We start from the raw sequence: 63,136 nt of genomic DNA on the forward strand, positions 1-63,136 counted from the left end.
AAGATTTGGTCTACAACGTCTTTTAAACAAATAATTGTGGAAGAAATTTATGTATTTGCACTTTTGTATCTTATAGATTTCTAAGTTTCAAATTTTATATCAAATAAATTTATAATCTATGATACTTTATAAAGTTTAGGAACTTATCAAGCACAAAATAAAAGATATAGAAATATTTTTGTACGATCTTAAAATCTATGATGAAATTAACTTGCTCTCTAGACCTCAAGACAATAAATATAAATCACAATTTGTTTCTAAACTTTGATTTTTTATGTTTATTTGATAGTTGAGCGTATATAATATGTCTTCAAAATTTTAATTTTATATCTTATAAATCTCAAAATTTTTAATTTAGTTCTTATATGTCCATGATAAATTCAAAATTTTTAAAAATTAATCAATATATTAGATTTACATTTAAATTTTATGCTTAATATTACTTTTAATTTTGTGTCTAGTAAATTTTTAAAAATATCAAACTATGACACTAAAATCTATAATGTAACCATTGCTTTCTTTATGACATTTTACTCCTACACCCCATTTATTAGCCATTTAACTTTTCACTACCTTTATACATGTTATTGATGATTTTAGACCAAAGGGTATAATTGACATTTAGAAACGACAAAGTCAAAGATAAACATGATACGGGCCGAAACTGGCAACTAAAGACTGAAATGGACCTAGGAGAAGGGGACCATGCTTGGGCTTGGCCTAAGCCTACAACCTCGGCCTCAGTCCCGACCTTAACCCGGACTCGAGGTCGACCTCAGCCAAACACTTAATGGCACATATTTTACACATGTCTTAGCCTAAAGTAACATTTTTAGCCCAAGATATGGCCTAAAAGAGACACTCGACCTCGTCCCAGGCTAGCCGACCCTAGCCAAATACGAAATCGAACAGGCCTCTTCACTCGGTAGGTTATTTACTTATTTTAAGGCGACTTGGAAACCCTAGGGAACACCTTAGGTCAACTTTCTCTATAAATACACCATGATAACTTCATATGAGATAACTTAGTCCTATTCTCAAACTTTTCTAGCTTCCACATTCTTTTACTCTCTGACTTAAGTATTAGAGTGTGTGGTAAGTACCACACCGGTGTGCAGGTTTTCTCTTTTCTATCCTTCAAACAAATTCATTACTAGTGTCATGTGAAGATCAAGTGCGTTCACCATGTCCAAATTTTGGCATCAATAATATATACATTTATTGGTCCAATTAAATTGGCGTATCCTAGATTAACAAACAACTAATTTAGGTAAGTTATATACTATAGATTAAATAGTCCTTAAACTTTAGTTGAAAATGATTTAGTCCATATGTTTTCAAACGTGTAACAATTTAGTCCTTGAGCTTTAATAAGTAACATTTTGGTTCCTGATTTAATTCCTATGGTGGAAAATATATTAAGATTTAATGAACTTTCTTACACATGCAGATCAATAAATCGATCAAAATTCAAATTTATCTATAAATTATAAGGACTAATTAGATATATAATAAAAAATTGGTACTTATTTTGATGAAATTTTTTACAACAAGGATTAAATCGTTATAAATTGTAAAGTACAAAGATTAAACCGATACTTATTAAAGTTTTGGGACTAAATTGTATAAATTTAAAACTACATAAACTAAATCGTTACAACTAAAGTTCATGACTAAATTATTACTTTTGTAAAAGTTTAGAGACCAAAAGTATATTCAGATGACTAAATTTTAAAATTGTATTAATTACCTACCAAAAAATTTGAATTAAATAGGTGGTTTGACCGAAAATAATGAATAATAAAAGGTTTTATGGCGAATCAAATCAATCTCTTTCCTATAGAAAGTTAATTTTGAACCTCCAGAAAAAGAATAATTGCATAAATTACCACTAAACTGTGGTTGTTGAATTAGATTTGCAACAAAGTATGGAAGTAAAATTAAAATAAGAAGTGTAAAAAAAAGAGTAGAGTGGTTTGAATTAGGTCGGTATTAGCAACCATACAATTATGTACAGCCAGAAAATGTGCAGATAATATTTACAGTGTCGTGACCAAATTTTGAGCAAAATGATCGAACTTGTTGTGAGGTCGGCTGTAGCCAGTGGCGTGGTCCATGCTAAGTCAGCCGCATGCTCTTGTTTTATAGACAAAGCAATGTGAAATTTTCATTTCCTAAACGACAGCATCACATTTCAGTAAAACCAAAAAGACCCCAATTTTGTTTTCTAATGAACATTTTTCTAACTTAAACTTCATCCACAAAAATGGGATAAATACAGCAGACTTGGGCACTTGTTACACACACACACACACACATACAGAGAGAGAAAACTCAAAAACATGGAGAAGAAAAATGAAGAAACAGCTCCAAAAAATGATGATGGGGAGACTCAAATTCATTACAAAGGCTGGAAAGCCATGCCTTTTGTCATAGGTAATGTTTCATTTCTGTTCTGTTTTCTGTTCTGTTACATGTCTTTTGTTTGTTGTTTATGTTGTTTTTCATTCAGGGAATGAGACTTTTGAGAAGCTGGGAGCTATTGGAACATTAGCAAACCTTTTGATTTATTTGACTTCAGTCTTCAATATGAAGAGTATAACAGCTGCAACTCTTCTTAGTGTCTTCAATGGCAGCACTAATTTAGTCACTTTGGTTGGAGCTTTCCTTTGTGATACTTACTTTGGTCGCTATAAAACCTTGGGATTTGCTATTGTAGCCTCTTTCTTGGTACTTTTTTTTTCACATATGATATTAAAATTTTGAACTTTTTCCCATTTACCATACATTTGTAGGATTAATGTTTGTTTTCCATTGAAGGGGTTGCTTGTAATTCATCTCACAGCAGCATTTAAGAACTTGCATCCACCTCACTGTATACAAGATTTGTGTAAAGGGCCATCGCCAGGGCAGATGACTTTTCTGTTGGTTGGATTTGGCTTTATGATAATTGGAGCTGGCGGCATTAGACCATGTAATTTGGCCTTTGGAGCTGATCAGTTTAATCCAAATACAGAAGCTGGGAAGAAAGGGATCAATAGTTTCTTCAATTGGTATGTTTTCACTTACACTTTTGCAATGATGGTGTCATTGACAGTCATTGTGTATGTGCAAACCAATGTCAGCTGGGCTCTGGGATTGGGAATTCCAGCAATTCTTATGCTGATTGCTTGTATACTCTTCTTTGTGGGTTCTAAAATCTATGTGAAAGTGCAAGCCACTGGCAGTCCAATGACCAGCGTTGCACAAGTTCTAGTGGTTGCTATTAAGAAAAGAAAACTCAAGCAACCAGAACAACCATGGCTTTCTCTCTTCGACTACACACCTCCTGGATCCATTAACTCCAAACTTTCCTATTCAGATCAGTTCAGGTATAAAACCCTCCAACCCTTTTTTTATCTCACCCCATAATTCGATAATCATATGATATTATCCAAGATTTTTATACGGATGATCCAATCCCAACGGCTTTAACGTGGAATGACCCAATCCTAGAAAACTAATGAAAACAAACCTTTTACTTATGTCATAGAGTACTTCACCGCTTGGAAAGTATTATTGCATTAAGGACGTCACAGCCATCGCAAAATAGTCGGGGCTCTAATGCGATTTTCATTTTTAATCACTGGTTGGCTAACTATTGATTAAAAGAAAAATCTCGATTGAAATGAATATCGCATTAAAGCTCCAATTATTTCTCAAGAAGAGGAACGTCCTTACGCGATTGTGCTCTATGACGTAATCAAAAGGTTAGTTTTCATTCGTTTTTTAGGATTGAATCATTCCACCATTAACGCCTCCAAAAATGGAACATTCGTACAAAACCTCATATTATCCATTTCGGATATAAGCTCAGGTAACTTTACTATTAGTTTCACTAAAAATGACTTAGAGTCTATTTGAAATGGCTACACACAGAAAGTCATTCCTTATTCCTTATTATATCCCTTCACATGAACTAATTGAGCAACACAAATTCATGTTGGTGAACAGATTTCTAGACAAAGCAGCAATCATAACAGCAGAAGACCAAATAAAGGAGGATGGATCAGCAGCAGATCCATGGAGACTTTGCAGTATGCAACAAGTGGAAGAAGTGAAGTGTTTGGTGAGAGTGCTACCAGTATGGTTAACAGGAGTTCTATTCTTTGTTGCTCAGTCCCAACAACAAACTTATGCAGTATTTCAAGCCGTTCAATCAAACAGGCGTCTAGGAAACTTCACAATCCCAGCAGCATCCTACACAGTCTTTGCAATGCTAAGCCTTAGCATTTGGCTCCCCATTTACGATCGAATCGTAGTCCCTTTCCTTCAAAAAGTTACCAAAAAAGAAGGTGGAATCACCATTCTCCAAAGGCAAGGGATTGGAATATTTTTGTCCACAATGACAATGCTTTTGTCTGGAATAGTTGAAGATAGAAGAAGAGCAATTGCCCTTACAAAGCCAACAATGGGAATTGAGCCACGAAAAGGGGCAATTTCATCGATGTCGGCCTCATGGCTGATTCCTCAGCTGACATTATATGGATTGGCTGATGGGTTTGGGGCAGTGAGCCAATTGGAATTTTATTACAAGCAATTCCCAGAGAATATGAGGAGCATTGGAGGGTCAATGTTCTTTTGTGCCATTGCAGGTGGGAGCTATTTGAATGGACTGTTGATAATACTGGTTCATAGAATGAGCAACGGATCTAAGTATGGAGATTGGTTGCCTGAGGATCTCAATAAGGGGAGATTGGATTACTTTTATTACTTCCTTACTGGTATTGAGTTAGTTAATCTGTGCTACTTTCTAGTTTGTGCAAAGTGGTATAAGTACAAAGGGGCAACTCAAAATGCCTCTGAAATTCACTTGATATCAAAAGAACCAGAGAAAAATAGTGTTTGATATATATATACACACGTATATACATACATACATACATACATACATACATATATATATATATATATATATATATATATCAGCAGGGCTTAAATAATGAGCTAATCAACCTTGTTTTCAGATGGAGTAGATTTTGAACTTGGGGTTGTTAAAGCAAAAAAAAATTATGTATAGAACTTATAATGCATAAATTATTGACAGTGGCATGACAGGGTAGGGTAGATGTTACAAAACCAGGTTCTGTGATTGTGGAGGGCATTCCTTGTTTGAATTTGATCCACACAAAGCAAGAAGAAATGGAAATGAAGAGAGGAAAATTCTGAGTTTTGTATTCGGTTTAAGGTTTCCTTCTGAAGCTTCAAGGCCACAAACTTTGATGGGAGAATGAATAGGAATATTACTATAAAATATAAATGAACATGTGAATGGATAGAGTGAGACTTTTCAAAACTTTACGAGTATTCCATAGAACAATGGCCTATACGTTTATCATTTATCCGTAATGTAGTTTTATAAAAGTATGATATTGTCCACTTTGAACATAAACTGTCGTGGTTTTGCTTTTCGTTTCATACCAAATGTCTTATATCAATGGCGACGTTGTCCCTTCATTTGTATATATATGATTTTCCTCTTAACTAGTCAATGAGAGACTTTCATCGCATTCTCAACTGTTATGATTCAATTATTCAATATCAACTCACTCAATAGTTTATATGTACCTCAACTAACACTCTATTGGCTCTAGTACATGCTCACAATGTTTCTTAAAAATTCAAGGCACAATAAAGCATAATAGTCTTCTGAGGCTTAAGCACAAGACACAAAGAAAAATGCAGGCATTCTTTTTTTATGAGGTACACTATAAATAAAAGTATGAATAAAGAAGAGAAAGCATAGTTAAAGTGGAAATATGGAGGAAAAAACCTTGGATACAAGAAATTTTACAGTTAGGCTTAGAAAATTTGATTTTTTTAGTTAATAAAGAAGGAAAAGTCCTAACTATTACTATTTTTTTTTTTTAAATAATGAAAAAACCTCAAGGTCCAAGGCTTTGAGCCTTGGGATTTCACAAAAGGCGTGCCTTATTTTGTGAGTCTTATCTTTTCAAGTTGAGGCGTCAGACCTGCACCTTCAGCTTAGCCGCACATTTAGGAGGGCTTTCTAAAACTCCGATACTCATATCTAGCATTTTAATAATACATATATTTGAAGTCGGATTGTTTATGTATTAAAAAGTGTATATAATGTACGAGAAAGAATATACATTTATTATTGGTAAGATGGTTGCACATCCTAATCAGTACCGACCAATGGAGGTTCTAACGTCGCATGCAATTAGAACCAAATTAGTATTAATGGCTGAAAATAGAAGAGTTTTAATACGTTAAGAATTCAACACGTTCTAATTTTATGGCCTATTGGGTTGTCTTGTCTTCTTCGATATTTGATAGCCCTTTTGTTGTAAAGTAGTTAAGGTGGGTTCTATGCTGGATATTCTATAGCTATGTATTTATTTATGGACCCAATATAATTCATCCTAAAATGGTCAAAACTTAGCTATGCTAAAGCAATAATTTTAAGTCAGATTTTTGTGTGTTTCTCTATCTTTCCTTATAGATATAGAAATGATGTCATTATCAACATGATCAAATTGAGCGAGCATACATGTTTTACATCTTAACAAATTTACACCCCCATTAAATGGGTTGATGAAACACATCTATGGCTTCTAAAAAATTAGGTGATTTATCTTTAAGAAACCTATAGTTAGAGGCTTAGTTTTAATAGCCTGAATATAACAAAGAGATGCATGACTTAACAAAGCCTCTAGGACAACGACTATAGGTAGAACTACACAAATCTATAAGTAAATTGATTAAAAAATTAATCAATCTAAGAATGGAGGTTGTTATGCCAAGTCTCAAGAGGATAAACACATATTGTGGGTTATCCAAGACAATACTCAAAGCTCACGAGCAAGCCCGAGCCCAAGGGATACTGAGAGGAGAAGTATAGGGAATGTGTATCCCAAAAGAGAAAAGTTAGAGTCCTGGAGTTTGAACCGACCAATCAAGCTGGTAAATATATATCAATCGGGAATAGTCGAGTTATGCTCGATTTGCCACCCTACAACCTCAAGCGCCAGAAACAATCCCGCTCGAACTACACGTAACTACATGCGGCTGTCAGAGGAAAGACATTATAAATAGCCTCGTTCGAACGACCTCAAAAGGGAGAATAAGTAATCTCCAAAAAAATGCTATGCTCTTACTTCTTATGCACTTAGCTAAACTATACACTACTTGTAGTAATTTATGGTAAGCTTAGCACCACATCGATATGGGGATCTCCTATGTAGGTCAATTCGGAAAGCGAGACCAGATCGAGAGAAACGGGTCAAAAGACCAAACCCACAAGGGGCCTACGACGACAATAAACACGAACAAAATCTAAACACCAACTAGAACATCAAAGGTCAATTAGGATGAGGTAGATTAAAGAAACACATTTTGTTCAACCAAAATTTGAGAAAGAGAATAAGGAACAAAGACACTAGAAGAAGAGAATGAAAAAGGAAACTATGAGAGTAATGTACAAAGTAGTGAAAAGGAAGGAGATATCGAGAGAATGAGTCCAACCTTTAGAATTAGTGATGATAAAATTATCTTCTTCAATCGACTCGTCTTTGAGCTATCTGTATGCAAGAGAGTCTATTGTGTCTTCTAGTTCTAAGGTGCACTCAATCCTTGTGTATCTAGTGTTTGTTTTGAATTTTTACAGAAATCAAAAAACTAAATTAGGAGTAATGTCGACCATGTGTGAAGTACAAACTATTACACTACTTATTACTTGAGAAATATTGCTCCAAGTTTGTTGATGAATCCATCCATGGTAGGAGGTTTAAGATGACAAATGATGATGACTATAAATTTGCTCTTCAAAGTGATAGTTTAGATTATAGGACGAAATCTTCGAAAGGAGGAGAGAATGATGTGAACAACCGAAATACTTCAAATCATGATTCACAGTTATTTCAAAGTTCTTTAGACATTGGAAAGCGGGGAGGTGCAACCGTTTGGGAGAGAGAGAGAGCAGAGGAGAAAAAAATTATATTTTCTTTTAAAATTTTAAATGTAACGTTAACAACAAAAAAGGTAATGCAATAAACTAATCTGTGTAGCTACAAAAAAAAAGTTGGTCGTAGAGACCTACTAAAGCATTTTTCAAAATGCAGAATACAAGGGCTACATCATAACCTTTTTAAAGTTGCTTTGCTAAGGTTGGGTAGAGACAAGTGATTTAGATATTCATTAAAATAGACATTATGACCCATTTAGAATACTAAACAAAATAAAGAAACTTTGTTTATGGTTTTGCAACAGTTTTCTTCACTTTCAAAACTACCACAGTTTCCTTGATTTACAGTAAGAGTGATCAAAAAGTGTTTCTTCTCATACTGTGTAAGCTTGCTGAATTGTGTCAATGTCAAGTCCTTTCAGCCTCACCACTGATTCAACATGGCCTTTCAGGGTGTGTAGTTCCCTCAACCTGAAACAAATATGGCCCAAGAACAACACTGAGAAGTGAGAAAGCAAGCATAATGATGCAGAAACCAACCTCTTTTATTCTAAATATGAAACACTTCATTCTAAGAGGGTTACAAACTAACCATCTAGATGTTGTCTCTTGCAAAGGAGAAAAAGAATTTATATCTGAAACAATTAGTTCTTCAGGTTCAGTGTATATACCTTGCAATTTCAGCTCTCCTTTTGGCTTCTTCAGCCATCTGATTGAGCTCGGTGAAGTGAGTTCGGTCGTGGAACATTTTGGCATCAGGTGCTTGTAATCCATGTAATGTTCTTTGCGCATGAGCCCATTGTAGCTCCCGTTGTTCCTTCCCGAAGTCCTTTTGCCTCGTAAAGGCAATCTACATGCCAAGAAATGACTCAATCATGACACAACTAATAGGAAAATCACATTAAGTAACTCAGCAGGGGGAGAGAGATACCCTCTGTTCGATAACAAGATCCCAAGCCCTCCCACTCAAAGCATATCGTATAAAGAACTTAATGAGATCAAGTGGTATGTAAAAGATAATGTTGTAAAGCCAGATAACACCAGCCCAACCCCATCCAATTCCTTCAATGGCAGCAAAGCTCCAATTTGCATAAACCGCAATTAAAGTAGCAATCTGTTCATGAGAGAAAGAAGAACCAGTTCAGTTCTAATCATAACTTTGCATACAAAAATCTATACTGAAGTTTAATGGAAGTCCACTCACCAGCTGTGCAACCAGAAAAGCCACAACCAGTAATAACCCAGGACGCTCCACATAAGACCAACTTCGAGAGCGTGTAACAAATATGAGAGCCTGACTTATAGTGCTTACTTGCAGATACACTGCTGATGCCAGTTTCCTAATGTCATCGTGCGCAGTTTTCTCAAGAGTTGCCACCCCAAAGACTCGCTGAAAACAAGCAAGTAAATCGGCTAATCAATCTAATAGAAGATCACTAGTTGTAAGAATAACTGACAAGATAACACAATTGCTGGCTGTCAACACTGATCATAGAGTTCTAAATGCAATCTTCCAATGGACAGATGCAGCTATCTTACTGGAAAAAAGTTTGTCTTATAGGCTGCCCAAAAGAAGATAACAGTCATCATTGCCAAGTAACCACCAAGTATAATGCCAGTTGTAAAAATTTCGGCCAGCTTCCAGCTATCAGGCAAAGGAGATGGTTTCACTCTATCCTTCGATATCGTCATTATTGTACCTATTATCACAAAGTTTCTTCAATTAATAAAAAAAACTTCTCAGTAGTTAAAGTAAGAACTTGAAAAACATTTCCAATTTGCTCTCGCAACAAATTAATCATCTTTTAAGAAATTCATATTCCAACCAGAAGTTGTAACAATCAGTACTTGTAGCTTTGAATGAAATTGCAAATTTCACACATCTTAACAAGGAGATATAGTTGGTTGGCAGCTTGCAGTGTCTATGGCCGAAATCTAAGAGTACACTCACTCAGTGATAAGTCTCATCATGTATATGATGCTAATGGCAATAAATTTTAGGGAGGGAGGGGGAGGGAATATAAATACGAACCATCATTGAGAATGGCAATGATAAGCACCATAAATGGAGGGAAGTCAAATTTCCATATGAGAGCCAGCAACATGAAACCAAGCTGTTGACAAGCAACATACAAGATAACACTTTTAGATCATGATATCAAAAAATACTTGAATGAATGGATTAACAAAAAGAATATAGAGATGCCAGGAATTTGAATCTGAACAGAACCACCATTTACTTACCACTATACGAATAGTGATTGAAACTGCATATATCTGTCACATAAAGAATTTTAGTTAGTATATATCGTCACAAACCTCTCTTCCATAACAATGATATAAATCAGATGATGAAGAATTGAAACTGCACATATCTGCTACATGCAGAAATTCAGTAAATATATCAACACATACCTCTTCCATAATTAATATTAAAAAAAAAGGGGGTTGGGTGGGGGGTGTCGAAGAAGAAGAAGATCACTGATTCACTACTATACAACACATACTTGAAAAAACTGTGAAAGTGAAGTTGAGGCATTATCGACAATAATTTTTCAAACGAGAAATGGAGCAAACTAAACAATGGGATATGAAATAATCTGCTTACAGTGTAATTTTTCATCCTCTGAAAGATTGCTCGGCTCGTCAAAACAGCACTAATGATAACACTCAGACCAGGCTCTGTAAGGACTATGTCTGAAGCACTGCGAGCAGCATCAGTAGCATCAGCAACAGCTATCCCTATGTCTGCTTTTTTAAGGGCGGGAGCATCATTTACTCCATCGCCAGTCATTCCACAGATATGTTTCCTTGCCTGCAGGCGCTTTACAATCTCATATTTGTGCTCTGGATTGAAAACAATATCAATGAATCAATAGAGGATAAGAACATGTAGTAGTGCATGAATGTCATGACTTCAAGAACTCTATATCTTAGAAAAGAGGAAAACTCATTGGGAGACAAGATTTACCAGGAAAAACACCAGCAAAGCCATCAGCTTTTTCTATCAGTTCATCAACAGGTAAAGCAGCAATAGACTCGTCCTTGTCCTGACCTAATAGAGCAGATGACGGATACATGTTGGTTCCCATCCCCAAGCGACGTCCTGTTTCCTTTCCAATAGCCAGTTGGTCACCTAAAAGGCAAAAAGGATCAGAAAACCTAAACTAGCCACACTATTCCCAGTTCTACGACGCCAAACACAACCAAAAAAAAAAAAAAAAAAAAAAAAAACTAGTCAAAACATATTTTTAAAATTTCTTTCACATGAAGAAATCAACATATATGTCACCTAATATTTACATCACGTTCCCTTTTCGTGCATTCATTTATGGCTTTACTCTTAAATCCAATCAAACGAAGGTAACAGCTTGACGTTTCATCCAAAGTAAATTGAAGGCATATGAAAAATAGGGGATATTGGCATCCACGGTAAATCCAAGCCTTAAGATAAAAACTACATGTATTCATTTTTAACCCCGGTTCAGATGTAATGATGTTAACTTTCTCTACAGATTGGCTACCAAAAATAGGTACCAGTAATCATCTTCACATTCACTCCAAGATTTAAGGCCCTCCTTATTGTCTCGGCACTGTCATGCCTTGGGGGGTCAAAAAGTGGCAGAAGGCCAACAAACTGCCATGGACCTCCAGCACTCTCCTTCCTACCATCTGGAACTTCCTGTGTGTATAAATGACAACAAAACCAGTAAAAATACATTATAAAATAATATTAATTACAAGGAACAGTCCAAAATTGAGACGCTACATACCTGGTATGCCACAGCAAGAGAGCGTAAACCTCTTTCTGCAAACTTGTCTATCACTGCATGAACTTTCCTCTCAATCTCTGACTTATTGTGTGCAAGGTTCAGAATCTAGGATCATAATCAACAGACAAATAGTACAGTGAGCTGAAACTAATCAGTTTTTTAATTTCAGTTGGAAAACAGAAACATCAATACAACCTAAAATGGCAAATATATACCTGCTCTGGTGCACCTTTGCTGACTCTATGCATTTTACCCTCATGGTCTATGTAAGTCAATGCAGTCCGCTTATCAGTAGGGTTAAATGGAAGGAAGTGTACTTCTTGAATACCGGCACGAGCCTTTCAACAAAAAGAAATAGATGAATATATTATACTCGGAGTAGTTACATATAATATGAATCCTTGCAACAAAGCATGTACAAATCAGTGAAACCTCTTTTGGGTCAGCAAGCATCCCAACAATAGCAGTATCAATAGCATCTTGATTCTCTGTTCTTGATGCCCGGGCGGCCATAAGAACCACAGTATCCACATCCACTCCTTTAGCAAAAACCTAAAATTTTCAAGTCAGATATCCCATTCAGAATGACTTACCATAGGTTGAACGATATGTATGTAAATAAGTTGAACATGGCTACATTTCCTTGCAAACCTCAACAAGATTTTTGTCGACAGTTAGCTTGTTTAATGTCAGTGTTCCAGTCTTGTCACTGCAAAGCACATCCATACCTGCCATCTCTTCAATTGCAGTCATCCTCTTAGTGATAGCACCCTACAAGTAATTATTACAATATCTCAATCATTCATTTTTCATAGTTGAATTACACTTAACAGGAACTCTTGGAATCCTAGCAAACCTGCTGAGACAACCTATGAGAGCCAATCGCCATTGTCACAGAGAGTACTGTGGGCATGGCAATTGGAATTCCTCCAATCAGAAGCACGAGAAGATTGTCAATTCCAGGACGATATTCACGATCTTGAATTGGGTACATGACTATAATTTCTGTAATCATCCCCACAGCAATTGAACATATGCAGAAATTCCCTATTGCAGTTAAGACCTACAAGACAGGGAACAGGCGGAAATTAGGATTGTTTGGTTGTATTTCTAAAAATTCTCAAAATGAATATTAAAATATAATACAAATCGTGTTATACTTTAGAACAAAATACTGTTTTGTTTCCTGCTGCTTTTGTTATGAAAGTGAGTCTTAAAAACTATCCAACCAAATAAGCTCAATATAAAAAATGAAAAACAAATTATTTTCAATTTTTATCTCTAAAGATGACTTATAAACATACTCTTATCCAACACTAAAAAAAATCCACACATAACATAATTTACCAAAAGCTTTCTTTACCTTTTGGAAGTGTCCCACTTGATTAGTGGTGTCAACAAGGTGAGCAGCCTTGCCAAAGAAAGTATGAACACCAGTGGCAATGACCACCGCTTCAATCTCTCCTTGTTTACAAGTAGAACCAGAGTATATGCCATCGCCGGGACCTTTCGTAACGGGAAGGGACTCGCCTGTAAGAGCAGACTGCAAAATTCAAAGCAGGATTCAGAAAACTTAGTTTTTGGGGAAAATAATACCATAATGAAAAAAGTATATACATTTAGTCAGCAAACATGATCTCACCTGATCGATTTTCAATGGATCCCCGTCCAGAAGACGAGCATCGGCTGGAATAATATCCCCAAGTTTGATGCTTATAATATCACCAGGAACTAAAACCGATGCATCTTGCACGCTCCACCTTCCATCTCGAAGAATCTTTTATCAATATACATAAAAAGAACAAAATCAAATAAGCCAAATAACAACTTGTCTAAAGAGGCAGAGAAGAAGAGAAGCCTAATGGATCGAAATAATGAAGTAATTAGAAAATTGCAGTTACCTTGGCTTGGGGAGCTAAACTAGCCATTAGAGCAGCTGCAGCGTTACCGGCATTATTTTCCTCAATAAAACTAATCGTTGAGTTGATAAGCAACAGGGCGATAATACCAACAAAGTCTTGCCAGTCAGGAGGCTTTCCCTGCGCAAAAATGTATTATGTAATCTTAGTACAAGGACGTCAGGTAAAGATGAGATATACCGAGATAAATGACAATACCAACCAAAAAGCTGAGAGCTGAGCACTTACTCCACCATTTGCCAGTGCAATGGCCATAATGGCAGCAGCTTCCATTACCCATGAAAGGGGGTTCCACATAAACCCCAAAAATTTCAAGATTTTACTTTCCTGGAAAATTATTAGGAAGAAAAGCAAGACAAGATATTAGTATTTTAATTACTACATAACAAGGTTGTCAACATTAGAGGTGAGACATTGATTACCTTCTTCTCCTCAAGCTTGTTGTGACCAAAAATTACAAGCCGTTCCTCGGCAGCTGCTGTGGTAAGACCCTCTTTGCTACATCTCAGATTATCAAAAACCTCTTCAATGGGAATGTTTTCCTGCATTCACATGATTCTGAGAGTGAGTGCTAGGAAATTACTCCCACATGAAAACAAGCAAAGGCAAATAAATTGTTTAGATCTGTTACCAAGTCGACAGTTTCCTTCAATACAGCTTCCAAAACCTCAGGCTTCTCTCCTTTTTCTTCCATTTTGCTTTGAAGGTATAACGTTTACTCAAAATCGCTAATTTACTCTGCCCACAAACATAAAATGGTCACCAAATACTTCAATCCAACCCACCGAATACAAGGCAAGAAAGTGTTTCCCAAAATTACCAAAGGGCAGGAAACCAAGCTAGAAAAGGGTGACAGAATTTGAAGTCGATCAACGGTGAAAATTCTGGAGGAGAAAATGAGAAGCCCACCAGCTTCACAAAATCACAATTTTGCAGAAACAGAGAGTAACTGCATGTAGAGTTTAGAGCAGCAGTAGAGTGAGTTAATTAAAAAAGATATTAAATCCCCCATTAAATAATCTTTATGGAAAGTGCAAAACTTCAAACCTTGCCAGCACTCTAAGGAAGAAAAAAAAAATGCCATTCAATCTATCAATTAAATGTGGTCATTTTGATGTATTCATCTTCTATTTTCCCTTTTATATTGAAGTAGAATTTAAATTTAGAGAATTATTAGAACAGGGAAAATAGAAATGAGTTTAATAGAATATGTACTCAGAAAAAAGAGTAAGAATATGGATATAAATGAGTCAAAATCAATGACATTTCAATTTGATCGAGTCAATTTTCGTTAAAATCACATCATCAATTGTTCAATTAATTAAGACATACATTACTTCATATATTTAAATTAAGAATGATTCAATTACAAATTTATTTCAATTTAAAAAAAATAAAATTTAATCTCTATAATTTTTTATAATTTAATTCGTTTGATAAAAAGATGATAAAATTTTACTAATTTACATTATAATAATGACTAAATTCTTATTATAAATATATGCCTAAATGCTGACCTACTATAAATTATAGGGATGGAATGTACAAATTAACCATTAAAATAATAAGAATCTCGGGAGGATGGAAATAATTTACATTCACATGAAAATTCACTACTGTTTTTAAAAAAATTAAATATAAAACAAACGTTTTACATTTTAATTTACTTTTTTAATAGTAAATTTTCATTCCTCTTCGAAACTCGAAAAGAGATATTATTGATAATCAATTAAACCCAAAACTATTTTAACCTATCTGATTTTACATTTTTTTTAAAATCATTTTAGTCGGCGACAGGGTTTCGCGCACTTCTAAAATGGTCAAGCCCTGCCCAAATAAATAAATAAATAAAAAGTAACCCCAAACTCATTTCTTGATTAAAAATTTAAAAGAAGGGAAAAAAAAATGATCTGCAGTAGCTCTAAACAGGAATTATAGTAACAATACGGAAGGTAGATGGAAAAAGCAGAATGATAATAATAAAACACGAAAAGAAGATGATCTTTACGGAATTGAAATCCAGATTAATAGCATTTCAGGATTGAAGTCCGAAACAAGAATTAAACTAAGAAGTATGAAAGAAAGCAAATACCCAGGCACTGCTATGTGAGACGCAAATCCCAATGCCAGATAATGATTTGCAGTAGCCCTGGTGAGAAAGATTGAGATGTCTTCAATTCCGCCGTCAGTAACTCCGGTGGAACACTCTAGTACAGCTTTTCGAAGTTCAATCAGAGGAACTCGAGCTAATCTGTAGCCAGAAAAAGATGAACACTGGATTCGGGCACTAGGCGGTGGATGAAGGCCACCATTTAGGCATCTTCCGGACAAACACCGAGTAAAGTAAACCAAAGAGGGAAGAAACTGAAAAAGCAGAGAGAGAGAGTGTATGAAGAATATGGAGAACGTGAAGGGAGAGAGAAGAGATGAGGTACGGTTGAGTGATAAACAGAGAGAGTTAAGGAGGGAGAGCAATTTGTGAGAGTGAGGGAGAAAGAGAATGAAGGAAATAATGAAAAGAAATGGCCAGTCGTGGGCTGAGAGTGAGGGAAAATGACACCATTAATGGAGTCCACACACAAAATCAACCAAATAGATACACATGTAATATGTATATATATATACATATGGGCAAAAACTTTGGTTAATCGAGCTGCATCCATCTTTCGTATGACAATATATTATATAAGATTTTTCTTTCTTTAAAATATATAATTTTTTTAAAAAATTATTTGTGTGTTAACGAAAAAAATAACAAGTGATTAAGTGCATCCTAAAATACATCTAATCATTGCTTATATATATATATTGAAGGTCACAACTAATAAAATGAATCTAGTTCAACGATAGTTATTAAAACATTTTTTTAAGTTTGATTAAATCTTTTAAAAATTAATCTTTATTTTTTGTCAAAATGAATATAACTTTAGAAGTTAAAGCATCTACTACTCATAGTTCCAACAACACATATATAAAATGGTCTCTCGAACAAATTTGAAGGTAAGTAGTTACATGTTTACTATGTTTTATAATTGTTTTTCGGTCTCACATTCGAATTTGGATTATGTGTTTTTTAAATGACTATTTTGATTTTTCTAAACTTCATTATGATATTTATACTTATAAAAAGAATAAAATTTGTTGAGCATAGTATTCTTGTTTAAGACTTAAAAAAATACATAGAAAATAAATAGATGAAAGGATTGAAAAAGTCACTGTGAGAATTAACATATACAAGTTTTAAATGTACATAGACCGAAATGAATAAAAAACACTAGAAGTATAATACTAAAATGAAGTCACACTTTAAAAAAAAAAAAATGTCTAAGCTTTATTTCATTTTATTCGATATTATTACTTTTACAAATTCTAACAATAGGTTCATTAAATTTAACGAAAAAAATACAATAAAATTTAGAAACCTATTACAAACCATAGTAAATATAACAAAATATCATTTGCTATATTTATAAATATTTTTATTTATTTTTTAATATTTGAAAATACCTCACAAGATTTTTTTATCCGATATTTGGTGGAGCATTAGGTTATTTTTTTTTATAGATTATATGTAACTTTCTCTCTCGTTAGTTCTCCCCAATATATATATATATATATATAGGAGACGATATTTATATACATTTATTAAGTAAAAAGGAAGATTGGAAATTTATGGAAAATGGTAATAGATGAGGATAGAGGTAGAGCTAAAAATAATGAACCGCACATGCTTGCTTTTACACCTTATCCTCATCCAATAACTTATCCCTTTCAATTCTACAACTGCCTAACAATTACAACTTTGGTTATATTTTGCAAATCATCCCATCAACTTTGTCACAATATCTTCACTTATTCTATATTTCTCTACCCAACAATGAGTTAACAACTTAGGCATGACAATTTATACGCATACTTCATTATTAATTATTCGTATAGTTATATCTATCTATACAATAGAAATTTATATTTATTGTTGTTTTTTAATTCAACAAGATGAGAGTATAAAAGTATGATAAAAATAGATCCCTACAAGCACGTGGGACGAAAGAGTAATTAAACGACTTTTAACCTTATGCAGTTAATCTTTCATATTAGATAAATCTTTTATGGAAAAAAAATACAAAAACTGTCAGATGGTAGTTTCTTATTGGACAACCCCTGAGATGCATAGAGATAAGAGTAGCCTAAATAAATGTTTTCACTCTCAAAGGTAGAAAAGGACATTTGAATATTTTGACAAGTTTAAGAAAAGTGTATAATATCTATTTGTGTTAGTTGTTCGTGTTAATATTAGTAATTGGGTAATAGGTTAGATTAAGATAGTTAGGAAATGGTGGAGAAATCATGCGTATTTGATGTTTGGTAATCCATATCATGCATATTTGTGGTTGTACCTAACCTTCAATTTCAACCACTATTTACAAATGGGATCACCATCTTTGATGTATGTCATTGGGCTCATAATAACTCTACAATATAAATAAAATCTTTGACACCATCAACTTGGTGTCCACAAATTCATTTATTGGTTTGGAAAAAAAAAATCAATATCATTGAGCTTCTAAATTTGGTGCACCCACTTGAAAATTAAAAATAAAGTAAAGGGAGTTGTTTGGATTAAATGCTACAAGCAGAGTTGTTTAAAAAGAATTTGGCAAAAATATGACACTCTTGAAAACTATTTGTAAAATATCATTTTATTTATTTTTTTTTTTTTTGTCTTGTTGGGTTGTGTAAATTTCATCAACCAATCAAGATTTAAACCAAATTATTAAAAAAATATATGTATATTAATATGAATTTGCAAGAAACTAAATATTGAAAAGATAAAGAGGAGTAATTTAAAAAAAAAAACAAATATAGAAATTAATGTAAAAAGAAACGTTTATAACGTAGATACAGATTTTTTAAAAAAAATAAAATAAAATTTCAATTTTGTTGATTTCACTGAAGATGTCATCTCCAGTTACAAGTTTCATATATGTTGTATTTTCGGAAGGGACGCAACTCGAAACAGGGAAAGAAAAGGGAAAAAGACCGTATTTTTGCCAATAATTTTAAGAGTGCTCATGTTTTTACTAATTTTAGTTGGGTTTAAGTTCAATTTGTTTCATATTAGTTAAGTTGAAGAATGGGATGGACTCGAAGCCTATAAAAGAAGCCTATACTTTGAGTTTCAAGTCGTTCCAGTTAGAAACATTTTAAGCTCGAGTGTACTAACTCTAGTTAAATTCTTGTTATGTATTCTCTAGTATGAGAGTGAAAAAAGAGTATGAGTGGTATAAAAGGCTTGAGAGAGCACTCTTGTTATTGGGATCTGGGAGAGAATTGTTCTATGTGATTATAACAATTTTTTGTAAAGTGAATTTCTTTTTAGTGGGTCGTAGTTTTTCTCCAAGTTGAGAGTTTTCCATATAAATTTGTGTGTTTCCAGTTTTATTGTTTTTCTTTAATTTATCTGTTATTATCTTATGTTTATTCTGCCGTAGAAATGAGAGTTTTTTTTACTAACAAGTGGTATCAGAGCCATGTTCCTAACTTAGCTATGTCGGTAGAATCCTCAAACGTTGAACAAAGATGTATAATAGAGCCTTGGAAGTAGTCATGGTGTGATCCGTGGGTGAACTCTATTGGATAGGTGGTGTGGTCGAGCAAAGAGGAGCTAGTCTAGATAATAGATGGATGGATGACTATTTGAGAGGAGGCTTAGTGGTCCTTTGTTTAAGAAGAGGATTGTTGGAAATGCAATCAAAGTCCCACATTAGTTAGATAAAAGGATGATTGTGGGTATATAAGAGAGACAACTATTTTCATTAGTTATATAAGGGGAAATCATAAAATGAGTCATGTCTTTAGTTTCAAGTCGTCTCATTAGAAACATTTTAAGCTTGAGTGTGATAAAAATTTTGAGAAAGTGTTCTCTAGTTAAGTAATTTTATTGTTTTTCTTAAATTTCTCTTTTATTATTTTCCATCAGTCAAGAGCACTGGTGCAACATTTAATCTGATGTTGTTTCTTTTGGTTAAAGTAAAGAGAGGAAAAGGTCTTTTGCTTGGTAAATAGATAAAGAAATTTCTTTGTATTGTCTTTTACTTACATTTTGGATTATTGAACTTTTCCCTAAAAGAACACAAAACATAATAAAAATGATTAATCATTATAAAATGTAAAAATATCCCTATTTGCTTGGCAAATATGTTACATTTTTTATTCACAATAAAATGTAAAAATAATTAATCATTATAATATATTTTGTTTAGAACATAACAACGGTGTATTTTGGGTGAGAACTATTTTATGACTATAATAACCACAACTTGATATAGTAAATACTATATTGTAATCCTCAATACATTTGTTACAGTATTTACTATTTGCTATATTTTTTACTATTTTACCGCTACTATAAATTGGATTATATGACGTTTTTCCAATGTTAAGTAAAGAGTATACTTGACACTTATAAAAGCGTCGAGTATTCGACTATCAAGTATAATGTGATAACTTAATTCTGAAAAAACGTCAAGACAAAAATTTCTTGATATAATTTTCGTGTCAAGAAAGATAATACACTTGACACTGATGACATGTCAAGTGGATTAATGTTTGACATTTGTTACATATCATATGTGATTACTCTTGACATTTTTTATATGTCAAATATATTTTTATCTTGACACGAAATAATGGCCAAGTTATTTAATTCTTGACACATTTTTAATGTAATCTATGTTTTTTTTTTCAAATTAAACATTCGAAATTAATTTATATTTTTCATTTCTTGCATTACATGGGTTCCAATAAGGCAATTTCATCAACTAAAATAAACAATTGTACATATTTCATGTCTACATATCAACTCAATATATCCAACGTAACTTAACAGTTCCATTCTTCTACTACTTTTCATGTATATGAACGATTCCAAAATTTACAAGACCAATCCATAATAGTACATACTCTATCAATTCGCCCCAATATATGATAATTCTAAAATTACAAAAATCAATCCATATGTGCTATATATTTCAAATTTCACAACACTCAAATATATCCTCCACCATACATTTTTTTTAAGTACATAACCTATAATAGCTATGAACAAAACATTTATACAAAAAAGTTTTAGGGATTCTCATGTAACCACATACACAAAATTTATAGGATGTCCGTCAGATGTAGCGGCCTAAATATTCAGCCCATTCCACGCGTACTTCATCCAATTGAAGTTGCGAGTACGAGCTCCCTGTATCAATCTATAAAACATATAAAGTCAATACACTATTTATAATGTTACAATATAAAAAGTAATTTGATATTCTTCTCTTTAGTCACGATTTCTCGCATATATCTCATAACATAATACCCACATTCGAGAGTTCCCACTTGTAAAGGACACTACAATACAAAATCAATAATTAATACACATCATACAGATACATTAAATATACATCATTCTATTAATTTTTTTAATGCTCTTATAAGCCTTTACTGTTTTTCAGGATGTGGTTTTTCGAGTCTTTTGCAAATTCTTTTGAGACTGAAAAATCATCATTGCCCTATATTTGCCAAAGAGTATAGTATAATATTCAAAATGAAATAAACTTTACACCAAAAAGAAAACCCAAGCAAAATTAGCTTACATATTTGTCATGTATTTGATATCTTCTCGTGAATTTGTTCTCAATGAGTCAAGATAGTACACCACATCATTATACACATTAATAACAATTAATGACCAATGATCACTAAATAAAATACACAAATAATTAGTAAGGAACATGAAGGTAGCTCATTACATTAACATTTTCTTGTACTAAAAGCACAGAATATTTTTTACTCCATCATAGACCAAACATGCAAAATTTTCAATCTAATTTTCTCATATTCCATTATTTGGTATACAAGTTCAATGTTCCCAACACAATTCCACATTAGAAAAAAGGAGGGAAAAAAAGGAAGTGATTTTGCTTTCAAGTCACCCAAGAAGTAAGGTAGAACATGAGTATAAGGAGCAATAATTAATTATACTTACCTGGGATTATAAGGAGCAATAACTAATTGATCTTGTTCGGAAGTCATTAATCTACTAAAAAGGTTCCAAGCTCTAACTTCTCTAGTATTTTGGTCCGTGAATATAAGAGATAGATCTACAAAAATGTACTTTGATCCTTTATTTGAATCAACAATGAAGAGTGTAGGTACCTACAATAATAGATCAAACATATCAACTTACTACTAATTAATAAAGTGATAATATATCATGAACAAATAACATTTACTTATGCAATATAAGCCACAATTGATAAAGTCTTCACTTTTTGCATGCTACAAAATTCGATCATATCTTCTCGCAGAACATAACTCTTTCGACTAAAACCAAAGAGCTCAACAGGTAGTTGGAAGGAAATGCTAGTCTCATCTACCATTATCTTTTCAACGTACCTAAGAATAGACTTCAAGGATATTGATAAATTGGATGGTGCACTAGTAACTTCATTCTATTTTGGCATCATCCTTGAAGCTTTTTTCTAATATAATTAAGATAAAACATGAGTAAAATATTCATTCCTAGTTAAGATAGAAGAACATGAGACTTATACAATGCACCTTCAAGATTGACGGTACACTAATAGCGATCACTTCCTTCTCCTTTCCCGCATTCTCTGAAACTTTCTCCTAAAACCACAAAGTTATAATTTTATAAGTAATTAATAGTAAATTTACCTCATAAATAAGATGTAGAGCAATGGGACTAGTGCAATTCTTATTTGCCTTCTTCCCTTCCCCATGTGTGGTTGATGCACTAACAACTTCCTTCTCCTATGATATAAATATAACAATACAAACAAGTTAAAATTTATCATAACTAATAGTTGTAACCTTAATGCATAGATTAAATGAAATAGAACATGAAACTAACTGTGACCCCAACGTTTGATTTTTGCTTCAAGGACAACGTATAAAAGTACTATTTGTATTAGAAAATCCAAATCTGATGAAGTTTTCCACACCCAACTCAAACTCTTTAGATAATCTACTATTTACCATCCATGATTTATCCATACTTATAATAAGCTAATCTTGGAACTACAAAAGATATGTGTATATATATATATACTATTCTAAATTAGATAACTCATACAACTTATAAAATTTGTATGGAATTGATATTTATAGAGAACTTAAGAACTTGAACTCTCAAAAACTTCAAATATGTGCTAATGTTGTAATGAATAGATGGTTTACTAAATTCAAAATCTTAAGAATTAAATGGTGTAAAGAGCAACTACAACCACTTTTCTATTATGCTAAAATAGAGATCGATGATTTCAAATGGGATCAAATGCTTTCAAATTCTAAATATGTCCATTATCAACCAACCAATATTCACAATAATAAGAACAAAAAGAAGGAATTATGTGTTCTTTAAACTAGATTGAAAAATAAAATCTTAGTAATTTTGCACATAAGAAGGAAAAAGTACAAAATAGAGAAAGAGATTATAAACTATACAGTGTAAATAAAGAATGAAAATATTCTATTTATCATAATGACAAATGCACAGTGAATACTATAAAAGAGAGACACAATCTTAATATCACAATTAGATGAAAGTTCATTAAATAGAATTGAAAATGTGGAAGAGTTAAGGTTCTCATGATGCTAGATTAAATTTTTACCAAATTTGACATTGAAGTAAACTAAATCCACAAAGACAAAAAGGATTAAGCCATAGTTCCCCACAAATCAAAGCTAATAACAAGTACTCAAAATTCCAAACGAAAATTTTCATCAACAGAATTGAATCATGGAGGAACATAAGAAATTAAAAGGGTGAATAAAATATTCAAAACATTCCGTCAACCTCCGTTTTTTATCCCTTTTATTTGACATTTTCTTTTCTAAAAGGTTATTACTTGACATTTTTTCCCCCAAAAAAACAACAAGTAATTAAAAACTAAAAGTGTCAAGTAATGTAGATTTTGTAATAGTATACATTCATCATTGTTTTATTCTTTACTACGGTGTTTACTATTTCTTTCTCAAACTAAAATAATTTACACCTCAACCACATACTATTGAAACCCAAACTAAAATAATCTATATCTTAAACACAAACTATTATAACCTAGGACTAAAATAACCAACTCTTGCCCCAAACCCCCCTATGTTGTTGTTGTTATTATTATTACAATATGGGTGAGAATCAAACCACTAATTTCAAAATTGATAGTACATTCTTTATACGATGTGAGCTATGCTTATTTTTTATCGACTATGTTAACTTTAATCACATAATATAAAAATAATTTTGTTGATTACTTCATCGTTAATTATACGATTTTGTTTTTATTTTATGTTCTTGAAATGTATGTTGGATTCATTATAATTTTTCAATTATGGTTTTCATATCTATTAAGAAACATTTGAACGTCTAGTCAAATTCTAAAAATAAAAACGACTTTTAGAACTACCTTTTTCAGTTTTCAAAATTTTGCTTAGTTTTTAAAACATTAGTTGAAAGATAGATAATAAAATATAGACACTTGTTAATTAGAAGTAGTGTTTATACCCCAAATTTTCAAAAACAAAAAACAAAAAACTAAGGTCATGTTTACTCGTTTAGTAACTATTTAGTTTTTTTTTATTTTTGAGTTTTTTGAAGTTATGTTTATTTTCTCAAAACTTTTCTTGCTCATGTTTTTCATATTTCCTATGTAAGCACTAGGCAACTTACTCAATAGCTAAATAAGTTCTTGAAAACAACATTCTTTAAGTTGCGTTTGGTAATCATTTGGGTCACATTTGGTAATCATTTTAATTTCATTTTTTGTCTTTGAAAATTAAGCATATTTTCTTCTCATTTCTTACAAAGATTTGCATCTTTTTTTAAATACAATGATTGAAATTCTTAGTCAAACTCCAAAAACAAAAATAAATTTTTAAAAGCTACTTTTTTTAGTATTCAAATTTTGGCTAGGTCTTTTAAACCATTGGTAAAAAGTAGATAATAAAGAAAAAAAAAATAGGGAGGTAGAAACCGTGTCTAGGTCATTTGGTAACCATTTGGTTTTTGGTCTTTAAAATTAAGCCTATAAATGCCTATTCCAACTCTAAATTTATTACTTAGTTATATATTTTTTACCAATATGTTTCAAAAATCACGTTAAATTTGAAACTAAAAATTTAGTTTTTTTAAAAACTAGTTTTTGTTTTTAGAATTTGGTTAAGAATTCAATTGTTTTATTTAAGAAATATGAAAATTATTGTAAGAAATCGTGAGAAAATAAGTTTAATTTTAAAAAAAAAACTAAAAAATCAAATAGTTATCAAACGAGACATTAATCTTTAAATTTAATTTTGTTTTTTAAAATATTCCTATAATATAGACAACAAAACATAGAAATCAATAGCTAAAAGTGATCTTTATAAACTTTTTTTAGGAAGAAAAAAAATTAAATAGTGATCAAGGAGGCGTAACCTAAGTTGTACACACACAACAACAAAAAAAAAAAAAAAAAAAAAAAAGAAGTTTGAACTAAAATAAATATTATAAAACAATAGAAGAAAAATAGATAAAGTTTCTTTAAAGGGGAAAAAGGAGAATGCGTAGATAAAGGCAATGCACAAATTACTTTTTCGTGGGTTAATGTTAAAAATGTTTTAAAAGTCTATTTGATATTTTCATATATTTGATGGTAGCCTATCTCAAAATTATATTCCAACTAAAACAATTGTTTTAAATGTATTTATATATTTATAAATTATAAAACTAATTATAGTTATTCACTAAATATTAGATATTATTAATTTATTTATGAATATATTTTACGTTAAAAAATTATATAATTATCATTTTGTAATATTATATAATTTAAAATACATTACATAATGCATATTTTAATCCTAAAAATATAGAAAGTAATTTAAAAAGAAACATTTATAACATAGATACACAATTTAAAAGAAAAATTAATATTCAATTTTGTTGATTTCACTGAAGATGTCATCTCCAGGTACAAGCTTCGTATATGTTGTGTTTTTTGAAGGCACGCGGGTTAAGTTATAAAATAATGTATTTTTTAAAATTAATGACAAAATTAGAGTACATAGGAAGGAAGTTACAAAAGTAAGATGGAAGAGAAAGAAACATTTATAACATAGATACACAATTTTAAAAAAATGAACTTTCAATTTTGTTGATTTCACTGAAAATGTCATCTCTAGTTATAAGCTTGGTATATGTCGCGTTTTTTGAAAAGGACGCGGGTTAAGTTAAAAAATAATGTATTTTTTTAAAAGTAATAACAAAAATAGAGTACATAGGAAATAAATTACAAAAGTAAGGTGGAAAAAAAAATATTGACAAAAATAGGGTAGAAAATCGTGTATTCGGTACACGATTGTTTTTAAAAAGTCGTGGCCTCCATGTAAGCATATGACTTGGTCAATGAAGACCAAACTCGTGGATGTGGTCCACGATTTCCATATTTTTATTTTTTAAAAAAACCATTAAATTTGAACAAAAGAATTGACTAAATGGCTGATGTGGCAAATCCCTATTTTCTTCATCTCTTCCCTTTGTCCCCTCTCTTTCACTTTCTCCTTAAAATGCAACCTTTGTAATATGCCTGCCACCTCAAACCCTAACAAAAGCATCAACAACCAAAGAAAAACCTTAATAAACAAATAGAACTCAAGTGAGTTGTTTGGCATTTTTGCTTCGTCCCTTATCTCGAGCTCGACCCAGTGGTATCTCGACGACAATGATGAAGTTATCATTGGAAGGACTTTCAACTTTGACTAATAACCAGTTGACTACAAGAGGGTAATTGTAACCAATTCCATAGTTGGGTGGTTTTTGCAATTTTTCCTTTATTTCTGTCTTTTGTCCCGTGAAGTTACTTCACGAGACAAACTTACATCATTATGGGAAAATAAATACGTCTCGTGAAGATGAATAGATTATCCCGTGAAGTAACTTCAAAAGACAAACTTATAATATTATGAAACAAATAAATACGTTTCGTGAAGATGAATAGATTGTCTTGTAAAATAACTTTACAAGACAAACTTACAACACTATGAAAGAAATAAATACGTCTTGTGCAGATGAATAGATTGTCCCGTGAAGTAAATTCACGAGACAAACTTATGACATTATGAAAAAATAAATACATCTCGTGAAGAGGAATAGATTGTCCCATGAAGTAACTTCACGAGATAAACTTATAACTTCACGAGAAAAACTTGTGAAGTTACTTTTCAATATATTGATGGCATGTGGCTAGGAAATCGTAGACTCCGTCCACGATTAAGCCTTAAATCGTGAATCGGTACACAATTTATCTGTTGATTTGATATTCATGGACCTCATCCACGATTTCACAATTTTATATTTGTCAATATTTTTAAACAAACCTTATTTTTGTCAATAAATATTAAAATAATATTATTTTTTAAAAAGGTCCATGGGACGCAACTCGATATAGGGAAAAAGAAGGGGGAAATACCATATCGGCAAATTTTAGGAATGCTCGTGCTTTTACTAATCCCTTTTTAAAGAGCTCTGGTGCAACATTTAATCTAATGTTGTTTCTTTTGGTTAAAATAAAGAGAGGAAAAGGTCTTTTGCTTGATAAATAGATAAAGAGTTTTCTTTGTATCGTCTTTTACTTACATTTTGGATGATTGAACTTTTCCCTAAAAGAACGCAAACAACAACATAAAAATATAATATTGCAAATATATTACACTTTTTATTCACAATAAAATGTAAAAGTAATTAATCATTATACTATGTGTTTAGGGCAAGAACTATCCTAAGACTGTAATAACCAAATCTTATTACAGTAAATAATATTTTGTAGTCTCTAATTAGCTACAGTCAACACTACTTCAAAACCTCGATTTGTTACAACTTTTACTAGTTTGCATTCGTCATTGTTTTATTCTTTACTACCGTATTTACTATTTCTTTCTCAAACTAAAATACTATATATCTAACATACTATTGAAACCCAAACTAAAATAATCTACACCTCAAACACAAACTATTATATAACTTTACTATTTTACATTCATCATTGTTTTATTCTTTACTACAGTATTTACTATTTCCTTCTCAAAGTAAAGTAGTTTACACCTCAAATACATACTATTGAAATCCAAACTAAAATAATCTACACATCAAACACAAACTATTATAACTCAACTATAATAACCTAAGATTACAATGACCAACTCATTACCTCAAACCCCTCTCCCCCATGTTGTCGTTATTATTATTATTACAATATGGGTGAGCTAACTTCAAAATTGATAGTACATTCTAGGGGTGGAAACAATTCGATTCGGTTCAGTTTGGTGGTCAAACCGAATCGAACCAAATTTTCTAATATATGAAACCGAACTGAACCGATTTATTGGTTCAAACCGAACTTATGTTGTTCAATTCAATTTTAAATTCAGTTTTGGTATTTTTAAAAAATGTATGTTATATTTTTTTTTAATTAAAAAATAATTTGGTTTGGTTCAGTTTTAAATTTGGTTTTTTTTTTAATTTAATTTTAAATTTGATTTTACTCTTTTTTTAATATATATATATAGTTACAAACCATTCGATTTGGTTTTAAATTCGATTTTCGAAATTAAAACCAAACTTAACCGAATTAATTTGGTTTCAAAATTTCTTCAAACTGGATCGAACCATATTTTTTTTTATTTCATTGAATTTTTGGTTCAATTCAATTCGATTTTTAAAAACAGTTTGAATTTTGCAATTTGAATGGTCACTCCGGATACTTTCTTTATAAGAGGTGAGCTATGCTCATTTTTTTGTTGGCGGTGTTAACCTTATTAACATAATATAAATAAAATAATTCTGTTGATTACTTCATTGCTAAATTATACGATCTTGTTTTCATATTTTATGTTCTTAAAATATATGTTGGTTTCATGGTTTTTATATTTGTTAATAGGAATACTTAAACATTTAGTCAAATTCTAAAAATAAAAGTGACTTTTAAAACTACTTTTTTCTATTCTTAAAAAAATTTCATGGGTTTTGAAACATCAATCGAAAGATAGAGAATAAAATATAGACACTTGTTAATTAAAAATAGTGTTTATTGGGACGGGGATTCTCTCCCCGTCCCCGCATCCCCGGTTTGACCCCATATCCGGTCAAACTGGAGATTTCCTGATCCAATATGTGGGGACTTGACACCACGAAGAATTTTGTCATCCCTAACAAACATTGGGCTACTTACTCAATTGTTAAATAAGTTTTTAAAAACTACTCTATTTAGATAGCGTTTGGTAATCATCTGGGTCACGTTTGGTAACCATTTCATTTTTCGTTTTTTATATTTAAAAATTAAGCCTATTTTTTTCCTATTTCTTACCATGATTTGCATATTTCTTAAATACAATGATTGAATTCTTAGCCAAACTCCAAAAACAAAAATAAATTTTTAAAACCTATTCTTTTTTTTGTTTTCAAATTTTAGCTGGAAATTCTAAATCACTGGTAAAAAGTAGATAATAAAGGGAAAAAAAATATGGAGGTGGAAGTAGTGTATGAGCCCGTTTGGTAACCTTTTGATTTTTTTTGTTTTAAAATTAAGTCCATAAATGTCTATTTCAACTCTAAATTTATTGCTTTGTTATATATTTTTTACCAAAATGTTTAAAAACTCATGACAAGTTTTGAAAACTGAAAAAGTAGTTTTTAAAAACTTATTTTTGTTTTTAAAATTTGTCAAAGAATTTAACTATTTTACTTAAAAAATTTGAAAAATATTGTAAGAAATTGTGAGAAAATAAGTTTATTTTTTAAAAAATAAAAACTAAATGATTATCAAACTGAGTTTTAGTCTTCGAATTTGGTTTTGTTTTTTTTTTTAAAACACTCCTATAATATAGATAACAAACATAGAAATCAACAGATAAAAGTGATGTTTATAAACTTTTTTTAGGGAGAAAAAAAAAAGAACTAAATGATTATCCAAAAGACTTAGCCTAAGTTGTACTGAAAAATTATAATTTAAATTAAATATTATAAAACAAAAGGAAAAAAATAGATAAAAGCAATGCACAACTTTTAATTACTTTTTCCCGTGTTAATGTTAAAATTGTTTTAAACTCTATTTCATGTTTTCATATATATATTGTTAGCGTATCTAAAATTATATAAATGTATTTGTATATTTATAAATCATAAAATTAGTTATAGTTATCCAGTAAATATGAGGTTAACTATAAATTAGTATTAACTTATCTATGAACATGTTTTACATTAAAAAATATATAATTATTATTTTGTAATACTATATAATTTATAATATATTACACAATACATATTTTAATCTTAAAAATATAAATTGATTTTAGTTGTAAAAATTATCTTTATTTAATATAATTACACATTTCAATATTAAAAATTCAAAATTGGGATATATTTAAAGCATGAAGAAAATGTTATTTTAAAAAATTTCACCATTTGAATCATACCATCTGAAATATATTAAAAAATAAAATCTAAATTACTGAACTTGATAAGTATGAAAATATAAAACACAATTGGTCAACATATGGTAATGAAAAAACTTGTGCAATCCGACTCCAGAAAATATTAAAAAATTATTTTTTCCTGAGTGTAAAAAGACACCATGGCTACACATGAGTATTGGTGTATGTTAATTGATTTGATTCCATGGTCTGTATTTGGAGGCAATCCAAAACCATTCTCCAATTTCCAAGGCAACTTTATTTTTAAGGCAGATTTTCCAAAAGGCAATTTTTAGTGCTTTTTAAAAGGCCACCCATACTATGCGGTGCTTAAATTATTGCTTCTATCTTTTTCATTCTTATTTTACTCTCTCCAATTTCCCAGAAGTCATTTCAAACATTTTATATTACTTTAGTAAAAAGAATAATAATAATAAAAAAAATTGAAACTCTAATTTTAAAGAAATAAAAAGGTTGAGTTATATGTTCAAGTTAATATGAGACAATTCAATATTGATAAAAGTATTTTCAGTAATTTTAATATTTTAGAAAAAAAAACTGTATTTTAAAATTAAACTAAAAGAAAGACATATATTACACTTGGGTAAAGCAGCATGGCTTAAAAAAGTGGTCAATAATTGAAGACGTGTTGGACTGTATAGGACGAAAAAGTCAAAGACAAACTTGAGAAATTTAAGAAGATATAAGTCCAATTTCAATTTGTAGTTGAAGAATTTAAGAAAATCTGGATTTTATGGTAAAAGAAGAAAAAGCAAAAAGCGACGTGTTTAGAGTTGATTTGGCGAGAGAAGGTTTGTGGTTGGAAAATGCATTGGAAAATAAGAGACAATAGAGAAATTTTCACGTGATGGTGTTGGGTGTCCGTATAAAAGCACGTAGATTTCCGTACAAAAACCGTGGTACGAAGCTTCGGTAGCAACAAACGACAGCACGCGGTCTGTGATCTTGCTGTCCTTCGTTGGCGCGCCGCCTGCCTTTACCTTCGCCAATCACAAACAATCCTCTATAATCACACCCAACACAACATTATTAATTATCATTTCCAATTCTTCCTGACGCTAATCAACCCTCCCTAATTTTTTTTGTCCTTTTTTTATAAAAACATGATAAATTTGTGGCCTCTAACTCTTGAATTTAATTTTTTATTTCGTCTTCAAATTTTAAAATATTACTTGTTTAATTCTTAAATTTTGAATTTGGTTTCAATCTAATCTTCAGATTTCAAATATTACAATTTTAGAATTTAAAAGAATAAGACATGGTCTCCTCCTCCTGGTTATCTTGTCTAGTGTCAACAATATTGGTTTTTATCAATCAAAGACTCTAATGGTTCAATCATTGTCTTTCTACCTCTCAGCTCGATATCGATTTCTCTTCTCCATTAGCTGAAACTCTTGCCATTCTTGAAGCGATGAAGTTAACCCAACGTTGTAGATTTCTCGTATTCACATTCAACCGAATTGTCTTTAGACCACTTCACTGATCAATGTAAAAAATTATGCCCTAAATGAATCAGGAAGCTGGATTAAAGCAATTAAATCTCTCGCAAATGCTTTCGAATGCATAACATTTTCTCATATTCCTGCATATTGTGATAGGATTGCAAATGTTTTACCAAAAAACACAAGGGATAGGCTTTTGTAGTGGTATTTGGTTGAACGATTTCCCTCTTCATTTCATTAAATTGGCTAAGAAAGACAGATGTACTAATTTTAGCCTTTAAAGCGATAATAATAGCATTTTCTTCTCTTTTCTTTTCTTTTCTTTCTTTTTTTCCTTTTTTTTTTTAAAAAACTAAGTTTGTTTTAATTTTGTGTCTAAATTTCAAGTTTTACACTAAATACTAAATTCTTAAATTTAGTCATTGAAATTTAAATTTGGGTTCATTATAGTCCTTAGATTTCAAAATGTTACAATTTTATGATTTAAGTTTTGTTTTGGTTGATCCCTGAGTTGCAAGTTTAACACTTTTAACCTCAATTTTTTTTTATTAATTATTTGTTTTTAGTTTGTGATATTAATATTTATCGATTATTTTTAAATAAATAAAATTATTATAATTAATTAAGTTTCATTATTTTTCACTAGTGTTAAAATTAATTTTAAAATTTCATTTCATATTTAGTTTTAATTAATTAATAGTTATTAATGTTAAATATTGAAATGAGTACTTAGTGAGAAATTGAGGTCAAAAGTGTAAATCTCGAAATATAGGAATCGAATCAAAACAAACTCAGGGTTAAATGTGAAATTCTAACATTTTGAAACATATGGACTTGAAATCTAAAGAATGAAGAAACCGCTACTGAACAAGAGTGAGCGAAGTGAGTAAGCCCCTTTAGAGATAGGGGCGAGCCAAAGATAAGTTGTACCAGAACATCGATGTGAGGAAGAGGAGAATCTTCTTTTGGGCTTGCCTTAGGCGTCTTTGGACTCACGGAACCTGCTTTCAAATTGAGGAAAAAACCGTTCTCGAAGTTCCCGCAGGGACAGGCCAAACCAACCAAGGAAAAAGACGTTCGGAGGTGAATTCGACCTTTGATGAATCTATTATCATCAGTGCTATCAAACTCAACACTTAAGGACTAAATGCATTTTGAAACTTAACTAAGTAGAAACTAAATGCAAAATCTAGAGACTAAAAATATATTTTTCACTTTTTTAAATTCCAATAAAATTTGACTATTTGATTTATAAACTTAAAAAAATGTATAATAAACTACTAAAGTCAGGTTCGATGACGATTTTGTCTTTAATTATATGTTTTTAGCATTTATGGTTGTTTCCTTCTGTATTATAATTTTTACAACTTTTAATAAAACACATTAATTTCTAGTCAAATTATAATAAAGATTTTTTGTTTCTTAAAACTTGGCTTATTTTTTTGCAATATGGAACTATGAGTTCAAATTTTTACAAGTTTAGTTTTAAAAAATAAATAAACGAAATGGTTATATAAATTTTCAATTTTGTGTATATGTTGATATATTAAAAAAATCCAATATGTCATGTGCTTGACCTTTTTAAAAAATTCAAAGGGTGCTAATCGATCTATTATATATAATTAGTTATTAATTTTTAATTTTATGCAAAAATTTTACATGTTATGTATAATCATATTTAATTTTAATTTTGAAGTGGTACAGTTGTTGGTTTTGATCCTAAAGCTTCCACCTATGAGGAGGTTGTTAGAAAAGCCTCTTAGGGGCTCTACTTTTCTAGATGGGGTGTCTTCTCCTTAATGAGAACCTTGATTGTAGTTAAATTCATTGCTATTTATTCTTATATTAAAAAAGCCTTTAAGCTTTATTTAATAGTGATTTGATTTTTTTATAAAAAAATTAAGTTTTAAGATTCCATTTTTATCCATAAATTTATATGTTTTGTCATCCACTTACTACTAATTTCAAAAGTCAAGCCAAAGTTTGAAAACTAAAGTCCGATTAGTAACTATTTTGATTTTTATTCAAATTCCAAAACAAAAGCAAGTTTTTCAAAAGCTATTTCTTTTAGTTTTAAAATTTTGACTTGGTTTTTTAAACCATTGATTAAAAGTAGAAAATAAAGTCAGACATTTGAAGGTGGAAGTAGTATCTATATGTTTAATTTAAAAAAATAAAATAAAAATTCAAAAACCAAATCATTACCAAAAAGACCTAAAAATTGTTTTTGTTTTTAGAATTTGACTATAAATTTAAGTATTCATTTGAGGAATGTGCAAATAATAGTGGAAAAATTTAGAGAAAATAAGTATAAAATTAAAAAAACATAAAATTAAGAATGAAATCAATATCAAATAAGGTCTAAGCTTTCAATTTCGTGTGAATTAAGTGTGAATTAGTATGTGAATTTTAAAAACTAGTGAATAAGTGACCTTGTTTGGTATTCATTTTGTTTTTGGTTTTTGGTTTTCAAAAGTTAAGCCTATTTCTTCCCCATTTGTTACAATAATTTGCATTAAGTACAATAGTTGAATTCTTAGCCAAATTTCAAAAACAAAAACAACTTTTTAAAAGCTATATATATATTTTTAGTTTTCAAATTTGACTTGGTTTTTAAACTATTATTAAAAAGTAGATAATAAATTAAGAAATTTGGAGGTAGAAATAATGTCTATAGATTTAATTTAAAAAAATAATAATAATTAACAAACGGAGCCTAAATGACTCATTATACATTTAAAAATGTAGAAATTTGTTAAATACAAAATTAAGACTTTGTTTGGTGACCATTTTATTTTTTGTTTTTGTTTTTGAAAATTAAGTCTGACTTTACTTCCACCAGCAAATTTCCTCACTTATTATCTACTTTTCACCAATGGTTTTAAAAAAACAAAGCCAAATTTTGAAAATTAAAAAAAAAACTTCTAAAAAGTTGTTTTTGTTTTTGGAATTTGACTAAGAATTCAACCATTGTATTTAAGAAAAATACAAATCATTGAAAAAAAAGTGGATGAAATAGATTTAATTAAAAAAAAATCATCAAAGAGACCTAAAAATTTAGTGACTAATACTTATAATTTAACTAATCTTTCCATTTTCTATAAAATTTTACTTCAATACATTAAATTAGTTGACTTCAAGTCATCACATTAAAAACATGTTGCTTATAATAAGTTAGAATATTAAATTATTGTCTAGTTAAAATATTTGGAAAAACGAGCATACCAATATGCATCCAAATATCATGTTCAATATGAAATCTATTATTAATGGCATGTTTGATAGTAATTATATCGATATGAAATCTGTTATTAATGACATGTTTGATAGTGATTATAAAATTATTAAGATCATTTTTATCATTTTGATCACTTAATATTTAATTCAATATTTAATGTTATATTCTTGATTGGAGTTTTCATTTATTAAAATTAGTTTCGAATAATTAAAAACACCTTTCATAACAATTTTTAAAAAGACAAAAACGATTTAACTTTCATTGAATCACTTACAAACATATCCTAAAACAAGTATACACCAATCTTTTTTACCTATGGATTTAATTGAAAATCTTTATTGCAAGGTAAAATTTAAAACTTTTAAGTAATAGGAGCCAATGTCAAACTAATATTTGTCTTAAAAATTATGGTCTGTTAAATTTGTTTAGCATAATTATAACTATCAATTAATTATGAATCTCATTAAAACATATCAATTAGGGCAAATATCAATTTATATCCCTAAATTTTATTTTAAATATTGTATCAATTTAAACTAACTCTGAGAGTTGTATATATCAATTTAAACTCTAAATTAATAATTGTATCAATTTAAATACTAAATTTTCATAATTGCAATTTAAACCCCAGATTTTTATAAATATATCAATTTAAATCATGATTTTTTATAAGTCTATTCAAATAAAACATAATGGAGGGTTTAAATTGATACAATTATGAAACTTCAAGATTTAAATTGAAACATTTATCAAAGTTTAAGATTTATATTGATATAATCATTAGTTTGAGGTTTAAATTGATACAATTAGTAGAATCCGGGGTTTAAATTGATAAAGTTATTAGTTTAAGATTTAAATTGATACAACTCCTAAAGTCCAAAGGTATAAATTGATATGAAGTACATTAATTAAAATTAATTGGACTAAAACATATGATAACCTTTTAAGGTTATTTTCAATATATTTTTATTTATTAAAAACTGTTGAATTAGAAATATTACATGAAAAAGTATAGATTTGAACTAATCATTCATTATTTATAGAGAGAAATTAAACTATAAAACTAACTGCTAACCTATATTGAATGGTGAAACTGATTAAAAAAAAGGTAAGTAACTTGAAAAATAGAAAAGCTAATAAGAAATAGCAGCCTTTGTCCTTTTGTCAATTTAATTATTTAAAACTGACAAAAAAAAAAAAAAAAAAAAAAACTCAAGCTTTTTCCCCTATTTAACATAAAGCCATTGAAAAAGAAAAATTTGAAATACCAATTAGCATAAAAAGGCATGAAAACTCGCCATAACCTTAATCAATGGAGTAGGTGTGTCATAGGTTTTAGAAAAAAAAAAAAAAAAAAAAGGGCCCTAAAGTGGTTTATGATACAAACACACACCTAATTTTTTCACTTTTTCAAACATTTAAATGTAAAAGATACTTCTCCTTTCCCTATAAATTAACATCTTTCTAGGCATCATCCTCAACTACTTATAATATTTAGGCTACCTAAATTAAGATGGTGAATTTACCATTATGGACACATTTAATTATTTTTTTTCATTGTTTTTCTTAATACTTTTGAAAAGTTATGAGCCATTTTGGTTCAGTGTCGTGGGTTTTGGGTCTTATAAGAATTGAAGTTCTTAATAATTGTAACTCATATATAGTTCCAGTGAAACAATTTGAATATTACTATTTTAATAATCAACTCAGTGTCCCAAATAAGCCTAAATGATTAATTATTACTTATTTGTTGGTTCGTTTTACCTTTTCTTAAGAAAGATTTTAGTGAGTCTATATCAATTGAATAAGGTATTCAAAGAATTAAGGAGGGTATAGTTTGTTAGTAAAGATATTGTCGAAACAAAGATTTCGACTTATTATAAATTGTCACATCATTTATTTAAATTAACGATTATATATTTGAGACAATTACATTATTACATCAATTTGTGTTTCCAAAATAAATTAAAATACATGAAAATTTATCAAATAAATTAATGTCACTTGTCTACTAAAAGATACAAACTAGTTCAATCAAATTGTGTCATATAGTAGTTGGACCTAGATTAGTTTAGCCCAAACTTGGATTGGGGTAAAATCTTGGATGAACAATAGTTCTTAGCTTGTTTAATTATTTTCTATTTTATTTGTTAGACGAATTACAAAAATCATTTCTAAAGTATGGTAATAGTTGATTGTAATATTTGAATAAATTTAAGGGTTCAATTTCTATCATTTATGGGTCCAATTTCTACAATAATTATAAATTTGAGAGTCTAATTTTAACACTCCGTCTAACTTTTATAGTTAAAAGTTTGATGATGTAATTACTACTACCACGAGATAGTTTTCGTAACGTTCCCTTATCTTTACTATGTAATTAAAGTTGTATGTATCCTATATAGTCTCCTAATCTATGATTTAGTTTATTCATATGTGCTTATTTATTTAGAATCTTATTCAAAATTGTTATAGTTGCTCATGCTTCATCTCTTTCATTGGGAACCACTTTCCATTCTCATTGGACCAAAGTGCACAATTCACTTTAATAAAGTAGACTGTAAATCTACTATGTATTAACGAATAATACAACTCAATGTTTTTTCATTTTATCACAAAAGGATCATGATTTTAAGATGTATTATAAACAATTTGATCTACTTTTTTTTTTTTTTTTTTTTTTTTTTTTTTAATTTCATAAAAGCAACTAAAAAAAAGTTCCAGTTTGGAATGCAATATGGTCCACATGTAGCTAAAAGTTCCAAGTTCTATCTCTTGAACATTAACATATTTTTTATGAACATATTTATGAATAAAAATAAGCATATAATCAACATAAGGGACTAGTGTTTATCAAATTTATTTTAAAAAATTAAAAATTAAAAAACTAAATATAAATCAAATTAAAAAACAACACTCTCTTATAACCTATAATTTTAATATGAATCAAATTCATATTAAATTTTAACATATAATTTTTATACAAATAATATTTGAATCTCATTCAAATATTTTTGTCTCACATATTATATAGTTTTAAGTATAAATCATATTCTATAATTAACTATATATTATAATGTATCAATATACATTATACATTATATTGATTAATGATTTAATTAATTAGTTCATTTAATTTAAATAATACTTATTTGATTAATTAGCTCAATTAAATAACACATATTAAATTTAATTTGCACAATAATTAAATAATTATTTATACATTAAACCCAGTTTAATGTATATATTTAATTATCATATACATCTCATGTATATATGCAAAACCTTTCTATTAAATAATTCTTTGTGAATCTAATTCACTTGAATTAATTAATTTGAATTTTATTCAAATATCACTTTCCAATTTAATTATAGATCATATCTATAATTAATTATATATTAATCATATTAATATATATTTTCTTCAAATTAATTTGAACAATTCAAATTATCCCTCTTAAGTATCCTCTAGTGAGCTAACGAGGGGACCTAGTCGACATGTAAATCAGCTATGAGATTAATTGGCTAAACTCATTAACTAAATTAATCAATATTTGTTAACTGTGAGTACACTTCATTCAAGATCCACAGCCGCACTATTCTCACTATAGATATATTTTTGTGTCCATCAATATAATCAATACCAGCAAATTATTCACGAGTGTTCGTAACTCCATTTGGGCCAAATTACCATTTTACCCTTGGGTTGCCTCTGACTTCTTAAGTACCAGTGCTTCTCTCTTGAACTACCTGTTTATGGTCCAACCAATAAAGAGAAGCCTCTCGCAGGCCAATGAGAGGGTAGAGCCATTTATTCAAATCACGAAGACACCACTTAAGGGAACACTCATCTACTTACCCTTAAGGCGAGAAGAAGTGAATTCCATCTTGTATTATTACGTTCCCAGCTCCCCACTCGGTCTTGTCTCAAAATGGTAGGCATATTGGGTTAACGAACTGGCCACCCTCACCCATAAAAATCAAAGGACAACTCTCGTGAATAGGAGTTCACAATATACTTAGAATTAAGACTAAGTCGCCTAGGTCATCCTATTGAAATAGAAACCTGACTAGTCAACGGTGTTACATCTATGGTTATTATTTTCGCGGTCCAACCTTATGCAAACTCATTATGTAGGATACCCCACTTGTGTGTCACCTACTCGAACATGTTGGATCATTAAGTTTGTATCAAATACAAAGTGGGTCATATCCATAGTGTTACCAGAATAAGGTACCCAGCCTTATCCCTATACATAGACCATTTAAGTTGTATCTTATACTATAGACCATTTAGGTTGTATCTTATACTATAGACCATTTAGGTTGTATCTTGAACATTGATCCCTATATGTTTCCACATATAGTTTAAGACTCATAAAACAACCTCGGATGTTAGTTTATTGGACTTAAGGTATTAAGACAAAATAAAAAACAATACAAACAATAACATTTATTGATTTCACATCTATAACTCTTTATTAATGACAGTTAATTAATAACATTTACTATTTACGAGTTTTAGGGAATAAAACCCAACAAATACCCACTTGAACTAAAACTCTAGTCAGTATGGTTGTACATAATCCAAAGGCGGAATAATGCTAAATATAATCAACTAGGGCATCCATATACACATTACACATCTCCCACTTCCATAGATTATATAATGTACATGTCTCATAAGCCTAGATTCTCTAGATGACCCTCGAACACTTTAGCCGAGAGAGATTTTGTAAGTGGATCGACAATGTTGTGCTCTAAGGCAATCTTTGTGACGATCACTTTTTGGGATTGGTGTCCTAAATCTCTTGTATTCTTGTAGTTCGTAAACATTGTATAAATAAATTGTCTAAGATCCTAAGTTATTTTATGTAATTTAAACAAGTATGTAGAGACATACACATGGATCTTATTTAAATAATAACCTAAATGGTCTATAGTAGATGGATAAGGCTAAGTACCTTATCCTGGTAACACTACGAATACGACCCACTTTGTAGATGTTACAAGTGCTGTAAAGTGCTACAAATGATTTGATCCTGATCATTCATGTGGAGACATGTGAGCGGGGGTATCCTATACAAAGAGTTTGTATAAGACCGAACCACGAAATGCTTAGTCTTATTATATAACACCATTAATAATAGAGACTTACATTTTATCAAGATGACCATAGGTGATATGACCTGAATCTTGAGTGAGTTGTGAACTTCTGGTCATGAAGACAGTCATTTGATTTGTATGGGTGAGAGTGACCAGATTGCCAACTCAATAAGCCTACCATATTAGGGATTCGTTTGATTGGGGAGCTGAGAACACAACTACACAAGACGAAATTCACTTCTTCTAGTGTAAGTAGATAAATTGTTCTCTTAAGGACTAATTCCGTGGCTTGAACAATGTGACCATACCCTCTCTTGGCCCAAGAGGGACTTGGTCATAGTTGGACTATGACTTGTTGTTCATTAGAGGAATCAATGATACTTAAGGAGTTGGATGTAACTATAAGGGTAAAACGATAATTTTGGCTCTGTACTTACGAGCAATTTGTGAAGGATCATCGCACTATTGATTAGTTATATCCATTAAACACAAAAATATATCTGTAGTGTGAAGAATGCAACTGTTGGTCTTTAGTGGAGTGACCGATAGTTAATGAAATTTAGGTAAATTAATTAAAGAGTTTAATTAATTATCCAAGTACCATCCATAAGGTCTCTGTAGCCCAATAAGGATTTAATTGAGAATTAATTTGAATTGTTCAAATTAAATATATATGATATAATTATTCAAATTAATTATATGTGATATAATTAATATAATGTATTAGATACATTATAATATAAATTTTTTTTTTAGAGATTTTATAATATGATTAAAATACCAATTATATGAATGAGATTCATATAATTAATTTTTAGTATAAATGTGATTTACATTAAATGTCATGCATAGTTGAGAAAAAAATAAAACCATAGGTTATATTATATTTGATATAACATATAGTATATATATATATATATATATATTAATTTTGATTAAATTAAATTATATTTATATTTTAATTTAATTAAAGGGAGGGAGTTACAACTCCTTCCCCCTAATTCTCCCACAAAAAATACGTGCAGTGCGGGGGTTGGAAACTTCTTCATCTTCTTCCAATTTTTGTGGATCTCCCATTTATCCAGTTTTCCCAGAGAAGAGTTCTCTGTGGAAAAAATCTTCTTCTCCCTCTCTTCCTCTCCTTTCCCTCTTCCAACAATTCAAGTAAAAGCCCACAACTCTTGCTTGAGTTCTTAATCCTTAAAGAGTATACTAAAGGGTTCTCAAATGGTGGTGTCCAATTGGGAATTTAGAGTTGGAATCTATATAGATCGTGGCCAAGAGGGAATACGTGAAGAAAATTGGTCTTCAAGGGTAAGCAGATATTTTCTTCCCAATTTCTTATGGTATACGCATGTTGTAAATTAGAGTTAATAAATGCATAATCTTCTTTTCTGTATATTCTATAATTTAAAATTTTGCAATAAAAAATTAAAATTGGGAACGATCCCCACTTCCGCACAGGGACCTTCGATGGTTTCCCTTCAATTGCTATTAGAGCTAGGTTTCGATCCCAATTTTTAATGTTTATTGACTGGGTTTTCATTATGGATGTTTCGGGGTTGGATCTTAGTGTTTTCTGCTTTGTTTTTACGAATTCAATTTGTAAAGGCCCATTGTTTTAGACGTAAATTGCTTTCAAGTCTGCAATTTTAATGTCTTGAGTTGATCGTGCTATTCCCGACGACTTTCTGGTGAAAACAAGGCTCAAGATCCGAAGAAGATCGAATATGTACAATAGACAACTGTACAGTAGCATCGCGACGCTGCCCTAGCGTCGTGATGCTATGATGCGACGAACTGAGTTATTCTCCGTCGAGTCACGATGCTAGGGCACAATGTTGCGACGCTCCAAAACAGAGAAGAAGCACGTTTCAATGCCGGTTCGCGCATGATTCGATTTAATTTGGAGCTGGTTCGGGTCCGGTTTGTTTGGTTCAAGTGATTCAAGGGTGGTTTGATTGCTGATGGTTTGGTTCGTGCTGTTTTAAGACCCGGTTCACTTATTTCTAACCGATTGAGCTATTTATTACTATAATAGTTAGTTTTGACTAATTAAATTAATATAAATATTATATTAATTTAATTAATGCCTTAGAAATCCAATCCTGCTCCATAATTGCTATTTAAATTATGCATATGATGTATGGTTTAATTGTTTTTTATATGTCATAAAGTATGTCATATAGTAAAATCTCACCATAGGTTATGCATTATTCATGCATCATTTATATTATAAGTGTTATAATATATAGTTGCATATTTTAATTTTATAGTATGTTCATGTATCATATAATATAAGTGTTATACTATATGCTTGCATGCATAAATAACATAGTCATGCATCATTTATATTATAATAGTTATAATATATAGTTTGGATGTATGGATGCAACGTATGTTATTTATTTAATTACTTTAGTATATAAGTGTTATATATATAGTAATGAAATGAGGATTGCATCATGCATGACATTATTGTAGATAATTTTATAAAGTATGTAATTCGATGCAATGTATGATTTTAATTTGTTTCATTTATTTTATAATAGTTCTAACTAAATGAAATTAGAAACTAAAATCAATAATTTAGAATTGTATGCTAACTTAGGTAAAACCATTTTTTGAAATAGTTTTAAAATTTGATTCACATAGACCTAAGATCACAAATTTCTAATAAGATTAGAAATTAGATTAATCTTTTTAATCAGTTTAATAGGAAATTGGTTATAATAAAAGATTAAATTCGTAACAAACGTATTTATAAAAGACATTTTGTCTAAGGCTAGTTCTGTCTAGACTGGGATACTTTAGTTGACGGAAACCTAATATCCCTACCTGGAAACTGATCAAAAAAAGTGAATTAGATAGATTTGTTACCAGCATGCAAATGTTGATTAAAGTTTGTTTAAGTGTTTAATGAACATTAATCAAAATTGTTTAACTATCCAGAATAAGTGTTACTTTTGGGCAAATTTTAGTGAATTGTTCATGTTGAATTGTTGTGAACTTTTTGAAGATGTAATGGATTCTTTTCCAGAGAATAGTGAATTCGATCCTCATGAAGATTCAGTTGTTTCTCAGCTTTTGCAAGAATTATCTTGTAGTGTAGTTAGTTACTCAAGATTCAAAAAGTGTTGATGATGTTACTGTTCGTGTTTGTGCCCATCGTCATTATGATCGTCCTATTTACAGGGCTCCTGGGTTTTTCCGTCCTATTCAAGTAGAAGAGAAGTACCTTTTGTGAACCTTTTTGATATTTCAGCTCTATTTTTGGCTTGTTCAGCCATCTGATTGAGCTCGGTGAATAAGCTCGGTCATTGAAAATTTTGGTGTGGGTGCTTGCAATCCATCTAATGTTCTTTGCACATGAGCCCAACTGTAGATCCCGTTGTTCCTTCCGAAAGTCCTTTTCCCTAGTAAAGGCAATCTACATGCTAAGAAATGAGTCGATCATGACACAGTTAATAGGAAAATCACATTAAGTAATTTAGCGGGGAGATAGAGATACCTTTGTTCAATAACAAGAAGTCCCAAGCCCTCCCACTCAAAGCATATGGTATAAAGAACTCAACGAGATCAAATGGTATGTAAAAGATAATGTTGTAAAGCCCGATAACACTAGCCCAACCCCATCCATTTCCCTCAATGGCAACAAAACTCTCATTTGCATAACCACAATTAAAATAGCAATCTGTTCAAGAGGGGAAAGTAATAAGTTCATATCTAATCATAACTGACCATGAGGAATGGAGGGTATAAGCGAGGTTCAACTAAAGGGTAAGGGGAATCGAGAATTAGAGTCAAACATAACTTGGAGAGGATTTCCAGCCCTCTAGAAAGTTTTGATTTGTTTGTTCTTCTTGCTATTTTCTTCTAGTTCATCTTGCTGAATTCTCCTATAATTTTCCCTTGGATATATAAATAAAGATTATCAGAATTATGCTCTGTTATTGGGAGTGTTCTTGTTAGTTATTGTTGTTAGGTTTGGATGCCTAACAAATTGCTTGTAACAAGAAGATGTAGTTGGTTGGCGACTTGCAGTGTCTATGGCCTAAAATCTAAGAGTAGACTCACTCAGTGGCAAGTCCCATCATGTATATGATGCTAATGGTTATTAATTTTAGGGAAAAGAATATGGAAGTACGAACCACCATTGAGAATTTCAATGATAAGCACCATAAATGGAGGCGGGTGGGAAGTCAAATTTCCATATGAGAGCCAACAACATGAAACTGTTGGGATTGATGGCCTAAATCTCGTAGGGTGCTGTAGTTTGTAAACCTTGTATGAACAAATATTTCTAAGATTAATAATATTTGATATTTTATTCACTTCTATCTATGAAATATATGATATTTTAGTTGCATTAACCACAAACTAATAAACTAACATCCATGGTTATCGTTGTAACTTAAACATGTATGTGGAGACATACAAGTGGATCATATTTAAGTAAATAACCTAAATGGTCTGTAGTATATGGATAAGGCTGGGTACCTTATCCTGGTGACCCTACAAGTATGGTCCGCTTTGTAGGCATTACAAATGTTGTAAAGTACTACAAATGATCTGATCTTGATCATTCATGTATTAAATATACGAACGGAGATATTCTATATAAAGGAGTTTATATAAGACCGGACCACAAACTTTTTAGTGTTGTTATATAACGCCGTTCATCATAGAGACTTTCATTTCACTAGGATGACCATAGGTAACACGACCTTAATCCTGAGTGAGTTATGAATTCCTACCTATGAGGGCGGTCCTTTGATTTGTATGGGTGAGAGAGGCCAGATCGCCGACTCAACAAGCCTACCATTTTGGGGATTCGTCTGATTAGGGAGTTGGGAACTCAGCTACAAGATGAAATTCACTCATTCCCCAAAGTAGATAAATTGCTCCCTTAAGAGCTGATTCTAGGTCTTGAATAATGTGGCGCCACACCCTCTCTTGGCCTGAGAGGGGCTTAGTCATAGTGAGACTATGATCTATTATTCATTAGAGGGATCAGAGTTAGATGTAACTACATGGGCAAAACGGTAATTTGGTTTAACTATACTTACGAGATCATCGTACTGAACACAGAAATATATCTGCGAAGAGTGCAACTGTTGGTCTTTAGTGGAGTGCCCGATAGTTAACGGATGATGGATAATGTGGTTAAAGAGTTTAATCAATTATTCACGTACCGTTGGAACTTCAAACTACAGGTCCATAAGGCTCCCTTGGTAGCTCAATGGATTTAAGTTAATAATCAGTTTTTTAGGTTAATTTGAAATGTTCAAATTAATAAGAGAGAAATTAATTATATATGATATAATTGATATAATGTATCTGATATATGATTGTATGTTTGAAGGAATAAATATTTGAATATGATTCGAATATATTTTCTATGAATAAGATTCATAGTTATTAAATCTAATATAAATATAATTTATTTTAAATATCATAAAATAGAGAAAAAAAATTATGGTTTATATATTGTATATGATGCAATATTAAAAACCATAGGTTATAAATATAATATGATAAGTTAATTATCATATTTATTTATAATTTATTAATTATTTAATAATTAACCATTTTTCTCTATAACCGCCATTAGTGGAAAGTTAATTAGTTAGTTTTTTATGGCAAATGTGTGATAAATGAAAATGTGATTTGATTATTCCAACAAACAAGCTTTCACGATCGAGTAAAAGAAAGTCTTCTACACGATTCCTTGAGAGACTGAACGATCGAGTAATATAGTCTATGCGATAGGCTTGATCGTCTACACGACAGTCTTGTTCCCTTCTTGATCATCTTCCTCCTCTAACTCAAAATTTCCCTCTAACCAAAATTAGCCAGAGCCCACCACTACTGGATTCTCACACCGATAATACCAAGGTCACTAAGTGGTAGTGTCCCTTTTTAGTTCGAGGATCACGTTGTTGCTTGCTGATGTTCGAGGGAGTTTGTGACTTTTTCGACGCGTTCTTGAATAAGTACAATCGAGGGATTAACTTGAAGAATGGTTCTTCAAAGGTATAATCTCTAAACTTTGTTTTTATGTCAAAAGCATACTGTAATTTAAGTTTTATGCATAATCTGTTCTTGTATGACTGTAAATGTATGCGTTTAATCAAAATGGGATTTGGACGATCTGCTTCCGTTCAAAGGTTCTCTGTCAAAAGCGTTCCTCCAGAAACCAAGTTGTTAACAACAAACATACAAGATGAATACATTTCTAGATCATGATATCAAAAGAAACTTGAATGAATAGATTAACAAAAAGAAGATAGAGATGCCGGGAATTTGAATCTGAACAGAACCACCATTTACTTACCACTATACGAATAGTGATTGAAACTTCATATATCTGCCACATAAAGAAATTTAGTAAGTTGTCATCACAAGCCTCTTCCATAATAATAATAATAAAATCAGAAGAAGAGAAGAATTGAAACTGCACATATCTGCCACATACAGAATTCAGTAAGTATATCTTCACACAACTCTTCCAGGGTTTATTTTAAAATAAAAAATTAAAATTAAAAAAAAAAAAATAGAAGAAGAAGAACATCACTACCATACAACACATACATGAGAATTTTGTGGAAGTGCAGTTGAGGCAATGTGACAATAATCTAATCATGTGCACTACGAGCAGCATCAGTAGCATCAGCGACAGCTATTCCTATGTCTGCCTTTTTTAAGGGCAGGAGCATTGTTTATGGCCTTATTCTTCATTCTTCAATACAATCAAACAAAGAGTTAACAGCTTAACGCTCCATCCAAAGTAAATTGAAGACTTACAGAAAAAACACAGGATATTGGCATCCATATATGGTAAATCCAAGCCTTTGAATAAAAACTATAATGCATGCATGTTTAACCCTGGTTCAGAGGTACTGATGTTAACTTTCACTACATTAATAGATTGGCTACCAAAAATAGGTACCAGTAATCATCTTCACATTCACTCCAAGATTTAAGCCTTCCTTATTGTTTCTGCACTGTCATGCCTTGGTGGGTCGAACTGTGGCAGAAGGCCAACAAACTGCCATGGACCTTCAGCACTCTCCTTCCTACCATCTGAAACTTCTTGTGTGTGTATAAATGACAACCAAACCAGTAAAAATACATGATCCAATAGTAATAATTACAAGGAACAATCATCGGTCGAGACGCTACATACCTGGGTATGCCACACAGGAGAGCATAAACCTCGTTCTGCAAACTTGTCTATCACAGCATGAACATTACGTTCAATCTCTGACTTATTCTGCGCAAGGTTCAGATTCTAGTATCATGATCAACAAATAAACAGTATAGTGAGTCGAGATTAATCAGTTTTCTCATTTCAGTTGGAAAAAAGGAAACATCAATACAACCTAAGATGACAAATATATACCTGCTCTGGTGCACATTTGCTGACTCTATGCATTTTACCTCATGGTCTATGTGAGTCAATGCAGCCCGCTTATCAGTAGGGCTAAATGGAAGTGTACTTCTTGAATACCAGCACGAGCCTTTAAAAGAAAATAAATAGATGAACATATTATACCCAGTGTAGTTACGTAAAATATGAATACTGGCAATAAAACATGTACAAGTAAGTGAAACCTCTTTTGGGTCAGCAAGCATCCCAACAATAGCAGTATCAATAGCATCTTGGTTCTCTGTTCTTTATGCCCGGGCTGCCATTTGAACCACAGTATCCACATCCACTCCTTTGGCCAAAACCTAAAGAAGTCAGATATTCCATTCAGAATGACTTACTGCTTGTAGGCTGAACGATATGTATGTAAATTAGCTGAAGAAAGCTACATTTCCTTACTGGCCTCAACAAGATTTTTGTCGATAGTTAGCTTGTCTAATGTCAGTGTTCCAGTCTTGTCACTGCAAAGCACATCCATATCTGCCATCTCTTCAATTGCGCAGTCATCCTCTTTGTGATAGCACCCTACAAGTAATTATTACAATATCTCAATCATTCATTTCTCATAGTTGACTTACACTTAAAACTAACAGGAAATCTTAGAAGCCTAGCAAACCTGCTGAGACAACCTATCAGAGCCAATAGCCATTGTCACAGAGAGGACTGTGGGCATGGCAATTGGAATTCCTCCAATCAGAAGCACGAGAAGATTGTCAGCTCCAGGATGATATTCACGATCTTGAATTGGGTTTGGGTGCATGACAATAATCTCCGTAATCATCCTCACATCAATTAAACATATGCAGAAGTTCCCTATTGGAGTTAAGACCTACAAGACAGGGATTAGGATTGGTTTGGTTGCATATTATTTCTAAAAATTCTCAAAATGAATTTTAAAATATAATTCAAATCATGTTATACTTTAGAACAAAATACTGTTCTGTTTCCTACTGCTTTTGTTATGAACGTCGGTCTTAAAAACTAGCCTACCAAATAAGCTTCAACATTAACAAAAAAAAAAAAAATGAAAAGTATTATAAATATCACAAAAATAGATGTTCAATGCTTAATCTCCTAAAAGTCATGTATCATTTTTCATGTTGTTCATGCTGCTTATAATAGTTCATGTTTGGTGTACATGCAAGTCCACATCCTACTTACCACTTTGCCTATAAATAGTGTCATTTGGTGGATCTTAAAATGATGCACAATAAAAAGAAATTTTCATATATTTCCTATTTCCATAAAATCATATTTTCTATTTCCATAAAATTATAATTTTAGTTATTTATAAGTTTAGTTATATTTAGTTATTTTATTATTATTATCATATATATATATATATAATATTTTCTCCATATCCATTGTGTTGAATTATGCTCCTCAATTTCACAACAAAAAGCAAACTATTTTCAATTTTTATTTCTAAAGATAGACTTCTAAACATATTCTCATTCAACACTAAAAAAATTCCACACATAATATAATTGGAAAAATTAAAAGGATATTCCCCTTTTAGAAACTATTTAGGAAAATATTGTTGTTTTCAAACTATTTGTAAAAATATTGTTGTTGTTTTTTTTTAAATAAGTCGAGAGTTGAAAATTCGACCTAGGTGGATCGAATTTTGAACCCTCAACCTTCCCCTTTCCCTTTACATTTGCACGTCGAACTTTGAACCCTCGACCTTGCCCTAACATTATTATTGAATCTGTTTAATTATCATTCCGGAGACCTTCCTCATAACACTCATAATTATTTAATGTGTTAAAAATAATTTTGTATCGGGAGAGAACGAAAGAGGGAAGAGTAAGAGAGAGAGCGAGAGTTTGAGAGAGCAGGAGCGAGATTTTGACCGAGAGCGAGAGCGAGAGCAAGATATCCATACAATTTTCCCTTTTTTTCTTTTTTTAATTATTACACATTCCACCTTCTTCTTTCTTTCTTTCTTCCTTTCCTTTTTTTTTTTTTTTTAATTTTCCATTTTATAAAAACAATTTCTAAAAATATTTTATTATTATATATAATTTTTTAAAAAAAAAAAGAAAAAAAAAACTCTATCAAAATCTTGGTACCAAATGTACAAAAGGAATCCAAGATCATTATTGTAAAATCTTTTAAACCTCACTACTGTGATTAAAATTTATATTCTTTATATCAATAATACGGTTTTATTTATAGACTTGCATATGAAGGTTTTGAGTGTTGATTTTATTTATTATGTCCCCAAATTATTATCTAAAATATGTAAATTTGAATATTGAAGTTTTTTTTACCTAACTTTTTAGATTTAGACTATCTGATGTTATTATTTATGTTAGTGACATTTAAAAGCTTCTATATCAAAATAATTACTATTCATAATATATAAAAAGAATAAATTAAAAAAATAATATCTCATAAAAATAAAAAATATATAAATTAAATATCTCATTTATATAAAAATAATTACAAAAATCAATGTGTTCCATAATGCGGACGTCGTCGATTTCGAGCTGGTTGTCGTCGTTGACTTCGAACTTGAGGTTGCTCGGATTCTTCTTGATGTTGCTCCGGTACCTCTGCAGACGCTTCATAATATAAATATTCATTATGCTCTCCACGACCCTGACCATGTCCATGCACGTATAGGACCAGCCTCTGAGTCATAATGTCTTGAACCAAATGCTGGCATCATCATCATCGGACTAATCAATTTGACTCTGCGTCTGCATCATAGGGGGCAACTCTTCCACATTATGTGCAACCTCATCAAACTCATCCTCTTCCCGAACAGGTCCTCTACGTCTAGGAGCTAGTGGAGGAACAATAGATATATCGTACATATAATGAATTTCCTCCATATAGCTTTGGTTGCCACTACATATAGCAAGAACCTGGTTCGGATCATTCACAACCTCACGGAGTCTACGGTTGTTCGATCTCTGTGAATTATAAAATAATTAGACAATATTTAAATTAAATTTAAATTAAAAATAATTAGATAATATTCATTTACCAGATGACCCAAAGCTGCTCCCAGACGAGTGACGTAGCGCCTTGTGATATTATTATACCAATCATATTTTGGAGTGACATCTGTGTCAAACTGTTCAAGAGAAACCCCCACTGCAATAAACCTTGCACGATAGTGCCATCGCACTACCAAATGTGCAACTTTTTTGGACCAATTTCCAGTCCTTAGGTCAATATCATGCAGTACGGGTTCGGTATTATAAGACGATGGGACATTTTGCTGAAAATCGAATTGTCTCATCACCCTGTCAGGAAGATGCCACTCACCAATGTGAAAACATATGAGAGGACTCATCATCTGCCATATGTTTTGACCATTCGTACAAAAATTAGACAAAGTATGCATAATAATTTTGTACGGCTCCCAAATAACCTGAAACACAAAATATTATATTAGAGAATATTAAAGATAAATACAATAAAAATGTGTATAAAATAATCAATTAGGTTGAGCTATAGGTTGATAAAAAGGATAAACCTAGTGGTGAATGACTGTTTATAAAAGGAAACTTCAAACAAAACCACTCTAAAGATAAGAAACCTCATAACCCAGATGAAAATAAATCTAAGAAGAAAGGACATCTAATAAAAGACTGTTTTATTTTAAAGAGAAAAAACCAAAAGAAAGAGAAGGATTAAAAAGGAAAACAACCCGAGGTATCTGCTGTAGAGGGTTCATTCATTTACTCAGATGCCTTAGCCTCAACTCTAGACAGATCTAATCATATAAACCCTTTAGGTAAACATGATTGGGTTTTAGTCTTCGGATGCACCTACCATATGGCATCAATGAAACATTGGTTTAACACCTTTAAGGAAATAGAAGGAGAAATGGTTTATATGGGTAATAACCAAGCCTGTAAAATTGAGGGCATTGGCTCTGTTTCCATGAAACTGAAAGATGGAACTATCAAACTTCTTAGGAATGTGAGATATGTTCCTCTATTTAAGAGAAATCTAATCTCCTTAGGCATGTTAGATGCTATAGGGTGTGAATACAGGGGTAAAAGAAGAACTCTTGAGGTGCTTAAAGACTCTAAAGTAATCTTATTTGGGGAAAAGGTAAATGACTTGTTTGTGGTCAAAGGGGTAGAGATGATGATTGGAGCTTATGTAGCCACCACAAATGAGATTACCGAGGCTGATTTATGGCACAAAAGACTATCTCACATAAGTGCCAAAGGCCTAGAAGTCCTATCTAATCAAGGTATTCTCTCTAAAAGTCTTTCAAAAGAACTAACCTTTTATGAGCATTATGTTTTAGGGAAAGCCACAAGGCATAGTTTCACTAAAGCACAACATATCACAAAAGCTATCCTATATTACATACACTCTGACCTATGGGGTATAGCTCCTACACCTAGCCTAAGTGGCTCTAGGTATTTACTTTCTTTTATTAATGATTTCTCTAGGAAAAGTTGGGTCTACTTCTTTAAAACTAAAGACCAAGTGTTTGATAGGTTTAAGGAATGGAAACTCATGATAGAGAAACAAACTTCTAAAGGAATTAAATACTTAAGAACTGTTAATGGGCTGGAATTTTATTGTGAAGAGTACAACAAATTCTGTAAAGAAACGGGAATTACTAGGCATAGGACAGTTAGATACACTCCTCAACAAAATGGAATTGCTGAAAGACTCAATAGGACAGTCATGGAAAGAGTTAGATGTCTCTTATCTGATGCAATTCTAAGTGAAAACTACTGGACAGAGGCTGCAAGCTACATAGTGTACACCTTAAATAGGTGTCCACATTCCTCCCTAAATTTTTTGACTCCTGAAGAAAAATGGACCTCACATCCACCTAACCTAGATAACCTAAGGGTATTCGGATGTGTTGGTTACATACATCAAAATCAGGGAAAATTAAAATCTAGGATAGTAAAGTGTATGTTTGTAGGTTTTTCTGAGGGAGTAAACGGTTTTAAAATGTGAAACCCTACTGAAGAGAAGTTTATTATAAGTAGAGATGTCACCTTCAAAGAAAAAGAAATGTTTATGCAAAAGGCAAGGACATCCTATGAAGTTCCTAACAACCCTAACACCACTAGGATTGAGGTGGAGTCACCTAAAGCTTCTTCCACTAACCAAAACCCTCTTATAGATTTAGAAGAAGAAGAAGATGTCTCAAATGAGACCACTGGGAATACTGAAGCTGTCCCTGACCTAAGTCAGTATTCTTTAGCTAGGATAGATAGAGAAGAGTGATAGTTCCTCCTGCTAGGTATACTGAAAATAGCTATATGAACCTAGTTCTAAATGCCACAATAGCTCTTAATGACCAAGAACCAGCTACTTTTGAAGAGGCAGTGAACTGCCCTAATGCTAGGTCTTGGATTCAAGTTATGTGTGAAGAGATGGAGTCACTCACTATCAATAAAACCTGGACCCTAGCTCCTTTTCCTAAAGATTATAAACCCATAGCTTCTAATGGATATATAAACTAAAAGAAGGTTCTACCAAAGATGAAAGGCCTAGATACAAGACAAGGTTAATGGCTAAAGGATTTACTCAAAGAGAAGGAATAGACTATACTGAAATCTTTTCACCAGTAGTGAAACAAACCTCTATTAGGCTTCTTTATCACTAGTTGCTCAGTATAATTTAGAACTAGATCAACTAGATGTTAAAACTGCCTTCCTACATGAAAACCTAGATGAGGTAATATATATGGTTCAACCTAAAGGGTTTGAAGAAAAAGGCAAGGAATACCTATATTGTCTCCTAAACAAATCAATATATGGTTTAAAACAATCCACTAGATGCTAGTACAAGAGGTTTAATGACTACATAGAGTGTATAGGTTTTCAAAGGAGTTCCTATGATATTTGTACTTATATCAACTCTACTACCTATAAGGGCAAAGTCTACCTATTACTCTATGTTGATGATATGCTACTAGCTGGAAAGTCTTAGGAGGATTTAACTCATGTAAAAAGTCTCCTAAAGAGAGAATTTGACATGAAAGACTTGGGTCAGTCTAGAAAGATCCTTGGGATTGAAATTCAGAGAGACAGAACAACCTCAACCCTAACCATAAGTCAACTAAGCTACTATGAAAAGATTATAAACAGATTCAATATGGTAAATGCAAAACTTGTTACTATTCCTATTGCTACACACTTTAAACTGTCCTCTGAGAACTCACCAAAATAGACAGACATAGAACATTTGACTCAAATGCAATCAATTCCATACAATCAAGTAGTAGGGAGTCTAATGTACTTAATGATATCTACTAGACTAGACTTATCATACAACACTAGTTTAGTCAGTAGATACATGTCTAACCCTGGAAAAAGACATTGGGAAGCAACAAAATGGATTTTAAGATATCTTATTTGGTCTAAACAGTCAAAATTAACATATCAAAGGACTAATGAATCAAATTTAGAACTATATGGATATGTTGATTTAGATTTTGCAGGTGACCAAGACAAAAGGAGATCTCCAACAGGTTATCTATTCTTATTTGGTCCTAACTTGTTATGTTGGAAAGCTAATTTACAGTCAATCACAGCATTGTCAACCACAAAAGCAGTGTATATGGCACTTTCAGAAGCAATAAAGGAAGCTATGTGGTTAAAATGACTGATGAAGGACTTTGGTATTGATCAAATAGTAGTTAAAATCTACTATGATAACCAAAGCGCCATTCACCTTTCCAAAAACCCTCAATATCATCAAGTATCACTTTGTCAGAGACAGAATAGAGAAAGGAGAAATCGAGGTGCTAAAAGTTCATACCACTGAGAATGCAGACGATATGCTTACCAAACCTGTGAGTAAACTCAATATTTCAAGCTGTCTTGGTCAGATCGGGTTTCTGTTTCCTAAAAAAGGGTGAAGACATGTTAAATCATGAAGGAGAAGAGGTTGCATGTTGAGCTTAAAGTGGAGATTTGAAGAATATAAGCTCATACATCAACATCAAGAAGCTGTTTTCACATTTCTTTAATCTTTACAGTTAGTTATTGTAACTACTTGTATCAGAAATAGTATTTAAACTCATCATTTACAAATTTTAAATACAACAACAACAATTACAAAGCTTCAAGAAAACTTGAGCAATCTGTAAAGAAAAAGGGTCTGTGACTTAGCTTCATAATAAAACTATCTCCTTCCCGTGGACATAGGCTTTCACAGCCAAACCACGTACATCATAGTATATTTTCTTCTTCTCTTCTCATCGTCTACAAGATCATCCATCGTTTACCTTTTCTCTTCGTATCGTCTAGTAGAACAGAACGATCGTCTACCTTTCCTTCAAGAAATTGTCTACACGACTGTGTGATCGTCTATCTTCCCTCAAGCAATGGTCTACACGACTACGCGATCATACATCTTTCTTCGAGCAATCGTCTACACGATTGCATGATCGTCTACATCCTTTCTTCTGCATTCGTCTACCCGACTGCAAGCTTCCTCATCGTTTACTCATAAATAATCGCACAGATCAAAGAAAACTCATTAGGGTTAGAAGAAAGAAAGAATACAGAAAGACGGTAGATCGAGAGAATCTGAAAGATAGAGGAAGAAAGAAATTTCATTTTTGCACCCATCGGAAACAAAGTCATTTCATTTTTTTCCATCAGTCAAAATTTCAGTGGGATCATCCATGTGCTAGCCATCAGTTGAAAAATCGTGGTCAATTCTCAACCTAGTTCTCTACCAACAAAGAATTTTTGGGGCATCAGGGCTTCAAGAATTGGATCAAGGTAAAAGTGCCTCTTTATTTTTTATCATTTGGGCTAAAATATTTTTCTCTTTTGTAGAATCGGGCCCATCGAAGAAGAAGCAGGTCTAAAAATTTTACCTTCCTGGAAAAATATTAGGAAGAAAAGCACGACACGATTAGTACTTTAATTACTATATAACAAAATTGTCAACATTAGATGATTACCTTCTTCTCCTCAAGCTTGTCGTGACCAAAAATTACAAGTCGTTCCTCAGCAGCTATTGTGGTAAGACCCTCTTTGCTACATCTCAAATTATCAAAAACCTCTTTAATGGGTATGTTTCCTGCATTCACATGGTTCTGAAACTGATTGCTAGGGAATTACTCCCACATGAAAACAAGTAAAGGCAAATAAGTGTCGGGTATGATTGATGCCAGAAAAAACTGTTTTTCAAATAACTCATTTTTATTTAAACATTGTTTACAAAAATTGTTAGAAATACAATTCAAAAGCTATTTTAAGTGGTTTTTAAATATTTTAATTTTTTTCCCAAAATGACTTATTTTTTAAATTAAACACTTGAAAATGTATTTCAAACACACTCTAAATTGATTAAAACTGAGAAAATTGGAATGAGATTAATAGAATATGTACTCAGAAACAAATATAAGCTAGTCAAAATTAACGGCAGTTCAATTTGGTTGGGTCAATTTTAGCCAACTAAATGTTTGACTCTCGCATTATAAAAGTTGAAGTTTCCCATTATTATAACTCGTATTTAGTTACAATAAAACTATTTGAAAACTCTGATTGTCTACAATACATTGTTTACTATTTTGTAATCATTCTCTCTCCTCATCTATTATATAAACTAAAATAGTTTGTACTTTCAAATAGATAATATTATAACCTATACTAAAATAGTTGCACTCCAGACATATCCAAACACATACTATATGTAGTTAACTATTACTTAGTTGTTTGTTCGTTTTACCACCTTTTTAAAGAAACTATTTCAACGAGTCTATATCAATGGGGTAATTTTTGAAAGAATCAAAGAGGGTGTAGTTTGTTGGTAAGGATAGTTGTTGAATAAGAAATTTCTCGATCAATAACTATTGTCACAATTATATATATATATATATATCATAAAAATGTGATAACCCACTCTAACGTAAGAAGAAAGTTAGATTTCATACGTATAAGAGACGAGTCATCAATCATAAAGGGACCCGTAAAACTGTACAAAAAACTCATGATTGAAGACATGAAGTCAAAGATAGTTGAGAAATTTATGAAGATATAAGTCCAATTTCAATTTCTAGTTGTAGTAGTTGATGAAGAATTTAAAAAAGATGAGTTAAGAGAAATAAAATAATACAGCATCTCGTAATATGTTCAATATAGAAGGAAAAAATACGTACCATTAAATAATTTTTTTACATGAATAATATTAAGGTTTTTGTTTGACAATTAATAACATGACTAACCTAAGTTAATTAACCAATTTTTCTAACCTAAGTTAATTGACTGATTTTTCTTTAAACTTATATTGAACATGCATGAAAGATCTGTGGATAGTTTATATCTCAAATGTACATAGATTCAATAGCAAAAAACATGCATGGTGACTAGAACGTCAATTAATTCATAAATACAAATATAACTAAATAAATTAAAAACTCAAAGATGCAAGAAATTAGAATGTAATTATCATTTAAACTTATTTCTCACAAATATACATCGGAATTCCTACTCCTAAACTAAAAAACTAACTTTGACCACTCAACATGACGATGTAGATGAGATTAAGCATCATCTAATAATAATATTACTATTATATTTCTATAATATGTACTCCTTTCACTCTTATTTTAGCACGAAATGAGATTGCATATTATTTTAATTTATAAGTCTCACGTAATTTTTGAATATTTTATATCTTCGTTATCAATTCGAACAACAAAGATATTCCCTTATATTCAACTTCAATCCCATCTAAAATAGTTTTTTTTAACATGTTATGACTTGATGTATCTCTGTCCATTTGATTGTTTTTTTTTTTTTTTTGTACTTAGCTCATTATTTTAGTTTTCGTATATATTCTGAATTTCTTATCAAATATTGTTTGGTTGATTTTGTTCACCTAAACGTTCCTTAAATCTCTTGGTTAGTTGAACCAAATCTTCCTCTTGCTTACTAGGGCTTATGTATTATGGAATAAGCATTGGAAAATACAGAGCATAGATCACCTTCTCCATCTCTTTTCTCTCTTTTGTTCTTCCTTCTTGTCTCAGAACCAAACTTGGTATCAGAGCTATTACCATGGCCGATGCCCTAGAAAAAACCAACAGATTCTCCTTCTCTCACTCCTTCAACCTCTGTCTCCAACTTGATCCTAACCGATATCAAGTCAAATATGAAACTATGCCAACTGACACTCCTACCTTCACAAATCTATTGAATAATGTGGCCTCTATTAAACTTGACAAAGGCAACTTCCTCCTATGGCAAAATATATTTATGCCAATCCTAAGAAGCTACAAGCTTGAGGGACATTTAACAGGGAAAATTCCACCTTCTGAACAGTCAATTATTATCCCATCATGTGAAGATGAACCGTTGAGCCTTTTTCTTCCTAACCCTGAATATGACATATGGCTAGTTGTTAATCAACTTCTAATGGATTGGTTATCCGACTCAATGTCTCCTGTTGTTGCAAGTCATGGGTCACGATAAAGCAAAATCCCTATGGGAGTCTATCCAAAAATATTTTGGAGTGCGTTCAAGATCATAAGAGGACTTCATCTGAAAAATGCTCCAACAAACAAGGAAAGGTAACACCAAAATGGAAGATTATTTCACAACCATGAAAGAATACTTTGATAATTTGCATTTGGTTGGTTTTCTAATGGATATGCATACTTTTACATCCTATGTTCTTGCTAGACTCGATGAAGAATTTGCACCTACTGTTTGTCTGATAAGAAGCATAAATCTATCTTGGAGTGCGCTCCAATTCGAACTTTTTTCTTATAAGTAATGTATGGATCATCTACAGACTTCCAAAGCCTCTATCACTGTGAATCAAGCCTCAGCCAACTATGTTAGTCTGAAGAGACAGAAAAACACACCACTTCCTTTCAATCAGAATCAAGGAAATCGTGGAAAATCTCAACCTCCTCAAAGAGGGGGAAAATCCAAAGGCAAAAGAAGGTACTCTTTTTCTCCTACAAACTCTCATCCCATTTGTCAAGTGTGTGGAAATATGGGTAAACTTGATGCTACTGCTCTTCACTATTCTCCAAGGACCTCTGCCTCCTCTTAGTTCAATCAAGAACCAAGTTTTCCATCTTCAAGATTCTTCTGGGTATCTTAACAACAGAGCAAGCAACTATGTTGCATCTGATTTAGGAAAGTTGTCTCTCAAAGGTAAACCCCCTGTCTTTAAAAACATTGTTGTGGAAAATGGTTCAAAGTTGCCTATAGTATGTGTTGAGATTGTTTATGTCAAATATTTGACTCGAAATTTAGTCCTTAAAGATGTTTTTGTTGTTCTTATGATAAAAAAAGAATCTCCCAAGCTATCTCATCTAACAAAAGATAATTTTTTTACAGTTGAGTTTTATGAGAATTTCTATTTTGTTAAAGAAAATAAGTCTAAAGTGGTGTGCTTGGTAGGGAGCTGATGCGTTATTTTATGAGGTGAAATTATGGAATGAAATGTGGTGATGAGGATGCGTTGAGCAACAAGTTTTCTCAGCAGAATCCAAGTATAAATTCTACTGAGTTTCCTGATAAGTCCAGGGTCGAACTCAGGGACTAGGGAAAATGGTATGTGGTGATAATTTTTTAGAAGACTTTGCGGTAACCAATAATTCAAATAGTTGTTTTGCGTTGTGTTTGCGATATAAAATAAATGCATGCGGCGGAGTTACGAAAAGAGTTGATAATACGGAAGATGCGATGAATATGCGAGGAACGGGTTGAGAAGAGGTTCAACTAACACTTCCTATGATGCGTTCATGTTATGCGATCGTACAACACACATACAATAGTAAATCATCTCTCGACGTAAATGCTAAGGCTTCTAATACTAGAACGCATGCGATATATGCAATGAGTCTATAGAACCTACACATAAGCCTCTATTCTTATGTACTCTTAGTATAAAGATGTCAGGTAAAGATTAGATATACTGAGATAAATGACAATACCAACCAAAGAGCAGTGCACTTACTCCACCAAGTAAGAAGACAAAACAAAAGAAGACGAAATGATTTTTTACTTTTTCTATGAAAAGCTTCTGCTGAATAGGTACTTTTCTTATTGCATAACCAATGGCAGAGCTTGCCTTTTTATATAGAGGCTTATGACCCAAATGGGTTTTCAATATTTACATAATGAATTAAATAATCAGAAAGAATAAATGATAATGGCCACATGTCACAAATATAATGGAGACACTTCCAACAGCTTCACATGGGTCTAGTACAGTTATTTGAAAAATATTCTTCATTCTCAAGCTATATTTTGGCTTTCCTTTTTTCCAAATAAATTGATTTACTCCTTACATCCCCCCTCAAACAAAAGGGGAGTTCAATGACCTCGAGTTTGGAATGTAGTAGGTGAAAGTGAGAATGAGTGAGTGGCTTGGTTAGAAAATCGACAATTTGGTCAGCAGATGGTATGTATCGAACTGATAGTTGTCCATGTAACACTTGATCACGAACAAAATGCACGTCAATTTCTATGCACTTTTTTCAAGCATGAAAGATAGGGTTGGAGGCAAGAGCTCTGACACTCATATTATCACACAAGAGGACCGAAGTGGTAGTTTGCGGAAGACCCAACTCAGATAGAAGTTGTCGTATCCATATGATCTCAGTCGTCGTATGAGCTAAGGTTCGATATTCAGATTCTGTACTTGAACGAGCTACAACACTTTGCTTTTTGGAAGACCATGATACAAGTGAATTTTCCACAAAAATACAATATGCTGCAATGGAATGACGGTCATCTATATTGGAGGCCCAGTCAGCATCTGAATATGCAGTAATAGACAGCCCATCACTTGGTTGGATAAGTAGACCAAAGTGCTTAGTACCTGAGAGATAACGAAGTACTCTTTTGACAACACTTTAGTGCTCATCAGTTGGTTGCTTCAAAAATTAACTTAGGTGGTTGACTATATAGGCAATGTCCAGTCGGGTGTGAGTGAAATACTGAAGAGCCCCAATTGTGCTTCGATAAGTGAAAGAATCTTCTAACACTTTACCATTGTTAAGGGAATAATGTTTGCCGAGAGTGCAGGGGGACATCATTAGCTTGAGATCCTCCATGTTGAGCTTTGATAATATATCTTCAATGTACTTTGTTTGAGTCAGCAGAAGATCAGAAGGTAAGTGATTGACTTGAATGCCCAAGAAATAACTCAGAACTCCCAAATCTTTTAGTGCAAAGGTGTTATCTAATTTAATCACTAGTTGACTTATCATGGACATGTTGTTTCCAATAAGTATGACATCATCCATATAAACAAGCAATAGTATGATAACATCACCTTTACGATAGATAAAGAGGGATGAGTCAGACTTACTGTTTTGGAAGCCCCAATCAAGTAAAGCTGCCTTTAACGTGGTGTTCCATGTGCATGGCACTTGTTTGAGGCCATAAATGGCTTTATGGAGCTTGCAAACGTGAGATGGTAGGTCTTGGTTAACATAGCTGAGAGGCTAGGACATATAAACATCCTCATCAAGAACCCCATTAATGAAGGCGTTGTTGAATTCAAGTTGTCGCCAAAGCCATCGTTGAGAAACGGCTAAGGAGAGTACAATGTGAACGATGGAGGGTTTTACTAACGAACTGAAGGTCTCAGAGAAGTCAACTCCAGGTGTCTAATGAAAGCCTTTGGCTACTAGCTGGGCTTTATGTCTTTCAACAATTCCATCCATATTTCTTTTGATACGATAGACCCACTTGCAGCCTACTATATTCACGGATTCACAAGGCGAGTTGGTTCAATGAGGGACCATTCAACTGTGGTTTTAGATATGAGGATTTTTGGTTTGAAGATACCAGCCTTTGCCCGAGTGATCATAGGGTGAGAGGGAAGTTTAGGTGGTGGTGCGGTTGGTGGAGTAGGGGAGAAGGTATGGAAGGAGTCTGTGTCGATGTTTGATGATGCACAGGAGTACTAGAGGAGCAGGGAGAGCAGAGATCATGGGATAGGGAAGTAGGTGAGTTTGGTGAACAACCAGGGGAGTTTATGGAGATGTTGAGTGACACAGATGATGTGTTGGGGTCGAATGCTTGGGCTTGGTGAGGAGTGCTTAAGGGTGGGCTTTGGACAGTCGTAGGTTGTGGATGATATAAGGAGAAATGTTCAGGTATCTGTATGGGATGATGGGGAGGAACTTGATGGTTTGGTGAGGTTTGTTGGGCTGGCATTTCTCTAGAGAGTATTGAGTCATTGGACTTTGGGAACCCATTTTTAAAGGGAAATTCAGATTCATTGAACTACACATGCCTGGATATATATACGTCCACTTGGGTTGAGGCATTTGAATCCCTTATGAGCTGGACTGAAACCAATAAAAACACATTTAGTAGACCGAAAATTTAGCTTGTGAGTATTGTAAGGTCTTAAATATGGAAAGCAAGCACAACCAAATATTTTTAGTAGTGAGAAGTCTACTTGCTTCAATGGGGATGTTAACACCAATTGCTTTTGATGGTAGGCTGTTGATCAAGGTAGTTGCTGTAATGAAGGCCTTCTACTAATACTTAATAGGCATCCCTGCTTGAGCTAGTAAGGTTAGTCCAATTTCAACCACTTGTCGATGTTTTCGTTCTGCTTTCCCATTTTGTTCTGATGTATATGGACATGAAAGTCTTACTTTAATACCTAGCTTGTTACATAGTTGCTAAACAGGTTTAAACTCCCCACCATTATCAAATTGTAAACATTTAACATTGACTCCAAACTGAGTTTTAAATGTGTTGTGAAAATGATTAAATGCTCCTAAGACATTACTTTTTTGTCTAAGAGGATATATCCACAGAAAATGACTGAAGTCATCAACAAAATTAACATAATAACAAAAACCATCATTGGATAATACCGATGTTGGACTCCATAAGTTAGAGTGAACTAGTTCAAATGGTGCTATAGCGCGAGAATCAGAAATAGAGAAGGGAAGGGCATGTGATTTTACAAACTTGGAAGCTTCACAAAATTCAACATTTGCATTCAAAGTTACTGGTAGATTACATTTTTTTATTAACAAGTTTAGGGCTGCAGAAGATGGATGTCCATGTCTTTTGTGCCAAACATCCTTGGACACATTTCTATTACTAAAGACACTAGGTAAAGAGTGGGCTGAACATACTATTATGTTATTGTTATTAGCCGACTTCAATCTTTCATCAACAATTGAAGCACTACCATAACTATTTCCTTTGTGTTCAGCCTGTAGAGTGCATCTTTAAGATCCCCATTCAGCACCACTTTGCTTGAATGCAAGTCCTTTACAACACATTTGTCAGCATGAAATTCCAAAAACACATCATTATCTTTAGCTAGTTTTGAAACACTAACTAAATTCTTGGCTATTTCAGGCACACACAGAACATTTTCTAAAGTAAGCTGCCCATTTTCTGTTTTTAAACTAGTTTTACCAATGTGAGATATATTCAGCTTATTTCCATTTTCAATTGTAACTTTTTCCTTACCTCTATAGTCAGTGGACTGAATCATATTGTTGTAGTTGCTAGTGACATGGTTGGCAGCCCCACTGTCCACATACTAATTTGGATCAACAACCATTTGAGGAGTTGCTGAAGTGTTCTAAGATGCAGTGAATGCATATGAGGTATTCTGGTTGCCAGTGTTTTGTGAGGCTTAATTTCCCCTTTTGTTTTGATTTGTAGAAGTTACAAACTCTCTATCATACCTGTGGAAGCAAATGTCAGCAGTGTGGCCACATCTATTGCAGACTTGGTGGGTAGGTCGATTGTAACCA

General features: G+C 31.8%; 2 protein-coding genes and 1 pseudogene across 3 annotated transcripts; 1 reads left to right on the plus strand and 2 right to left on the minus strand.

Moving 5' to 3' along the window:
• Positions 1-2,180: 2,180 nt before the first annotated feature.
• Positions 2,181-4,894, plus strand: LOC120071600 (protein NRT1/ PTR FAMILY 2.11-like). Its single transcript, XM_039023944.2, has 4 exons — positions 2,181-2,436; positions 2,513-2,730; positions 2,821-3,371; positions 3,994-4,894. Exons 1-4 carry the CDS (start codon positions 2,343-2,345, stop codon positions 4,886-4,888), a joined length of 1,758 nt encoding a protein of 585 aa, XP_038879872.1. The 5' UTR covers positions 2,181-2,342; the 3' UTR covers positions 4,889-4,894.
• Positions 4,895-8,028: 3,134 nt separating this feature from the next.
• Positions 8,029-16,315, minus strand: LOC120071229 (plasma membrane ATPase 3). Of its 2 annotated transcripts, none has more exons than XM_039023362.2 (23): positions 15,751-16,315; positions 14,479-14,607; positions 14,290-14,396; positions 14,081-14,200; positions 13,887-13,985; positions 13,641-13,778; positions 13,382-13,516; positions 13,103-13,282; positions 12,596-12,802; positions 12,391-12,510; positions 12,172-12,291; positions 11,955-12,077; positions 11,740-11,844; positions 11,504-11,648; positions 10,938-11,102; positions 10,575-10,813; positions 10,211-10,243; positions 9,999-10,080; positions 9,506-9,666; positions 9,171-9,356; positions 8,898-9,080; positions 8,638-8,816; positions 8,029-8,437 (listed from the first exon to the last, which is right to left on the minus strand). In XM_039023362.2, the coding sequence occupies exons 3-23, from the start codon at positions 14,350-14,352 to the stop codon at positions 8,341-8,343; spliced, it is 2,880 nt and encodes a 959-aa protein (XP_038879290.1). In that variant the 5' UTR covers positions 14,353-14,396; positions 14,479-14,607; positions 15,751-16,315; the 3' UTR covers positions 8,029-8,340. The 2 variants fall into 2 exon arrangements, with proteins under 2 accessions (XP_038879290.1, XP_090166933.1); XM_090310807.1 differs by lacking the exon at positions 15,751-16,315 and adding an exon at positions 14,706-14,770.
• Positions 16,316-43,265: 26,950 nt separating this feature from the next.
• Positions 43,266-48,196, minus strand: LOC120071948 (plasma membrane ATPase 2-like; annotated as a pseudogene).
• Between the last annotated feature and the right edge of the window lie 14,940 nt (positions 48,197-63,136).

This window comes from Benincasa hispida, chromosome 2, assembly GCF_027475165.1.
Source record: "Benincasa hispida cultivar pf3 chromosome 2, pf3_genome.v1.1, whole genome shotgun sequence".
NCBI classification, from domain to species: Eukaryota; Viridiplantae; Streptophyta; class Magnoliopsida; order Cucurbitales; family Cucurbitaceae; genus Benincasa; species Benincasa hispida.

Coding starts and splice junctions, on each gene's coding strand:
- LOC120071600 (XM_039023944.2), top strand. CDS start 2,343: ATGGAGAAGAAAAATGAAGAAACAGCTCCAAAAAATGATGATGGGGAG. Junction 2,437..2,512: donor AGCCATGCCTTTTGTCATAG/GTAATGTTTCAT, acceptor TTTTTCATTCAG/GGAATGAGACTTTTGAGAAG. Junction 3,372..3,993: donor TCCTATTCAGATCAGTTCAG/GTATAAAACCCT, acceptor GTTGGTGAACAG/ATTTCTAGACAAAGCAGCAA.
- LOC120071229 (XM_039023362.2), bottom strand. CDS start 14,352: ATGGAAGAAAAAGGAGAGAAGCCTGAGGTTTTGGAAGCTGTATTGAAG. Junction 13,986..14,080: donor ACAAGCTTGAGGAGAAGAAG/GTAATCAATGTC, acceptor ATAATTTTCCAG/GAAAGTAAAATCTTGAAATT. Junction 12,292..12,390: donor TCGACAAAAATCTTGTTGAG/GTTTGCAAGGAA, acceptor TGAAAATTTTAG/GTTTTTGCTAAAGGAGTGGA.